Source organism: Gossypium arboreum, chromosome 3 (genome assembly GCF_025698485.1).
Source record: "Gossypium arboreum isolate Shixiya-1 chromosome 3, ASM2569848v2, whole genome shotgun sequence".
Lineage (NCBI taxonomy): Eukaryota > Viridiplantae > Streptophyta > Magnoliopsida > Malvales > Malvaceae > Gossypium > Gossypium arboreum.
In genome coordinates, this window is record NC_069072.1 from 117,650,082 (window position 1) to 117,722,170 (window position 72,089).

At 35.6% G+C, this 72,089-nt stretch overlaps 1 protein-coding gene, 1 long non-coding RNA gene and 1 other non-coding gene across 3 annotated transcripts; 2 read left to right on the forward strand and 1 right to left on the reverse strand.

Moving 5' to 3' along the window:
• Positions 1-1,204: 1,204 nt before the first annotated feature.
• LOC128290998 (small nucleolar RNA R71) lies at positions 1,205-1,311 on the forward strand. Its single transcript, XR_008280775.1, has one exon. It is a non-coding gene; the product is annotated as a small nucleolar RNA R71 (small nucleolar RNA).
• Positions 1,312-12,672: 11,361 nt separating this feature from the next.
• On the reverse strand, positions 12,673-16,036 carry LOC108474683 (probable xyloglucan glycosyltransferase 12). Its single transcript, XM_017776680.2, has 5 exons — positions 14,775-16,036; positions 14,371-14,679; positions 13,960-14,250; positions 13,763-13,876; positions 12,673-13,683 (listed from the first exon to the last, which is right to left on the reverse strand). Exons 1-5 carry the CDS (start codon positions 15,516-15,518, stop codon positions 13,063-13,065), a joined length of 2,079 nt encoding a protein of 692 aa, XP_017632169.1. The 5' UTR covers positions 15,519-16,036; the 3' UTR covers positions 12,673-13,062.
• Positions 16,037-18,454: 2,418 nt separating this feature from the next.
• On the forward strand, positions 18,455-55,882 carry LOC128290112 (uncharacterized). Its single transcript, XR_008279755.1, has 3 exons — positions 18,455-18,885; positions 19,845-19,968; positions 55,636-55,882. It is a non-coding gene; the product is annotated as an uncharacterized LOC128290112 (long non-coding RNA).
• The last annotated feature ends 16,207 nt before the right edge of the window (positions 55,883-72,089 follow it).

Sequence of the window (72,089 nt, forward strand, 5' to 3'; positions counted from 1 at the left end):
ATATGGCATCAAATTAATGCTAGCGCCTAAATCAGCTAGTGCCTTATCAACATTCAAACTACCAATTAAACAGGGAATAGTAAAACTTCCTGGGTCTTTCAGTTTGGTTGGCAGTTTATTTTAGAGTAAGGCCGAGCAGTCCTCATTAAGTTCCACTGTAGATAAGTCTTCAAACTTCATTTTGTTTGCCAGAAGCTCCTTTAAAAATTTTGCATATGTAGGCATCTGCAATATAGCTTCAACAAAAGGTAAGTTAATATGCAGTTGTTTAAAAAGTTCAAGAAATTTACCAAATTGTGCATCCATGCGATCTTTCTTCAACTTTGCTGGATATGGGATTGGTGGTTTATATTCCTTTGGCATTGATTTGTCATTATTTTCGGGTTTTTTCTCCTTTTCTTTGTCTCTTTTAACTTCTTGTGGTGGCTTCCTTTTGGATTCAGCTAACACTTTCTCACTTAGTGTATCTACTTTCACATGCTCTTTTGGATTGGGTTCGGTGTTGCTAAGTAAATTTCCTATTGGTCTTTCTGAAATCATCTTAGCCAGCTGCCCAATTTGATTCTCGAGTCCTTAGATCGACGCTTGCTGATTTTTAAGTGCAGTTTCAATGTTTTGAAAATGGGTTTCCGCTATTGAAAAAAAATTTGACATCATCTCCTCAGGGTTCGACTTTTTCTCTTGCTGGTAAAGTTGTTGTTGGAAGCCTGGAGGATGTTATGGTCTTTGATTTCCTTGGCCTCCCCATGAGAAATTTGGGTGGTTCCTCCAACCTGCATTGTAAGTGTTATTATAAGGATTATTTTGAGGTCGAAGATTATTACCCATAAAATTTAGTTGCTCATGTTCCATGTTGTGGCCATAAGGTAGGTATTTTGAATTGCTCGTTCCACATCCATTTATATTGCATTACATTACTGAGTGAACCTGTGAAGAGCTAAGTAAACCATCAATTTTTTTATTCAAAAGTTCTACCTAATTAGAGAGTATGGTGACCGAATCAGCATTAAAAACGTTGGCTTCTTTCGTTGGCTTTATCCTCATGACTTGCCACTGATAATTATTCAGTGACATCTCTTCTATAAATTCATAAGCTTTCTCAGGTGTCTTATTATTGATAGTCCCACCAGCAGCTGCGTCAATCATCTGTTTAGTCGAAGGATTCAGGCCATTGTGAAATGTTTGAACCTACAACCATAAGGGCAGCCCATGGTGAGGGCACCTTCTCAAGAGGTCCTTGTATCTCTCCCATGCATCATAGAGTGTTTCTAGATCCATTTGCACAAAAGAAGAGATATCATTCCTTAATTTGGCTGTTTTAGCCGGCGGAAAATATTTAAGTAAAAACTTTTCGGTCATTTGTTCCCAAGTAGTGATTGACCCTTGTGGTAACGAGTTCAACCACTATTTTGTTCCTCAACGAAAAGGGAAACAACCGAAGGCGAATGGCATCATCAGAAATGCCATTGATTTTAAAAGTGTCGCAAAACTCTAGAAAATTCGCCAAATGAGCGTTTGGGTCCTCGTCTTGCAAACCATCAAACTGCACAAACTGTTGGATCATTTGAATTGTGTTAGGTTTCAGTTCAAAATTATTTGCAGCAACAGCAGGCCTAACTATACTTGACTCAGTTCCTGTTAAAGTAGGTTTAGCATAATCATACATAGTGCGTGGAGCAGGATTCTGATTTACTGGATCAGCAACTATCGTAGGAGGTAACGGGTTTTCCTGATTTTCAGCCATCTCCTCGGTTGTGGTGGAAATATCGTCCTCTTGCTCTTCCTCTGTGTATCTTAGGCTTCGCCTTATTTCTCTTCTGTTTCTGCGAGCTATGCGATCGATCTCACTGTCAAAAAGTAATAGTCCTGACGGGTTTCTTCTACTCATACACTATAAAAATCTGCCAGAAGCGAATAAACAAAAAATTAGAAAAGAAAATAAAAATTTAGATTGCAATAAAAGTAAAATGGCTAAAGTAATAACAATCGAGTGTTCCTAATATCTTAGTTCCCTGGAAAAAGTGCCAAAAACTTGATGTGATGTGAATCGTGATAAGTTTTATAATTTATGAATGTCCGTTCTTGAAAACTAACTATTATCACGACAAAGGCAAGTGCACCTTATCGAACAGTAGTGTAGCTTATGGCAAGACCGGGATGTCGAACCCAAATGAACTAAAAGTACTAGTATTAACTTTCTTTTTATTATCTAGCCTAAAAATAAAGAGGTTTGTTTTATCTAAACTAATTACTAAACTAAGAATGCACAGAAAGAAAATTGGGGAAATAATTTTTGGGAAAACTGAATGATTTGGACAATACTTAAGGGAAAAATCCAGCTAGACTTCACTTGTTATTTCCTCTGAATCAGACGATTTATTCACTTGACTTGATCCATAGAAATCCCTAAGTTATATTATTATCTCTCTCGAGACTAACAACATCTAACCCCAGGTTGATTAATTGAAATCTCTTTCTAATTAAAACCCCTAGTGTTGTATTAACTCGATCTATGGATTCCCTTATTAGGTTTTATCCTAATCCGGCAAAATTATGTCACCCTATCCCTAGGCGTGCAATCAAATCCACTTAATTATGTTAGATCTACTCTTAGACAGGGACTTTTGCTCTTTTGAATAAGCACATCAACACTTGAATCAATATCCTGGAATATTAAAGCAAGAATTAAGAACTCATAATTAAGAACAAGTTAAATATTTATCATATAATTCAGATAATAATAACAAGATCCGTCTTAGATTTCATTCTAGTTCATATTTATGAAAGAAAACATCTCAAAAGAATAATGATAACAAAACATAAAGAAAACCCAAGAATTCTTGAAGGGAATTGAAGGGAGATCTTCAGTCTTGAAGGTGAATCCTGCTTCTGAGATGGATGAATTGACTTTCCTCGAGTAATTCCTTGCCTCCTACTCCGTGTGTCCCCTCTTATCCTCCTCTAGTGTGTTTAAATAGGCTTTAGAATGCGTAAAAGCCCTCAAGAGTGGCCTTTTCCGAATAGGACTAAACTTGGGCTCGACAAGGACATGCCTGTGTGACATGCCCGTGTTTGATTTCTTCAATCTGTGTTCAAGTCTGTTAAATAGACACGGGCATGTGGTCTACCCGTGTAAGTCGTGCTCAATTCTGGTAAAAGGACACGGGCGTGTGGTCTACCCGTATATGGAAGTCCAGGCCGTGTTGATTTCACATGTTGGTCTATTTTCTCCGTTTTTGGCCCGTTTCTCACCCTTTTTATTCTCTTATGCTCACCTAAGTATAAAACATGAAATTAAAGGATTAGGAGCATCGAATTCACCAAATCTAAGGAGAAATCATCCAACCATGTGCTAAGCATGGGATAAAAATATGTATAAATTACAGTTTATCACCATGGAATCATGTTGATAATTTGTTTATTATTTTCATATGGACTTACTAAGCTTTAAGCTTACTCCTTCCTTTCCATTTCTTTTAGTATTGTCAGGTTGGCTCAAGGTTGGAGATCGTCGAAGGCAGCATCACACTATCAAGCCAATACTTTTGGAATATTGTTACATATGTTAGAATTATCAAGTGAGTGGCATGTATAGGGACCTAGTTCTATGACATGTGTTATTATGATTTGGCCAAATGTATTGGCCTATTTTGAGCTATTGTATATGGCCATGAGATGTGGCTCATATTGATTATGGCTTTTAAGTATAGCTAGTTAAGTTATGATTTATTGCTTATGATGTGAAGATATGATTATGTTTGTTTGTCATGCATGGTTGGCAATATGTCATGTGTGTTGAATGCATGTTTTATGACCATGAATTAAATGTATAATATGGAGATAAATAATAATGCTTTGAACATGGAAATTTGATGATAAGTTGAAATAAATTGGTACAAAGATAACTATGGTATGGCTAGTCTTGGCTTAATGTGGGAATGTGTAACACATGCATGTGGATAGGTAAATGATATGTTTGTATCATAATTGAGGATGTTGAATGCCATTAGATCCATGTATATGTGTGTGCATGTAAGGGTAACAAAAAGGCTTGGAAAATAGCCTAAGAGTTAACTACACGGGATGAGACACGGCAGTGTGTCTCAACCATGTGAGGGACATGACCTGGTGACACGGGCGTGTGGCCTGGCCTTGTGATTCAATTTATTTGCTGACATCATAAACAGAGAGTTACATGGCCTGAGGACACGGGCGTGTGACCCTGTTTCATGAGAAAAATTTCTATGTTTTTCCCAGAGCTTTTCAAAGTTCTCGGTTTAGTCCCGAACCCTTTCTAAAGTATGTTTTGGGCTTCGTAAACCCAAATAAGGGACTATGTGTATGTGATTGAATGTTTTAACATATGAATGAAATTTTACGGCTCGGTTTGGATGATTGTTTGCATTTAAGTCAGTTAATGCCTCATATCTTGTCCCGATGTCAAACACAGGTAGGGGGTGTTACATGCATTATTTACACACAACTTACCTTGGATTACAAAATGTAGGCGACTAGTCGATTTTAGTCTACTTTTTTGGCCTTCCCTCGGTCTAGGTTTGGATTTTGTAATTCTTGATCTATAATAATAATAATTCACAAATTTAATCGTTTTATCAATCTAGGTACTCAACAATGTATAATGGGGCAAAATGACCATTTTGCCCCTAGACTCAAAACTCGATTTTTATCACATTTTCTCTTTAACCAAGCCTAACCGACCATTTATTACTTTTATGACAACCCCAAATTTCCAATATTTCACAACATTATTATCTATTTTACAAATTTTACAAAATGGTCCTATTAGGGCTTTTATGAGAAGTCCCTTCACAAAAGTTGTTTATTTCACAACCATGATTCATTTTCTTCCATAAAATTTCAGAAAACAACATAAATACACTCATGGTAAAACCCTAAACTTTCAACCATTTTGCAAAATAGTCCCCTCATTTGAAAGCTCATGCTACAAGGGTTCCAAAAATACAAAAAATATCAAGTAAAGTCATCAAAACCACTTACTTGTAGAGAGATTAAGTGGCTGAAATTTTTCAAGCTTCCAAAACCCTCTTAGAAAGGATGAATGAAAAAGATAAAGGCTAGGCTTCAGGGTATTATTTTATCACACATTAGGTCATCAAATACCTAACACTTTGACTATTTTATTTTCTTTGTCTTATGGCCGGCCAAGCCTCTCTAAAGGGTCCAATTACCCTTTAAAGACCCCCAATTTAAGTTTCATGGCAATTTAACACCCTTAGCTATCAAATCAAGGCTTTTGCACTATATGCGATTTAGTCCTTTTTCGTAATTAATCATGAAATCGCTAAAATTACTTCACCAAATTTTTCATGCACTAATATAAACATGCTATAACTCTAAAATAATAATAAAATAATTTCTTCAACTTTGAATTGGTACTCTCGAAACCACCATTCCGATTGAGCCCAAAATCGGGCTGTTACATTTCTAATTTCTAGAGTTTTAGCCCCGATTAAAAAGGATCTAGAAAAACTTTCTGGTTATGAATTGGGTATAGAACCAATTGGCAATGCTTGGTTACAATTTCTAGTTAAGAAAAGGACTAAATTGGACTAACCAAATTAAGCTTTGAAATTTTGGAAATCAAGCTGCTCGTCCTTAATCATGCTCGAATATATTAAACTATGTTTGTATGTTTGATTTAGTCTCTATTTGGTTCATAAGTTCTATTATGCATGAATTTAGAAAAACTTGATTATTTAAATTGAATTCAATGTTATGATTTGCATTTGAATGTTTCAATAATTGTACTAGCATCCTGAAACTCGAGTCTGATGATCAGACTGGGTGAGGGATGTTACATACTTCTTATGGACTAACTCCATGATTAAATAAATTGTGAATTATTGGAACGATATTTGCAAGGCCTACAACAAATGTGCACTTCTTAATCTTCTCATCAGGATACTCTACAAAGAATTGTAGTATTATTTGACATTACACAATGACATATCTCTCAATAGCTGTTAAGTTAGTATATATAAAAGCATAATCATCTTGGTTCAATTCCCGATCTATATAATAATTCAGTTTGATTTATCAATTTCAAATATCTTATAACAATCTATTATATATATGTATCAATTCAATTTCATTATTCGTATGCCCCTTAAAGTTTCACATTTTATTCAATTTAGTCCCTAAAATCGAAATAGCCATAACTAGTCCTTTTTAACTAACCATTTTGTATGGTGTTTCTCCTCCATTTTATCTGCATGGCCTACGAAAAATGTGCAGTTCTTAATTTTCTCATCAGGATAGTCTACAAAGAGTTGTAGTATTATTTGACCATGCACAACAATGCATCTCTCAACAGCTATTGGATTAGTAGATATAAAAACATGATAATCTTGGTTAAATTCCCAATCTATATAACAATTCAGTTCGATTTATTAATTACAAACATTTTAGAAAAATCTATTATAAGTATGTATTAGTTCGATTTCATTATTCGTATGCCCCTTAAAGTTTTACATTTTATTCAATTTAATACCTAAAATCGAAATAGTCATAACGAGTCCTTTTTAACTAATCATTTTGCATGGTGTCTCTCCTCCATTTATTTGCAAAGCCTACTACAAATGTGTAGTTCTTAATCTTCTCATAAGGATACTCTGCAAAGAGTTGTAATATTATCTGACCATGCACAATGACATATCTCTCAACAACTGCTGGATTAGTAGATATAAAAGTATGATCATCTTGGTTCAATTCGTAATTTGTATAACAATTCAGTTTAATTTATCAATTCCAAACATCTTATAATAATCCATTATATGTATGTATGAATTCAATTTTATTATTCGTATGCCCCTTAAAGTTTCACATTTTATTCAATTTAGTCTCTAAAATCAAAATAGTCATAACTAGTCATTTTTAACTAATCATTTTGCATGGTATTTCTCCTCCATTTTATTTGCAAAGCCTACGACAAATGTGCACTTCTTAATCTTTTCATCAGGATACTCTACAAAAAGTTGTAGTATTATATAACAATGCACAAGGACATATCTCTCGACAATTGTGGATTAGTAGATATAAAAACATGATCATCTGGGTTCAATTCCTGATATATATAACAATTTAATTCTATTTATCAATTCCAAATATCTTATAAAAATCTATTATATGTATGTATCAATTCAATTTCATTATTCGTTTTCCCCTTAAAGTTTTACATTTTATTCAATTTAGTCTTTAAAATTGAAATAGTCATAATTAGTCCTTTTTAAATAACCATTTTGTATGGTGTCTCTCCTCCATTTTATGTGCAAGGCCTACGAAAAATGTGCACTTCTTAATCTCCTCATCAGGATACTTTGCAAAGAGTTGTAGTATTATCTGACCATGGACAACGAAAAATCTTTCAATGGCTGCTTATTATATGTATTTTTAAAAGAAGAAATTTCTTTAATAATTGTTATAGTGAGACGTGCATAATATTAAAAATGGTGGTGGTTTTTATTTAAATTACGTTGGGTGCCATGCTGAAAAATGGGAGGGTTAAGGTTCACAATCAACAGAATTCGATGCTTCAACTTGGTGTTGATCTTCGACGTGGCGGGTGCAGGGGATATCGTAAAGGCTAGCGTGAAAGGATCAAAGACAAGGTGGATGAGCATGAGCCAAAATTGGGTTCAAAACTAGCAGTTAAACATTATGCTGGTTGGTCAGTCATTCTTATTTAGGGTCACAAGCAGTGACTGACGCACTTCTACCTTTTGAAACATCATCATTGCCCATTGGCAGTTTGGTAAAACATTTACCAACAAGAATTTCAAACTTTGATTTCCCCATAAGTTAACATATAAGTTAGAAAAAGAAAAAAATTAGCACAAAATCCATTTCCAGTTTTACCTTTGATTAGCTCCAAGTTATCAATACTTAATTGCATTTGTGTAAAGACTTCTTTCTTCCCTCAAATGCTTTCACTAAAAGTTTAATTCAATTTAAAATACTTAAATCATGTTAAAATGGCCAAGTTCAATTCTAAAATATTTTAAAGGTTATTTAAATTTAATTTCAATAGGAGACAGACCTAACATGCAAATAGACCAAAAGTTTAAATTTTCATACAAGATTTTGCAAGTGGATATTTTTTCTAATTAATCAATACTTTTGGGTCAATTTCAAAAAAAAGAAGAAAAAAGAATGGAATGCATTGAAACTAGTATTTTGAGTATTTTCCAAGCAACCCAAATGACAGCCAGAGTATTTTGAGTAGCAAAACAAGTAGCCCAAATTTCCTTAGACCTAATCCATGTTGCCCTCTTCCTTTGTCGCTTCACCTGCTTCCACTTGTAGCAAGATTAAGAACTTGAACACTCCCTCATATTTTCAAGGTTACCGGATGTTATATATAACTTGTTAGTATCAACCTCTCGACTGAATCCTATCGCCGAAAGCTATTGCTGAAAGCAATTGCAAAAATTCATCATTCTCGCTTCACCTCTTTCAACATCAAGGCTGGAAAACCATCATTCTCACTTCATCTCTTTCAACACCGAGGTTTATTATTAGGTAAAATTTGCTTTGATTTTTCCACTACCAACATTATTATCTTTTATTTTTCTATTCGGAGCTGATTTTTCCATTGCTTGTATTCTACTAGCATGAACTCTATGGTGTGTCTTTATTGCCATACAAGAATTTGTGGGTTCAATGTTGAAATTGTAATGGATTAAATTATAAGAAATTGTTTAAGTTAAAAATGAATATTTGTGAACAATGCGGAAGTTATATCTGTTATGCTTGATTGGTATATACTTGTTTATAATTATTCTTTTCATTTGAATTATTAGGTAAAATTTGCTTTGATTTTTTCCACTACCAACATTGCTATCTCTAATTATCTATTCTGAGTACAGTGCTGATTTTTCCATTGCTTAGTATTCTACTATCCTGAACTCCCTGTTGTGTCTTTATGCCATCATTGCTATCTCTAATTTTTCTATTCTGAGTACAATGTTGATTTTCCATTGCTTGTATTCTACTAGCCTAAACTCTCTATTGTGTCATATTGCCATATATACTATTTCTATAAGAATTCCCTGAATATGCCCTTGGTATGAACTTTTCTTTGTCTTGATAAATTGCTGGGGTGGTTGACCTGTGGAAAACTCTGTTTATAGTTGCCTTATCTTGCCTTTCATTTGTTATGTTCTACTTTGTTTTGCATTGCTAGTTAGTTTGACTTTTTTTATTAGTTGATGATTCAATATTTTACTCAAATTTTTTTTAGATAAAATATTATACTTTTTTAACAATTCTAACAAGTTATATAAAACATCCTTTTCAGTTGCCAATACTAGTCAATAAAAAATGGATTGCCAATGTAAAAAAGTTATATCCAAGTCAAATATCAATTTAATATATGCTTTTTTATTATTTCTTTAATTTCGCTAAAGTTGTTATATTTTGAAGTTTAGTGGTAAAATTATTTAATTTTTATTATTATGCATATTCGTTTTATGGTTCATATACAAGGTTTGTGGTTTTTTCTCAACAACTTTGTTTTCAAGGTTTGAACCTATGCTATTCCTTTGAGAGTGCAATGTGCCTTATTATTATACCCAACCACTTATTGATAAATTACTTAACTTTAACCTCTTATTTTTAAAAATTTATTTAAAAGGTATATTATAAATTTTTCCAATGAAATATCTCTTAAATATAATTTATAAAATTTAATTAATTAAAATATTAAAAATAGTTAACCATAAAAAATCAATTGTGACATTTTTACCTTGACATTATTTTCATGTTTAGACTTGAATTTTAGGATAAGTAATTGCATTGATATAGATATAAAACATGTATTAGAATGATGTCAATTTGAGCATAAGCAATAGTTGGGGTTCTTAAAAGAGTCCAACTCTTTATCAAATATACCCACCACGTGCCAAGAGATGTTCTGTAGAATTGCACTTCGTATCCTTGTGGCCTAAAATTCCATAGGTACAAACTAACTAGTCTAAGTTCACTTTGTAAAATGAAGCAAATTAATTACGAAGGGAAAACATATATACAGTATATATATGTGGAATATTTTAAAATATTCAAATATATATGGATAATTATTTAATATGTTTAAAATTTCCACAATTAAAAGTGAGAGAAAAACATATGATTATAATGTGTTAAAATAAAAATATATATAGAAGAAAGTGATGGGTGTCAATTTTTTAATTATTTTTGTAATTAAAAAAATATATTGCAGTCAACAATTTCTTAATTTAATGACAAGTGTATAATGTTATAAGTATAAGAGTTTAGGTTTAATTTCAAGTAACCCCATACTCTACTTTCAAATATAAAAAATGTAATGCTAATGTATCAAATAATAAACTTATATATTGTGTATTATATATGATGGGTTTTATTCGTCAAAATGGCATCTATTTTTTATATGGTATTATAAAAGTAGAAATTGAGATAATATATTTTGAATTCCTATCAAGCGAATATCTGATAAAAAATTAATTACCACTTCATTCAAATCAATACAAATGTTACTCATTTTTAAATAAGACATATTTTACGAGGCACCTGCATTTAAATAATTAGAAAATGATTAATAAAATATTTAATCCAATTGATTTTAGTAAATTTAAATATAGGAATGATTGAGGTTAAAAACTTTATTAATTATTTTTTTAAAAATAAAATTCAATCGATAAGATATTTTTTAAAAGAAAAAGTAAGATGATGATACGCTTTCCGTTGAGAAAAATTAAAATGGGTGGTATTTTGATTAAAAATAATATTTTTGTGGTCGATTTAGTGAATATATAAATTATATAAATACTAATAATAAAACAAAAAATGGAACTTCGAAAGAGAGATTTGGAATTAATTTGGAAGAAAGGGCCGAACAATTATTGCTCATTCCTACCTAATTAGCTTTATTTGATTTGGAATTTACTCGCAGCTACAATTATTTTAGAGGCCTGCATCTATATTTTAAAGTTTTAGAAAAAGGGAGTCGGAATCTGATGTACCTACTTTACCTATCTTTTTGTTCTCTATCTACTTATTTATTTTTTTTGAAAATTCTATGTTTGATTTTTCTACATAAAAACGACTTTTATGTTACATGCATGTGGCTTATATTAATATTATTTTCAATGTAAAACTATATAATTTAAGCTCACTAAAATATATTTATTCTTTTATTTAAAAATTTAAAAATTATAAATAATTTTAAGCGTTGTATAAAAAATAATATTAAATTATTACATTACAATCCAACTTTGTAACATATAGCTTACTCCATAAAATTAAAGAAAAATTATAAATGTATAATATATGAGGTAAAATTACCATAAAATCTCAAACTTTTATTACATTGTTCTTCTATTGAAAAAAGAGTAGATTACCTTATGTACTTTAGATGAGTGAGCAAAATAATTTTTCCTTAAATTTTGATGTTTAAATATAATGCATAATAACAAATTTATCTCTCAACCTTTGCACATTCATCCAATTAAAATCATATACTTTTATTGAAAGTAAAATAAAAATATTTTAAATTAATAAAGCTAAAGGATAAAAAAATCTTAGTAACAAATTTTAAAAAATTAATTAAATCCTTTTAAATTTTAAAAATTATTAAAAATCATAAAATTATAAATAAAATTTATAGAAAAAGGTTATGAAAATTTTAAAATTATATATTTTTATTAAAAATAAAACCTATTAACATCTAATAATTATAAGATTTTGAAAAAAAAATCCTTACTTTTTATTAGTCGATATTATTATTATTTAATAAAAAGTTCATAAATTTAAAATTTTATAAATTTTGTTTATAAAGTTTAAGATTTTTAAAAGTAATTTCTAAATTTTTAAAGGGTTTAAATTGAATTTTTAAAAATAATTTTGTAACTTTTTAACCATTCAGACTTATTAATTTCAAAAATTTAATTTGTAAAAAATTGAATAATTTATAAACATCAAAACACAAAACAAAATTTAGCCGAGGGACTGTTTTGCTGGTATGAAAGTTAATTTACTCATATGAACTTGGATTGCTGATTGATCAACCATTTATATTTACCGAAATTAATCCTATCCCCACACTTCATTCCTGCTGGACCATGGATTTCAATTTTCATAGAATTTTAAGTGCTCTTTCCTCTCTTCATTTGAGAATGTAAGAACATTCTCCAACTAAACTTCACATCATCCCGAACATATTTCACTTTCTCTTTCTTCAGTTGCATCAACTTCAAAGCCTCTTGTTTTTTTTTTCTTGCTCCCCCCCTTTTTTTATTTTTAAATGTTGAGTACTGCTAACTAAGAGGCTAAAAAGGGGTTGGATTGATATCCTAGTGTGGTCCAGGTGCTACAATAAATTCCTCTAGGGATGGGATACGACCCCACCACTCAAGCATCACCCCCATGTGCTATCCCACAACAACGTACTTTCCAACTACTGTAACCCTCTACGTACAACACATGCATACATACATGTACACCTTTTGAGAAATGAATAAAAAGGTTAATTTCTTTTTAACACCCTGTTTTTCTTCCCAAATAAGGACTATAATGCTTCCTGGATTTAGTGAAGCAAAAGGGTTAGATTGGATAAAAATCACTATAGCTGGATGTGAATTAAAACAACAGCCGAACTAGTTAAACATTTACTTAAATTAACATCAGCTCAAAGTACCATCCTCATGAAAATTAGTGACTAAAGGAAAAGGAATCAATTTTCTACCTTGCCCTTAATTTGTACCTAAATTCCTGTTTCATGTTTCAACAACGACTTCCTTTCTTACAAAAGAATTTGCCATAAAAGTAAAAGAATCTAAAAGTAGGGTAACAAAACCTTACATGTACTGAAGATTTATCACCAATTTTACATGTGCCCTATGTCAAAATTCATGTTATTCTTCTGTCCATGTAACTATATTTCTTCTCCTATTGAGGTCGGACTCGGAACTGCAAAAGTTTCGTTTTGGAATGTGTCAGTTGCATTCACGTGATCCACATTTTCCTACAAAGTCGCTACTCTGATCCTCATAGTACCTGCTCGCCAATCAAGTCTAGACCGACCAGAAGGAACGATATCCCTTGAAATAGCAAGAAATAGAAATGGATACCCTGTGCAGATAGGAGGCTTCTGGCTGAAGCTGTTAGAAGAAGGAATGCCAGAGCTAACTCCTTAGTGTATATCCTATTATGCTTAGTTTTCCTAGTCTTTTGTTCTTGCTTAAGATCTGCTTGGATCTCATCGAGATTGGGTTCGGATCCCACACGCTGATGTTTTGGCCCTTTCTCAACCAAGGAGACAAGATCACCCTCGGATGATCGACCGAATTTTTTTGTAACAACCCACTCATATGAACTACCAAGTTGGAAAAGACCAGAGACCATGGCATTGAACTTGGTCACTGACATGGTGTTCTCAAAAAGAAGGTAGGGAACAATGAAGGGGAACGATTTTGGGGCAGGAAGGATGTTGAGGAATGACATTGTAGCAGGGATGTAACAAACAACCCATGCTGGAAGCTCGGCCTCCGGAACAAACATAGTCATTGGGAGAATTATGCAGAAAAGAGTGAAAGAGTAAAACGGTAGGATCAGTTTCCTAAGCAGGAAGAAGAGAAAGATCATATTGAATTTCTTCCACACACTAATCTGCATCAATAAAATACTGAATAAGAACAAAGTTCATCATCACATGTTTAAGCAAAGACTAATTCAAATATGTATTCACCTTAGCACGGATAATATCCGGCAAACAGAGGCGGAACAACTGCATTGGTCCAGAGTGCCATCTGTGCTGTTGTTTTCTATAAGCTTCATAAGATTCAGGAAGTTCACACTGACACTGAACAAATAATAAAGACCAAAAACATTAACTACCGATCAAGAAAGTAACTATCAGTATAACGTATCAAACTAGAACCATACCTCAACATCATTGAGGAAGATGAACTTCCATCCGCGAAGATGAGCACGGACTGCAATATCCATGTCCTCAACTGTAGTCCTCTCCAGCCAACCACCCGACTCCTCCAAAGCCTTAATCCTCCAAACCCCAGCAGTTCCATTGAATCCAAAGAAATTAATGAAAACACCATTCACTTGCTGTTCTACCTCAAAATGGAATGACAAATTTATGTTTTGCAATCTTGTTAACAAATTCTCATCCTTATTCACAAACGACCACCTTGTCTGAACCAACCCTAAATCCTCATTATCCTGTAACAACCATAAAACCAAAAATAAGATTCAACTTCAACTAATCCTAGACATACTAAATAGTGCTTCGATTCTCAAAATTGCACCCAATTTAAATCAGAAGGCAGTTAATTTAGTTACCTTAAAATGGGGGACAGTTCTTTTGAGGAAATCAGGGGAGGGCTGGAAATCCGCATCGAAAATGGCAACAAATTCATAGTCTTTAACATAACTACAACTCATGGCAGACTTAAGATTACCAGCTTTATAGCCATCTCTAAGTACACGGTGCCGATACACAATGTGGGCACCTTCTTGTTGCCATTTATGCACTTCCTCTTTAATAAGAAGCTGAGTCATTGGATCATCGGAATCATCCAAAACTTGAATCAAAATTCTCGACTTTGGCCAGTCCAAACTGCACACTGCAGCTATGGATTGTTGGTAAACCTGCAAAAACAAATATTTAAACCATCATTAAAAAAAAAAAGGTTCCTTTTAAAATGATGAAAGAAAAAATTTATCTTTGGATTTCTAGTTTTTACCTCTTTTTCATTACACATAGGGATCTGAATGAGAACCATAGGGAAGAAAGAGTCTTCCCCAGATTCAAGATCTGCAACAGCTTCGTGCTTGGGGATTGGCTTGATCTTTTTTAATCGGATCCAAAAACAACCCAAACAAAGAATTAACCTATCCATGCTTTGGATAAGGAAGAGAACAATGCAGACATTGGCGAGGAACTGAAGAGGAGGGGCCAGATAAGCCACTCGAATCAAAACCCAATGAGTGTATAACCAATCGAACAAATCTTTGAAACCAACCGGCACCGAGAGAATATATTGTAATTGAAGATTTGGGGCACCAAAATGCCAGCCTTTGAAATACGCAGCAATCTCGAAACAGAATAATAATAATGATAGCCAAAGGAACACTTTGATGCAGTTATAGAAACCGGTTTTAACGGCTTTGTTTTCGTCGGTTTCGATGTCGTTGTCGTCTGTTCTTCCGGAGGCGACTCGGCGACGGATGGTTGAGCCGAAACTTAGGAATGTGGAGGTAATGGAGGTTAAGCAGCCGGCAGCACGGTGCGCTTTTAACAGGAGAACCCAAGTGAGTTGCTTGGCGTTTTTGCCACGTATTTTTTCTCGCGAACCAGTCGGGGTGCTGCCGATGAGGAAATCTTCTTCCGATGGAGCTTCGAGCTCGACCATGGACCAGTTGGGGTTTTCCATTTTCACAACCAACGAGGTTCCTTTATGGCTGCCCTTCGCCCACCACGGCGCCATTGTTTGCTTCTTTAAAACTCCGAAATGTAGACGCAATATCAGATGACAATGGAAGAAGAAGAAAGCAAATAAACAAGCGTGGTCTCTCTCTAAATCATGGCAATGGCGACCCAAACTTATACCAACAAGAAAAGAAATTAAAAAAGAAAAAAAGCTTTGGTTTTCAAAGAGGAGCTTCTAAGCTCTTCACATTCAATTACAGCTTGGTAAAGGAGATGCCATTACTAATGACAGATTTATACAGAGATTATGTTCATAATTTTACAGAGAAAAGAGAAACAGAACTTGGTGTTGTTGCGACGATGACAGATTTTGTTGTTCTCGGAGTTGTTTTTCCTTTTCACCTACTGATTTAAATTTTTATAACTCTCAGCAACGACATGCAACAATAATATGAAGCCTAAAAACTGTAGAAACAATAAATTTGATGGGATGAATTTTACAGTGCGGTCAAAACGAAGAGATGTAAAATTTTATTGTTTGTTGTTTCTTCTGTGTATGAGAGGAGGAGAATTGAAAGGGTTAATGAATAATGGGTAAATCCCATTTTGTTTTTGAGGATAGGAACAAGTTTCCTATTTTTACTGCAGTAACTAGTAAATTGGAAAATACCCTTCATTGGAATTTCGAATCTTCTATTTGGGATATCTTATGGTTATGGTTTTTGTTTCACGGTCCATTTCAGCGCGTGTTCCACAGTAATCTAAACTTTTTGTTGTTGTTTTGTTGTAATTTTATTATTATATTGTTATTATATTATTATTATTTTTTGATATTATATAATTTTATTTTATTGTTAATTTTATTTTTATTTTATAAATATTTTTTCGTTAAGTTACAATTAGCTTAGTATTATTTAAGTATAAATTTTTAATATATTTTTAATTTATGAAAATTATTTATTTTAATATTTTTAAATTTAAAATTAATACGAACTAGTGGAGTGTAACTCAAATCTAATATTTAAAATTTAAGCTATTTTTAGTTTGATCTAAAATTTTGCATCCGTCCCACCTTACCCACCGTTAGATATAGATATGAGGGAAATCAGAGGCTATAAATGCATGTTTCACTTGTGGCCAAGGAAGGATGAAAAGTAATTAAATCTATATATTGGTTTGGATAAAAAGAGTCAAAACTATCCTCAGACCTAAGGCACCGACAAATTGGAGTGAAAGGAGCGAGAAGTCAGAAGGGGAAATCCAATGAGAAATTAATGAAAGACGCGGACGGTGTTACGGTGCTACTTTCGATACATCCTTACTTCTTTTTGTCTGATTCAAAGTCTCACTAAAATAAAATGAAAATGGTGGCAAGGATAAGGTGAAGACATAATTTCAGGGCCTGCTTGCTTGCTCTCTTTTTTCCTATTAGCTTCTCCTCTTTTATTATTATTATTTTGAATTTATAGGCATATTATTGAATTTGATAAATTTTTTATGTTTCAAGAATAACTATAATTTTAAATTTTTCAACAAGATTAAATTTAGATACTTATAATTATATAAAAATATTATAATCACAAATATAAATAATATATTCCAATAAATATAATTAAAATCAAATATTACAAATATTCATAGTGAAATTTAAGATGAAATAATTTTAAAAACTCAAGGTTGCATTTGAAGATGAGGGATTAACATTCTAAAGCCTTATGACTTAAATTATATTCTTCTTTTTCAACCAATACCTGTGTTAAACAAAATGTTTAATTTGTTCTTCACTTGAGAGATTTGTGTTTATCCCAATTCAAATATTCTTTTCCAATCACCTCATATTGGCTTAGCATGCTTCCAAGAGCATTTATTTAACCTAAACTTGTGAGAGTGCTTAGCATATCTTTTTCAATCACCATTTATATTAATTTTCAATTATTCATATTATAACAAAAATAGAAAAATTCGTCAAAGTTGTCTATAGCACAAGATCCAGACAGATTCGAGTAAAGATGAACTTAATTATATTAGAGTTCATGACAAATAAATTTAATAAGCTTCAAAGTTCAAAGAAACAAGATTGAGCTTAAAAAAAATCAAGCTTTTGATTTTTGGAAATCTTAATTCAAAATTGAGAATTTTGGATGCAAACATGCTTGAAAATTTTTATTGGGTGCCAATGATCAATTCAACATGTACGGATGATGAGAAATTTATTAAATTCAATTCATTGAAGATGCCAATTTTTAACTCTAGAAAATCAGTCAATTTAAGATGCACTTTTGGATAGGTACTAGACATTTCTTGGGTCGGGATATCCGTTGACCAATGACAGAACTAGTTCTTAGCTTCGAAACACAATTTGATTCATATTATTTTAAGCTTAAGAGCTTAAGTTATGGTTGTGTAATACCCAAAATTTTCAATATAACAAATGATATTGTTCCAATAACATACATGGTAAATTTATCAAGAAAATGGATTGAGTGTATTGAAATTTGGTTTGACAAAAAAGGGTAAGTAAAATAAAACAATTTGGAATTTGGTTAAAGTTAGAGGACTAAAAGTGATAATAGACCTAAAGAAGAAAAGGTGGAGTCACAAATAAATAGATGATTTTCTAATGTGTCATGAAAAAAAAAATATTGATAGGTGGAATTGGAAAATAATGGTATGGACTAAATTAAATAAAATAGAAAAATTTAAGTGTAACATTCCCAACACCCAGAGATAAGAACAGTTTTAGCATGGATCTTACTCGTGTTAGAATTTTTGAATTAAATAAAATAGAATTTTTAATATTAGTGGAGAATCTAGTTGGAGATTATAAGAAATTAAAAATACTTTTGGATTTAGAGAAATTAAATTAAGGTATTGACCAAATTGTAAAGGTGTGAGAAGTGTTGGGCAAAAGTGTGAAAATAAAAAATAATTGGATTAGATATATAGGAAAAAGAGGAAGGACTTGAAGGGAAATTTTACCAAGAGAGTACATTAGCAGTTGGATGAAATTAAAATGCAATGTGGTTCACATGTTTGGCATGATGATAATTTGATTTTTTTAGTTAAATATTACTATTAATTTAAAATACAAAGTTAATAAAATATTTGTGTAGAAAGATGTAGAAAAGAAAAAAAGAAAAAGAAAAAAAAGATATCATCCATCATCAGTTCATCCTCTCTTCTTGGTTTCTCATATTGAGCCAAACTTTTGTTTTCTTTCATTTAGGTCCTTGTCTACCTTTTTTCAACCCTTTTAAGCTCAAACTTCAAAAATTCTTCCATAGATTTTTAGTGAAAATAAGAGAACAACGCCATGGCAAGATAAGTTTCTTGTGAAGCTAGTTGGAGTTCATATTTGATGAGGAAAAAAACTTGAAGATGGATGTTGGAAGTGGAAGAGAGTATGGGTAGGTGGAGAAATTAAGGTAAGTTTTTCAAATTATTATGTTATATTTATTTGATTATACAATTTAATGTGAAACTGTAATAATTAAGTGTATATAATTATCTTTTATGTTCAAAGTGATGGAAGTATTATATTTATGTATGAAGTGAATGATTTTACAAATAATTTGGTGGATGATTTGAAGTGAATAATTGAAAGTAAGAAAGTGAGGGTGTTTTTACTAAGAATAGTTTAATTTGAAATTAATTATTTTGAATGATGGAATGTGTATTTACCATGTCGAATGTGGTAAATATCTATTTTGAATACTATTTAGATGAGTAAATTGAAAAATAATTTGTTAAGTGATTTATTTGATAAAAATTGAAGTAAGGACCAAATTGTATGATTATGAAATATGAAAATTGAAAGGTTTATTTCAAAACATGAGTTTTAGAACTAATTTACATGGTTTGAGAATTTACAATTCTAAAAACAGAATATGAAAGTTTAATTATTCTAAAATTAGGGACTAATTTGAGGAAAATTTGATAAGATGGTTAAATTATATAATCTCGAAATTTTGAAGAGAGAGAGTGTGTGTGTTTTGCAAAGCTGTGTAAACTGGGATTTAAGATTGAACTGAAAATGAAAAAAAATATGATTTCCAAATTTTGGTACACACTTCATTTAGTGAAATAATTTAGTTTACATGTTTCAAATTTATGGACATTTGTTGATCAAACTAGGTATTTTGAGCACTTATTTATTTTTTGCCTATATTGTTTGCACTGATTATGTATGGAGAAAAGAGGTCTGATTTCTAATAAATTATTGAATAATTTCTAATGTATAAAAGTACAATATGTTTGAGGGCAAGCATGAGCTAAGTAGGGGGATTTGATAACATGTTAAATTTGCATGATTTTTGTGTTTAAATCGGTTAATTCTTGAATTGATCCCTGCCAAATTAGTGATTTTATGTTTTAATCTTGTCAGGAATGCAATTGGGATGCTATAAGTTAAAAACGAGCAGAAAATGACCTATTTGCGACACAGTCAATAAAGTAAGGCCGGATGTAACACCCCCACGCCCGAAACCATCACCGGAGTCAAGCTTGAGGTGTTACTAAACTTATCTTACCTTTTAAACAACTTTAAACCACTTATTTTAATTTTCAGAATAAACTGTTTTTCTGCATCATGGTTTCTTAAAAATTCTTTTCTCAAGTTTCAAAACTCAAAATTAAGATCCGTAAATTTTTCCTGAAACTAGACTCATATATCTATCTACTAATTTTTTTTCTAGAATTTTTGACTTGGAAAATTAGTATAGTTTATTAGTTAAAGTTTCCCTGTTTCAAAACTCGACTGCACTGACCTCTTCTTACTATGAACCATGTTTCTTCCTGAAAAAATTCATATGACTAAGCTATTTGTTTCTATTAAAACTAGACTCAACAAGGATTCTAACCATATAAAACACACCTTCTAATTAGTTTTTTACAATTTATGGTGAATTTCCAAAGTTGAAATAGGGGATCCAGAAATAGCTCTGACTCTGTTTCACTAAAACTCAGATATCTCATAAAATATAATACCTTTACCTATTTTGCTTATCCCATAAGAAAATAGACATAATAAGATTTAATTTCATATATTATTCATCTTCAAACTATGTTTCTACAATTTTTAGTGGTTTTTCAAAGTTACGTCATTTCTGTTACTTGAATCTATTTTTAGGTTACTTTCACATTTTTCATAATTTTCATGTGACAATCACCATTCAATCATACATATTAATAAACATGTATATCATCGGCCATTTTATTAGCTAATCACTAGCAAGTATTTACACATCATTCATTGTTTATATTATACCAAAAGTAGCTAAGTTTCTATACATGCCATACCCAAAACAAAACGTCTAATTATACCGAATTATTTCTTTGATAGTGTAATCGGCCTCCGACGTTTCTTTCGATCCCCGAGTGGCTAGATAAGTACTATAAGAAGAAGAAAATAAAGAGATTAAGCACTAGGCTTAGTAAGCTTACAAGCAAATAAATCACAACATTCAACATAATGGATAATTATGCATAATATCATCTAACATCATAAATTTCTTTACTTCTCAATTTCTATCTTCTTCTTTATTCCCTTACCTTCTTTCTTACCTGACCTTTCCTTTTTCATAAATATAATCTACTTTTCCTTTGCTGTTAATTCACTGTAATTTAACTCGTACCCTGACCCGTTGAACCACTCGGAATACTAAGGATACTAGGGTCGTTCCTGTCTTTCAATATCCTGCCAATGCCATGTCTTTGACATGGACTTACATGAATTATTCCTATCTCCAATGCCATATATAATATGGACTTACATGGCTCAATCCTGTCTCCAAAGCCATATTTCTAATATGGACTTACATGGCTCATTTCATTACATCTGTCAACTCTAATATCCTAACATCCCTAGGGTTCAACCGGGCTTTCTAACACTTTTCCTCTGTCACTTCACCTTAAATTCGACTTTAAATATTTTCATAACATAAATATATAAATGCTGAAATTGACAATAATAATGCAAAATAAAAGAATATTGCATTTATTTCATCAGAACTTACCTTGATAAAAATGTGACTAAACTTTACAATTTAGTCATTTACTTTTCTTTTCCCCGATCTACTCCCGAATTTCGTTCTTCTTGATCTATAATAGAAAATTTAACTTATTTAATATTCACATTTATTAAAACAGTCCGTGACCCAAACTTTTGAAAAATTATATTTTTACCCCTAAACTTTCACATATTTGCACTTTTGTCCCAAGGCTCGTAAATTAAACTTCATCCTATTTTCTTATGTTTTATGACATGCTGATCATTTTTCCCTTCTATGGCAATATCAACATCACACTCTAACATATACTTATGACTATTGGTATTTTTTTCTGATTTAAGCCCTTTTACTCGTTTTCACTTAAAACCGAGTAGCATAAGTTGTTTAACATAATTTAAAACCTCATATTCTATCACAAAACACCAAAATACACAAATTTCAGCTATGGGTATTTTTCCAAATATGAACCCTAGGTTGAATTATTGCTAGAATAAGCTTAATCAAGTTACCGGGACTCAAAAAACGTAAAGATCATTAAAAACGGGGCTTAGAATCACTTACTATGAGGCTTGAAAGTTGAAGAAACCCCAGCTATGGAGGAGAGCAAAATCGGCAGAAACTAATGGAGAAGATGACCATTTTGTGTTATTTTTCCTTTTAATTCATTTAATATCCAAATGACCAAATTGCCCCTCCTTACTAAACTTTCAAAAATTCCTTCCATGTCCTAATTTTTGTCCATGAACTTAGAATTGGTCAAATTATTATTTAAATCCTCCTAATTAATATTCCAAAGCAATTTCATACTAAAAACTTCTAGAATGCAAGTTTTGCAAATTATTCGATTTAGTCCCTAACCTCAACTTAAGCACTTTATGCATAGAATTTCATCACGAAATTTTCACACAATCATGCAATCATACCATGAACCTCAAAATAATAATAAAATAAATTTTTCTACCTCGAATTTGTGGTTTCGTAACCACTGTTCTATTTAGGCCCTATTTTGGGATGTTACATTTCTCCCCCCTTTAGGGATTTTCGTCCCGAAAATCTTACCTGTGAAGAGATTTGGGTACAATTTTCGCATAGCCTCTTCGGATTCCCATGTAGCCTCATCTACCCCATGTCTATTCCATAGTACTTTCACAAGTGCAATACTTTTGTTCCTTAATTGCTTTACCTCTCGAGCTAGAATCTTTACCGATTCTTCACCGTAAGTCATGTCTGGCTGAATCTCAATCTCTGTCTAAGAAATCACATGTGACGGATCTAAACGATAATGACGTAGCATAGACATAAGAAATACATTATGAATCTTCTCTAACTCAATCGACATTATGAATCTTCTCTAACTCAATCGGTAAAGCTAACCGATATGCTAATGGTCCGACTCTCTCAATTACTTCAAACGGTCCAATAAAACGTGGACTTAGTTTGCCTTTCTTACCAGATCTGAGAACTTTCTTCCATGGGGATACTTTCAAAAAAACTTTGTCACCAACTTGATACTCAATCTCTTTTCTCTTCAAATCTGCATACGACTTTTGTCTGTCTGAAGCTGCTTTCAAACAATCTCAGATGATTTTTACTTTCTCTTCGCTTCCTTAACTAGATCAACCTCAGAATCTGATTTTCCTTAAGCTCATCCAATACAAAGGTGTGCGACATTTACGTCCATACAAAGCTTCATAAGGTGCCATCTTCAAACTTGACTGATAACTATTATTGTAAGCAAACTCTACTAATGGTAAATATTTTTTCCAACTGCCTTGAAATTCCAATACACAGCATCTAAGCATATCTTCAAGTACCTGAATAACTCTCTCTGACTGACCGTCGGTTTGAGGATGAAAAGCCGTACTAAAACTCAACTTCGTACCTAAAGCCTCTTGTAACTTCTTCCAGAACCGTGAAGTAAATCTTGGATCTCTGTCTGAAATGATCGATAATGGTACCCCGTGTAGTCTGACTATCTCTGAAATATATAACTCGGCCAACTTGTCAAGTGAATAATCCATACGAACTGGGATAAAATGAGCCGACTTCATTAACTTATCAATCACAACCCATACTGCATCTTTCTTTCTCGGTGTAAACGGCAATCCTGTCACAAAATCCATAGTAACTCGATCCCATTTCCACTCAGGGACTAGTACAGGCTGCAATAAACCTGAAGGTACCTGATGTTCGGCCTTTACCTGCTGACAGATCAAGCATCTAGAAACAAACTCTGAAATGTTCCTTTTCATTCCTACCCACCAGTATATTTTCTTCAAATCATTATACATCTTTGTACTACCTGGGTGAATAGACAACGAACTACTATGTGCTTCCTGTAAGATCTTTCGAATAAGCTCATCATTCTTCGGTATGCATACTCTGTCTCTGAACATCAAACAACCGTCAGGACTGATCTGAAAATCTGACTCTATGCTTGACTCACATTGAACTCTTTTACCTTGTAACTCATTATCATCTTTTTGAGCTTCACAAATCTCTTCAAGAAATACCGGTTTAGCTCTCAATTCAGCTAAAATAGAACCATCATCTGACATGGCTAAATTGGTATTCAAAGCTCGTAATGTAAATAAAAGTTTCTTACTTAAAGCGTCAGCAACTACATTTGCCTTACCTGGGTGATAATAAATCACTAACTCATAATCTTTAAGTAATTCCAACCATCTTCTTTGCCTCAAATTCAAATCTTTTTGAGTCATCAAGTATTTCAAGCTTTTATGATCGGTAAATATCCGGCACCTTTCACCATACAAATAATGTCTCCAAATCTTCAATGCAAATACAATAGCAGCTAACTCTAAATCATGTGTCGGATAATTTTTCTCATGTGGCTTAAATTGTCTAGAGGCATAAGCAATTACCTTTTCTTCCTACATGAGTACACAACCGAGCCCATTCAAGGATGCATCACTGTAAATCACAAATTCTTTACCCGGTTCTGGCTGTACTAAGATAGGAGCTTCCGTCAACAATGCCTTTAACTTGTCAAAACTTTGTTGGCACTTCTCAGTCCATTCAAACTTAACATCTTTCCGTAACAGTCTCGTCAACGGGTTAGCTATCATGGAAAATCCCTTCACAAATCGTCTTCTAACTTCTAGTACATTTCTAGGAGGCTTCTAATCAACAATGGCTGAAATCTTGCTCATATCAACCTTAATACCTTCACCTGAGACAATATGTCCAAGAAAACCAACTTCTCGTAACCATAACTCACTTTTGCTGAACTTGGTATACAACTGATTATCTCTCAAAATTTGTAAAACTGTTTTCAAATGCTCTGCATGCTCAGTCTCATCATGAGAATAAATCAAAATATCATTAATGAACACAACTACAAACTTATCTAAGTACAGTCTGAAAATTCGGTTCATTAAGTCCATGAAAATGGCAGGAGCATTAGTCAAGCCAAATGGCATCACAAGGAACTCATAATGACCATACCTAGTCCGGAAAGCAGTCTTCAAGACATCTGACTCTTTAACTCGCAACTGATAGTATCCGGATCTCAAATCTATCTTGGAAAACACAGTAGCTCCCTTCAATTGATCAAACAGATCATCAATTCTAGGTAATGGATACTTGTTCTTTACTGTTACCTTATTAAGTTGCCGATAATCTATGCACAATCTCATCGATCCGTCTTTCTTTTTCACAAATAGCACTGGTGCACCCCATGGTGAACTACTGGGTCTTACAAAGCCTTTATCTATTAATTCTTGCAACTAAGCTTTCAATTCTTTCAATTCCAACGGAGCCATTCTATAAGGAGCAATAGAAATGGGCGTGGTACCTGGAATCAACTCAATACCAAACTCAACTTCTCTAACAGGAGGCAAACCTGGTAGTTCTTCCGGAAACACATCGGGAAACTCACATACCACAGGTACTGATTCAATTTTCAATTTTGGATCTTTAGTGTTCAACACAAAAGCAAGATAAGCTTCATACCCTTTTCTCAAACATTTCTGAGCAGACATAACATAAATTATGGGAAATAAACTATCCAACTCTTCTGAATTAACCCGAAGAATTTCACCATTTTCACACTTCAACTCAATGAATTTCTTTCCACAATTCACTATCACATAATGTGCAGTCAACCAATCCATACCAAGAATCACATCAAACTCATCAAATGGCAATAGCATGAGATCGGCCAGAAAACAGTAGCCTCTAATCATTAAAGGACAATTTCTACATACTTTATCTACTAATACATGCTTGCCTAATGGATTCGATACTTTAATCACAAATTCTGTAGATTCTATAGGCATACTTATACTAGGCATCAATTTCATACAAACATAAGAATGAGTCGAACTCGGATCAATCAGAGCAATGACATTAATATCATGTAGAGAAAATGTACCGTAATCACATCGGGGAGGATGCCTCTTCGCGTGCACGAATAGCATAAGTCCTTGCAGGGCTCTAACATCCGGTCTCACAGCCGAATCTCTAGAGGTACCTCTTACTTGCTCCTACTCCGGTTGCCTCGGTGATCCGCCTCTAGTAGGAGCATTTAGGATCTAGCACTCTGTGTTACCTCTCGGCTAGCCACTACGGACATTCTCGTACAAAATGATCTGGAGCACCACATTTATAGCAAACATTTTTGCCTGCCCGACAAGGACCATAATGAAGTCTACCACACCGTGGAAACCCTGATCTACCTCTGTCATGCGACATTACCTACACTCGTAGTCGAGGTGGTCCGAGCCTTCGGATCCTTAAATCTGCTACCTCTATTCTGACTAGATTGCCCTGCCGAAAAGCTAGTTCTGGTAGAAAACTCTTTGGGCCTCTTGGATGTAGCCTGAAATGATCTAATCATGTAACACCCCGTACCCGAGACCGTTGCCGGAGTCGGACACGAGGGGTTAACAGACTTAAATCACTTAGTTACACAATCCATTTTAAATTTCCAGACGAGCTGGCTAACTGCATCACTGTCACCTTAAAAATCATATCTAGAGTTCCAAAACTCGAAAACCAGTTCTGTAAATTTTTCCTAAAACTAGACTCATATGTCCATCTACAAATTTTTTTCTATAATTTTTGGTAGAGCCAATTAGTACAGTTTATTAGTTAAAGTCTCCCCTATTTCAAGGTTCGACTACACTGACCTTCATGCATTACGACTGGGATATCTCCCTGTACAGGGCTTCAATACACATGCCGTTTGTCTCTATAGAAACTAGACTCGGAAAGGAATCTATACATATATGGAATGACTTCTAATTATCTCTGGTTAATTTATAATGAATTTCCAAAGTAGGAACAAGGAACCCAGAAACTGTTCTGGCCCTGTTTCGCGAAAACCCAAATATCTCTTAACATACAACTCATATGACTGTTTTGTTTCTTCCATATGAAAGTCGATTCATCAAGGTTCTATTACATAATTTATTCACTATTTAAATCCATTCCTACTTTTTTTAGTGATTTTTCAAATTCACACCACTGCTGCTGTCAGCTTCTGCCTTTAAGGTAGACTTTACCTATTTCATAGTTTCCATGATTCAACTAGCCCTTTAGCATATATAGCACAAAATATGATCATGATTAACCATTCCAATGGCTAATCGTTGCCAAACGTTTCCATGCCTCTTAATGAACATATACATTCAAGATGATTATAACATTATGCTCAAAAAATATATATAAGCCATTTTCGCATGGCTATCCAAATTTGTACAATGCCGAAAGGTACATGACCAATCATCAAAAAGGGTAGTCCTATACATGCCATTTCAAAGTTCAACCAAAAGTGTACCAAAGGGCTTTGATAGTGTGGGCGACTTCGACTTCAATAATCCCGAGTCGATGGTGACGAACCAAAATCTATAAAAGAGATTCAAAGAAACGGAGTAAGCATTTAATGCTTAGTAAGTTTTGAGCCATAAAATTTGACACAACTAAAGGGTAGCATTCATATGGCTAAACGGATAATTTCATATGCAAAAATTCTCAATATCACTTACTTCACATTACCAACCCTTATATTCATACACAAAAGATCAACTTAGCCAAAGGCCGGAAGCTCACTAATCGACTGAGCGAATAATATTTAAACGAAATCACTACTCCAATGCGTATACGAAACGTACCTCATCGTTTGGATTTTTCGAGCGTATTAATTGAAATTTTTACAGCAAGATCGCTCATTCCCAACCCAAGTACCTTCGGAATTTAGCCAGATATAACTACTTGCTCAAATGCCTTCGGGACTTGACCCGGTTATAGTAACTCACACAAATGCCTTCGGGACTTAGCCCGGTTCAATAACTCGCACCAATGCCTTCGGGACTTAGCCCGGATATAATAACTCGCACAATTTCCTTCGGGTTTAGCCCGGAATTAGTCACTAGCACAAATGCCTTTGGGACTTAGCCCGGTTATCATTCGAATATCCATGCACATATCAATAAATCATGACACATCTCTATTTCAATTTCATGACTAGAATTCAAACACAAGTCACTTATCAAGCATTATCATTTCGGCTCAATAGCTACATACAAGAGCATGATTTTGATTTACTTAAAACATGATCTAATCGAATCATAATCTAAGCTCCATTACTCAAAGACTTACCTCGGATGTGGTCGAACGATTTCGACGGCTATTCGATCACTTTTTCCTTTCCCTTATCCAACTGTGGTCCTCTAAGCTCTTGAGCTAATTCAAACAAATTTAACTTATTAAAGTCTCATTATGCTAGCTTATGGCCGAATATGACAAGGAATTTGATAGGTCATATGGCCACCTTTTAGCTCAAATACACAATGGTCATGCACATTTTTAATCACATTAAGCAATTTAATACAATTCATTCGAACATCAAAAGAGAAGCTCAAGGTACTTAGCCCATATATACATTAGACATTAGAGTCACATATTGTACGAAATCACAAATCGAATTCAACATATTAGCTAATATTCCCCTTAGCCGAATTTTCTAAGTCAAGATAAAGCCATCAATATGCTTACCTATGGCCGAACATACACATCAATTTATGTACTCATTCATGTGGCCAAACATACATGTTTATGCTGAGGCCGATTGCAACACTTAATACATTCTACAAGTATGGTCACTTGTACTGACTAAACACCATTTTGTTTCAAGTTCAAAACTTGGCTAATACACATATATACACTATTAAAGCATCCTCTCCCTTTCCATCAATTCAACACATGCATTACTCATTGATATACAGAATTATATTCGGCCTTAGCACACATCTTTTTGGCCGAATTTTTCTCCATCTAGCAACATTTTATGTACTATGCCGAACCAAAAGATCAAACACCTAGCTTAATCATTTCCAAAACACTTAACCGGCCTTTGACCAAGACTTTAAACAAAGTCTATGTTCGGCTATCACACATATGGGCATTATTAGTTCAAAGTTTTAACAAGATTAATTTCTTTGATCTTAACCTAAATGACAACCCCCATTGTTCATCTAGATTTAGCATGAAACAAACACCAACCAAGAAAACAACACCCATGGCCGAGTATCATCTTCATCACATAGCAAGATTTAAACCATGGGCTAGGTAGAACTCAAACTAACATAAAAAATATGCATGAATCTCATGGATCAACATCAAACTTACCTTAACCTAGCTACAAGCATGGCCGAATCTCTTCAACATTTCCTCCTTTCTTTCCTTTTGAATTTCGGTCAAGAATAATGAAAAAGGATGGACATTTTTTTTTCTTTGTTTTCATCATTTTCCTTTTTCCATTTCTTCATTACTAGCTTTTTATTTTATTGTTTCCTACATACCACATTAGCACACCATGCTTAAAATATGCTATGCCCCATAGCATGGCCGGCCACTAGCTCAAATATTGGGCAATTTGACATGCAAACCCACCATTTCACAACATGCATTATTAGGCCTCTTTACATTTGCCTAGCACATTTCTAAATTTTCTCACATAAGTCCTATTTGATAAAATTCACTTACAATTAACAAAATTCAAACATGAAATTTTCACACATGCATATATACATATAATGAGCATCAACTATGACGGTTAATTATTTTTATGACTCGGTTTTGTGGCCCCGAAACCACTTCCCGACTAGGGTCACATAGGGCTATCACAACTCTTCCCCACTTAAGAAATTTTCGTCCCCGAAAATCTTACCGGTAAATAGGTTTGGGTATCGCTCTTTCATAGAGTTCTCGGGTTCCCAAGTAGCTTCTTCCATCCCGTGTTTGAGCCATAACACTTTTACTAACGGAACCCTTTTGTTTCGCAACTCTTTCACTTCACGAGCTAGGATACGAATTGGTTCTTCTTCATAACTCATATCGGATTGAATTTCAATCTCTGATGGATTAATTACGTGTGATGGATTAGATCTATAACGTCGAAGCATCGAAACATGAAAGACGTCGTGAATCTTTTCAAGTTCAGGGGGCAAAACCAATCTATACGCAACTGGACCAACTCGTTCGGAGATTTCATACGGCCCAATGAATCTCGGACTCAATTTGCCCTTACGGCCAAATCTGAGTATCTTTTTCCAAGGTGAAACTTTAAGAAACACTTTGTCTCCCACCTGATACTCAATGTCTTTTCGTTTCAAATCACGTCGACTTACGGCGATCTGTGGCCGCCTTCAGACTTTCACGGATTACTTTTACTTTTTGTTCAGCATCTTTAATCAAATCAACTCCGAAAATTTTACTTTCACCGAGCTCGGTCCAAAACAATGGTGTACGGCATTTTCGACCGTACAAAGCCTCGTACGGTGCCATCTTAATACTTGACTGAAAACTATTGTTGTAAGCGAATTCAATCAAAGGTAAATACCGTTCCCATGAACCACTAAACTCAAGGATGCAGCATCTCAACATATCCTCGAGTATTTGAATTATCCGCTCGAATTGACCATCGGTTTGGGGGTGAAAAGCGGTGCTAAAATGCAACTTGGTACCCAAAGCTTCTTGCAATTTTTTCCAAAATCGCGAGGCAAATCTCGGATCTCTATCCGACACAATAGAAATCGGTACCCCGTGTAATCTCACAATCTGAGAAACATACTGATTCAAATAGTTTATCCAATGAAAAATCATGCGTCGAGGATAAAATGAGCCGACTTAGTCGGTCTATCAACAACAACCCAAATCGCATCTTTCTTACTTGTCGACAATGGCAACCCAGACACAAAATCCATTGTGACTCTATCCCATTTCCATTCAGGTATCATGATCGGCTGAAGTAAACCCGTAGGCACTTGATGTTCCGCCTTCACTTGCTGACATATTAAACACTTCGAAACAAAATTGGAAATGTCTCGTTTCATACCATGCCACCAAAACTGGCGTCTCAGATCGTTGTACATTTTCGTACTCCCCGGGTGAATTGATATTCGGCTACAATGAGCTTCGTTCAGAATCATCGAAATGAGTTCTGAATTTCTTGGAACACACAAACGACTTCTGAACCTCAAACAATCGTCATTATCAATTTGAAACTCGATTCCATATTCGAACACATTCAGCCGTTTTGCAACCAATTCATCATCGACTTTACGAGCTTCACGAATTTGATGAATCAATTATGGTTTGGCCTTTAATTCACTACTAACACATTGTCGGGTAGAAACGCACAAGTGTACATTCATCGCTCGTAAAGCAAGCAGTGATTTCCGGCTTAAGGCGTCCGCAACCACATTAGCCTTTCCCGGGTGATAGTCAATGAAAAGCTCATAATCTTTTAACAACTCGAGCCAACGTCTTTGTCGCAGATTCAAGTCTCTTTGAGTCATCAAATATTTGAGACTTTTGTGATCCGAATATACATGGCACTTCTCACCAAATAAGTAGTGTCGCCATATTTTCAAAGAGAATACGATGGCAGCTAGTTCGAGATCATGGGTCGGATAATTTTTCTCATGTGGCTTTAATTGTCTCGACGCATAGGCCACAACTCGACCTTCTTGCATCAATCGTAACCCAACCCAAGTAGGGATGCATCACTATAAATGACGAACTCCTTGCCTCGATTCGGCCGCACTAATCTTGGAGCTTCCGTCAAGTGAGTTTTCAATTGTTCAAACTTTTCCGACACTTTTCGTCCATTCAAACTTAACATCCTTCTCAAGTAGTTTCGTCATTGGTGTGACTATCATCGAAAACCTTTCATAAACCGTCGATAGTAACCAAAGTCCCAAAAAGCTCCGAACCTCGAGAATATTTCTGAGGCTTTCGCTTAAGTATGGTTGAAATTTTGCTCGGTCAACTCGAATACCGATCACGGATACCACATGACCCAAGAAGCTAACCTCTCTTAACCGAACTCACACTTATGAACTTAGCATATAACTGCTTATCCCGCAAAATTTGCAACACTAATCCCAGGTGTTCAGCATGATCGGTTTCATTTCTCGAATAAACCAAAATATCATCGATAAACACGACTACAAACTGATCCAAATACGGTCTGAAGATCCGATTCATCAAATCCATAAATACCGCAGGGGCATTAGTGAGCCCAAACGGCATCACTAAGAACTCATAGTGACCGTATCTCGTTCTGAAAGCAGTTTTGGGTATATCCGAATCTCGAACTCGCAACTGGTAATAACCCGATCTCAAATCTATCTTTGAAAACACTGAGGCTCCCTTTAGTTGATTAAACAAATCGTCAATACGTGGCATCGAATATTTATTCTTTATTGTCACCTTATTCAGCTGACGATAGTCGATGCACAACCTCATGGTTCCGTCTTTCTTTTTCACAAACAATACTGGTGCACCCCAAGGTGAGAAACTTGGTCGAGCGAAACCTCTATCCGTCAATTCTTGCAACTGAGCTTTCAACTCTTTTAACTCGGTTGGTGCCATACGATCGGAGCTATCGAAATCGGCATAGTCCCGTACAAGCTCAATACCAAACTCTACCTCCGAACAGTGGTAAACCCGGTAATTCCTCGGGAAAAACATCCGGTATTCACAAACCACCGCAGATTCGGGTTTCTTTTCTAACTCTTTGTCATCAAGTACATACGCAAGGTATGCTTCGCACCCCTTTCTTACATATTTCTGGGCCAACATTGATGATATTACAGCTGGCAACCCCTTTAAGTCCGTAGACTCAACTCGGATTATCTCGTTATTTGCGCACCTCAAATCAATAGTCTTGCTTTTGCAATTCACAATCGCATCATGCACGGTCAACCAATCTAAACCGAGGATAACATCAAATTCATCAAACGGCAAAAGCATCAAGTCCGCCGGAAAACAGGAACCTCGAATTACTAGGGGACATTTCTTACACACTTTGTCGACAAGCACGTAACGACCCAAGGGATTTGACACCCGAATTATGAACTCAGTAGACTCAATAGGTAAAGTCTTACTGGATGCTAAGGTTTCACATATATAAGAATGAGTAGAACCAGGGTCAATCAAAGCAATCACACTAGTATCAAAGAGAGTAAAAGTACCGGTAATAACATCCGGCGAGGAAGCATCCTCGGCGTCTTGGCGATAGCATAAGCTCTAGCGAGAGCACGAGCCTCGATTTGGTCGTAGCATCTCTAGATCCTCTCGACCACCACTAGGATTTCCCGTGTTTCTAGATGGTCTACCTCGAGCAGTGGTAGCACCCGGTTTCCCACTCTGATTTACATTTTGTTCGCACCACCTCGGGCAATTTTAATAAAGTGGTCAATGATCCGCACTTGTAACAGAGCGGTCATGGAATCTACAACTCCCGAATGCCATTTACCACAATCACGGCACTCCGCTCTGTCTCGACGATCATTTCCAACACTGGCGACCGAAGTGACTCGTGCACTCAAAGGGGATCGATCGCGATCTCGTCTAGAAAAGCTAGAAGTGTTTCTAGATCGGCCTAAATCATCTCTAAATTTCTTCGATGACTGTTGAAAGGGCCTCCCCGAAGACCTCTTATGAAACTCCTTTGCTCCCATATCAGCTTTTCTTTTCTCCATACTAAGCTCCTCGGCGTTGCAAGCTCGCTCGACGAGTACCACAAATTCTCGGATTTCTAAAATGCCAACACACAGCTTTATATCATCATTCAGTCCATCCTCGAAATGTTTACACATCACGGCCTCTGAAGAAATACATTCTCGAGCGTACCGGCTAAGCCTTACAAACTTTTGTTCATAGTCGGTAACCGACATGGAATCTTGTTTAAGTTCAAGAAATTCCTTCCGTTTTTGATCCATAAATCTCTGACTGATATACTTTTTCCAAAACTCGGTTTAGAAAAACTCCCAAGTTACTTGCTCTCTGGGCACAACAGAAGTCAACGTATTCCACCAATAGTAGGCAGAATCACGTAGCAAGGAGATAGTACACTTTAGGCACTCATCGGGTGTGCAAGATAGCTCATCGATGCGGATAGTGTTCTCCAACCAAAATTCAGCTTGCTCGGCATCATCGCTGTCCGTAGCTTTAAATTCAGTAGCCCCGTGTTTTCAGATTCTGTCAACTGGGGGTTTATTTGACCTTATTTGGTTAGATGCCGGAGGTATTATAGGTGCGGGGGTGGCATTAGTCGGGAATGGAGGTTGTGGAACAGTCGTATTAGTTCGAATGTATTGGTTGAACCAATCATTCATCACGCTATAGAAAGCTTGTCTAGCTTCATCATTCGGATTACTAGCAATAGGTTGAGAGTCCGCCGGAGCTGTCCCTTGTGCGGGAGCAGGCGCTACACTCTCAAGATCATCAGCTACCGCTCGGTCGGGATCGGGATTGTAACACCCCGAACCCGAGACCATCGCCGGTGTCGGACGCGAGGGGTTGACGAGCTAAATCCTCTTAAAGCACCGACCAATTTGGCATTTCCGACGGGTTGGAAAAGCGTGTCACTGTCGCCTTAAAAATCATATCTCGAGTTTCAAAACTCGAAACTGATTCCGTAAATTTTCCTGAATTTAGACTCATATATCCTTCCATGGATTTATTTCTAGAATTTTTTGTCGGGCCAATTGGTACAGTTTATTAGTTAAAGTCACCTATGTTACAGGGATCGACTGCTCTGACCTTCGCGCGTTACAACTTGAATATCTCTCTGTACAGGGCTTTAATACTGGTGCCGTTTGTTTATAATGAAACTAGACTCAAAATGGAATCTGCACATATAAGGCATGACTTCTAATTCTTTCTGGATAATTTATATAAAATTTTTAAATTCATGACGGGGACCCGAAACCGTTCGCCCTGTTTCACAATAACTTTAATATCTCTTAACAAGTAACTCCTATGACCGTTTCGTTTCTTCCATATGAAAGTAAACTCATCAAGGTTCATTTACATAACTTATATAACTTATTCACTATTTAATACCATTCCTATAAATTTTGGTGATTTTTCAAAACCACACCACTTCTTCTTTGCCAAGATCATTTTCAAGGTAACCTTTACCTATTTCATGATTTCCACGATTCAATTGGCCCTTTTTGCATACTTAGCACAAGTGTGATCATGATTAACCATTCCAATGGCTAATCTTTTCAAAACCATTCCATACCCTATAATGATCATCATACAAACGATTATAGAATCATACTAACAACGTATATAAGCCATTTTCGCATGGCTATCCAAGCTTACATAAAACCGAAAGGTACATGACCTTCTACAATAGGGTAGTCCTATACATGCCATTTCAAAGTTCAACCAAAATTATACCCAAAATGGCGGCTTTGATAGTGTAGATGACTTCGACTTTAATGATCCTGAATCTGATCGTTAACGAGCAAAATCTATAAAACAGAGAGCCAAAGCAACGGGGTAAGCATTTTTATGCTTAGTAAGTCTCAAGCAATAAAATCAGCTTTAACTAAAACATTACATTCACATAGCCAAATGAATCATTTCATTAATACACATTCACATAATCATACTTACTTCACACTTCATCATTGTATACTTTCACAAGATATCAACCAATTCAATAGCTGAAAATTCGTTAGTCGATTGAACGAATGTTACTCAAACATATCGACTTTTCCAATGCACATATAAACATACCTTATCCTTTGGGCTTTTCGAGCGTACTAATTAAATTTATTACAGCAACCAACGCTCACCTTCAGCCCAAGCTTCTTGAATACAACCGGATATAACCACATGCACGAATGCCTTGGTCTTAGCCCGGTAGAACGACTTGCACAAATGCCTTCGGTATTAGCCCGATTTAACAACTTGCACGAATGCCTTGGTCTTAGCCGGATGTGGTCACTAGCACAATGGCCTTGGTCTTAACCGGATATAATTACTAGCATAAATGTCTTGGGACTTAGCCGGATATCATTCAATTGCTCATGCACACACATACATCAATAATCATTACACATCCATGTTTCATTTTCGTTACTAAGGCTCAAACACAAACATATCACTTGCATAATCGCCTTGGAATTAGCCCGGTATCATTCAAATACTCATACACACATAAATCAATAATCATTACACATCCATATTTCATTTCACATAATTCGAGTAGGGTCTTTCCTTGAGGACTTACCTCGGATGTTGTCGAACGGCTTCGACGGCTATTCGATCACTTTTTCCTTCCCTTATCCAATTGTGGCCTCTAAGCTCTTGAGCTAATTCAAACAAATTCAATTCATTAAAGTCTCGCTTAGCCTTGGCGAATACACATATCATTGACTCAACATCACATAACTAAGCACTTTAATCAATTTTCTTTAATTACGCACACATTCGGCCTTAGCTCACAACAAGGTAGCCGATTACCTAAGTCAAGAATAGGCATCATTAAGCTTGCCTCTAACCGAATGCATGCACAATAATTCCCCTCATGTGGCCGATTATACTTAGTCATACTTGTATAAAATCAACAATAAATTGCAAGATTTTCACATCATATGTGTACTAGGCCGAATGTACATGCAAATTTCACAACATTCTTCAGCAATTTCTTCTTTAAACAACATATTTATCACTTTCTTCATAATCAAAATATCATGTGCAATCATATATACACATATAGGTGCAAGGTCAATTTCAAGGTGTCCATAGCCATCCAAAACACAAATTTTAACTAACATGCAAGAAGCATGAACCATGCTCATGAATGCATCATGGCGAATACATCACAATCATGCCCTTTCAACTTCAATCATGGTTAAACAAAAAAACTCAATGTCTTACTCAAGATTGCTACAAGGAAATTTCAAGAGTAGACAATCCATCATTGCATGCATCATTAGCAAGCTTCACATTTAGCATGCAATGGCTTTAACACAATAACAACCTTGGCCAAATACCATTTCCATGGCACAACAAGGATTTGAACCATGGCTAACATGAACATCAAGTTAGCAACTAAAACATGCATGAATCTCATGATACAACCTCATACATACCTTAATCTTGATGCAAGTTTAGCCAAATCTCCTTCTAGATCTCTTCTAAACCAAAAGATGGTGCAAAAATCCTACCTTCTTCCTTAGTAATTTCGGCCAAAAAGGAAAGAACAAGGATGAACAAATTTTTCTTTTCTTTTCTTTCACTCACGGCACAAGGGGGAAAAGGATGAGCAATTTTTTTGATTTTTTGTTTCTCATCCAACATCATTAGTTTTTATCATTTAACACATCATGCATTAACAAAACATGTTTCAACATGTTTTCTTTGCCCATAAACCATGTCATGGCCGGCCACTAAGCTTCTTTTGGGGAAATTTGACATGCAAATCCTTTATTTTTGCATGCATGATCAACTAGTCATCACACATCTTCCCATCATACTTTCAAAGTTTACTACTAGGTCCTTTCTAGTGAAATTTACCTTTATAACTCTAAATCAATCACCAAAAAATGTCACACATGAGCACACACATATTATAGGCATCAAAATAAATTTTAAATTATTTTTATGCCTCGGTTTTGTGGTCCCGAAACCACATTCCGACTAGGGTCAATTTTGGGCTGTCACAACTCTCCCCCACTTAAGATATTTTCGTCCCCGAAAATCTTACCGGTAAATAGGGTTGGGTATCGCTCTTTCATAGAGTTCTCGGTTTCCCAAGTAGCTTCTTCTATCCCGTGTTTGAGCCATAACACTTTCACTAGCGGAACCCGCTTGTTTCGCAACTCTTTCACTTCACGTGATAGGATACGAATCGGTTCTTCCTCATAACTCATATTGGCTTGAATTTCAACTTCGATGGACTAATCACGTGCGATGGATCGGATCTATAGTGTCGAAGCATCGAAACATGAAAGACATCGTGAATCTTTTCGAGTTCGGGGCAAAATCAAACGATGTGCCATCGGACCGACTCGCTCGAATATCTCATATGGCCCAATGAACCTCAGCTCAACTTGCCCTTACGGTACCGAATCGAGTATCTTTTCCAAGGTGAAACCTTGAGAAACACTTTATCTCCCACCTGATACTCGATGTCCTTACGCTTCAGATCCGCGTACGACTTCTGACGATCGGAGGCTATCTTCAGACTTTCACGGATTACTTTCACTTTCTGTTCAGCATCTCTAATCAAATCTACCCCGAAAATTTTGCTTTCACCGAGCTCAGTCCAAAACAATGGTGTACGGCATTTACGACCGTACAAAGCCTCGTAAGGTGCCATCCTAATACTTGATTGAAAACTATTGTTGTAAGCGAATTCAATCAAAGGCAAATACCGTTCCCATGAACCACTGAACTCGAGGATGCAACATCTCAACATATCCTCAAGTATCTGAATTATCCGCTCGGATTGACCATCGGTTTGGGGGTGAAAGGCGGTGCTGAAATGCAACTTGGTACCCAAAGCTTCTTGCAACTTCTTCCAAAATCGCGAGGTAAATCTCGGATCTCTATCCGACACGATAGAAATAGGCACCCGTGTAATCTCACAACTCGAGAACGTACAATTCGGCTAATTTGTCCATTGAAAAATCCGTGCGTCGGGGACAAAGTGAGCCGACTTAGTCGATCTATCTACCACGACCCAAATCGCATCCTTCTTACTTGCGACAATGGCGGTCCGGATACAAAGTCCATTGTGACTCGATCCCATTTCCACTCGGGTATCGTGATCGGTGAAGTAATCTCAAGGCACTTGATATTCCGCTTTCACTTGTTGACATATTAAACATCTCAAACAAAGTCGGAGATGTCTCGTTTCATACCATGCCACCAAACCGACGTTTCAAATCATTGTACATCTTCGTACTCCCGGTGGATTGCCATTCGGCTACAATGGGCTTCGTTCGAATTATCGAAATAAGTTCAATTCTTTGGAACACACAGACGACTTCGAACCTCAAACAATCGTCATCATCGATCCGAAACTCCGATTCCTTGTTCGAACACACTCGCCCGTTTGCAACCAACTCATCGTCGACCTTCCGAGCTTCACAAATTTGATGTATCAATAATGGTTTGGCTTTCAATTCAGCTACTAACACGTTGTCGGATCGAGCGGACAAGTGCACATTCATCGCTTCGTAAGCGAATAATGATTTACGACTCAAGGCATCCGCAACCACATTCGCCTTTCCGGTGATAGTCAATGACCAGCTCATAATCCTTTAACAGCTCGAGCCAACGTCTTTGTCGCAGATTTAAGTCTCTTTCGGTCATCAAATATTTGAGACTTTTGTGATCCGAGTACACATGGCACCTCTCACCAAATAAGTAATGTCGCCAAATCTTTAAAGGCGAATACGATGGCGACCAATTCGAGATCATGGGTGGATAATTTTTCTCATGTGGCTTTAATTGCCTCGACGATAGGCCACAACTCGACCTTCTTGCATCAATACACAACCTAACCCAAGTAGGGAGGCGTCACTATAGATGACAAACTCTTTGCCGATTCGGGTTGCACTAGAATTGGGGCTTCATCAAATAAGTTTTCATTGATCGAAACTTTTATGACATTTCTCCGTCCATTCGAACTTAACATCCTTTTGGAGTAGCCGTCATTGGCGTGGCTATCATTGAGAAACCTTTACAAATCGTTTGGTAATAACCGCAAGCCCAAAAATCTCCGAACCTCGGTAATATTTCTGAGGCTTCCAATTAAGTATGGCTGAAATTTTGTTCGGGTCGACTCGAATGCCCGATGCAGATATCACATGCCCCAAGAAGCTAACCTCTCTTAACCAAAACTCACACTTGCTGAACTTAGCATATAATTGCTTATCCCGTAGAATTTGCAGCACTAACCTCAGGTGTTCAGCATGTTCGGTCTCATTTCTTGAATAGACCAAGATGTCATCAATGACTACGACTACGAACCGATCTAAATATGGTCTAAAGATCCGATTCATCAAATCCATAAATACCGCAGGGGCATTAGTAAGTCCAAACGGCATCACTAGAAACTCGTAGTGACCATATCTCGCTTCAAGGCGGTCTTGGAGTACGTCCAATCTCGAATTATGAATCGATAATAGCCCGATCTCAAATCTATTTTCAAGAACACCGAGGCTCCTTCAGTTGATCGAACAAGTCATCAATACGCTGTAACGGATATTTGTTCTTTATCGTCACTTTATTAAGCTGACGATAGTCGATGCACAACCTCATGGTCCCATCCTTCTTTTTCACAAACAACACTGGCGCACCCCAAGGCGAAAAACTCGGGTGGGCAAAACCTCTATCCACCAATTCTTGCAACTGAGCTTTCAACTCCTTTAATTCCGTCGGTGCCATACGATACGGAGCTATCGAAATTGGAGTGGTACCGGTACCAATTTGATGCCAAACTCTATTTCCGAGCAATTGGTAAACCCGACAATTCTTCGTGGAAAACATCCGGGTATTCACAAACCACTGGCACTGATTCGGGTTTCTTTTCTGACTCCTTGTCATCGAGCACATACGCAAGGTACGCTTCGCACCCTTTCTTACATATTTTCGGGCCAACATTGCGATATTACGGTGGCAACCCTTTAAGTCCGTAGACTCAACCCGAATTATCTCGTTATTCGCGCACCTCGGATCGATAGTCTTGCTTTTGCAATTTACAACCGCATCGTGCATGGTCAACCAATCCAAACCAAGAATAACATCGAATTCATCGAACGGCAAAAGCATCAAGTCCGCCGAAAACAAGAACCTCGGAATACTAGGGACTTTTCTTGCACACTTTGTTAACAAGCACGTAATGACCCAAGGGTTTGACACGAATTACAAACTCGAGAGACTCAATAGGCAAAGTCTTCTTGGATGCTAAGGTTTCACATATATAAGAATGAGTAGAACCGGGGTCAATCAAAGCAATCACATTAGTATCGAAAAGAGTGAAAGTACCGGTAATAACATCCGGTGAGGCAAAGATCCTCGCGTCTGCGTATGGCATAAGTCCTAGCAAGAGTACGAGCCTCGGGTCTTGTTGTAGCATCTCGACCCTCTTTGACCGCCACTAGCATTGCCCGCATTTGGGATGGCCTACCTCGGCGATGGTAGCACCCGGGTTTCCACTTTGACTTACATTTTGTTCAAGCAACCTCGGGCGGTCCTTGATAAAGTGGTCACCGATCCACACTTATAGCGGAGCGATCACGGAACCTCAGCTCCCAATGCCATTTGCCACAATGCAGACACTCCGCTCTCTCTCGGCGATCATTTCCACCACTGGCGATCGAAGTGACTCGTGTGGTCACAGGGGGTCGACCGCGATCTCGTCTAGAAAAGCCCGAAGCGCCTCTAGACCAGCTCACATCATCTCGAAATCTCTTCGATGCCTGTTGAAGAGACTTTCCCGAGGACCTTTTTCGGAATTCTCCAGTTCCCACATCAACTTTTTGTTTCTCCTTCCTAAGCTCTTGACTTTACAAGCTCGCTCAACAAGTACTACGAACTCTCGTATTTCGAGAATGCCAACGAACATCCTTATATCATCATTCAGCCCATCCTCGAAGCGTTTACACATAATAGCTTCGGACGAAATGCATTCTCGCGTCTGGCTAAGCCTCACAAATTTTCGTTCGTAGTCGATGGCGACATAGAGCCTTGCTTAAGATCAAGAAATTCCTTTCGCTTCGGTCGATGAATCTCGATCGATATACTTTTTTGAACTCGGTTTGAAAGAACTCCCAAGTCACTTGCTCTCTAGGCACCACAAGTCGAGTACTCCACCAATAGTAGGCGGAATCACGTAGCAAGGAGATGGTACACTTTAAGCACTCATCGGGTGTACAAGATAGCTCATCGAGCACCCGGATAGTGTTGTCCAACCAAAATTCAGCTTGCTCGGCATCGTCATCATCCGTAGCTTTAAATTCAGTGGCCCCATGTTTTCGAATCCTATCGACTGGGGGCTTACTTGACCTTATTTGGTCAGTTACCGGAGGTATTGTAGGTGCGGGGGTTGCATTAGTCGGAAATGGAGGTTGTGGAACAGCCATGTTAGTTCGAATGTATTGGTTGAACCAATCATTCATCACGCTATAAAAGGCTTGCCTAACCTCATCATTCGGATTGCTGGCCATAGGTTGAGAGTCCGCCGGCGCTGTCCCTTGCGCGGGAGTAGGCGCCACACTCTCCACATCATCAGCTATTGCTCGGTTGGGATCGGGATCCATTGCTATAAACAAACACAATTTTAGATTGTCAGAAATCACCACACTATCAATTTATCACTATATGGCATGTATAGCTAGACCCCAAATATATCACGGTAGTCCTAGAATCGACTAAATCGTAGCTCTGATACCAATAAAATTGTAACACCCGAACCCGAGACCATCGCCGTTAATCGGACGCGAGGGTTGACGAGCTAAATCCTCTTAAAGCACCGATCGATTTGGCATTTCCAGACAGGCTGGAAAACTGCGTCACTGTCGTCTTAAAAATCATATCTCGAGTTTCAAAATTCGGAAACTGATTCCGTAAATTTTCCCTGAATTTAGACTCATATATCCTTCCATGGATTTATTTCTAGAATTTTTGGTTGGGCCAATTGGTACAGTTTATTAGTTAAAGTCACCCATGTTACAGGGATCGACTGCTCTGACCTTCGCGCGTTACAACTTGAATATCTCTCTGTACAGGGCTTTAATACTGGTGCCGTTTGTTTCTAATGAAACTAGACTCAAAATGGAATCTGCAAATATAAGGCATGACTTCTAATTCTTTCTGGATAATTTATATAAAATTTTTAAAGTCGCGACAGGGGACCCAGAAACCGTTCTGGCCCTGTCTCACAATAACTTTAATATCTCTTAACAAGTAACTCCTATGACCGTTTCGTTTCTTCCATATGAAAGTAGACTCATCAAGGTTAATTTAAATAACTTATTCACTATTTAATACCATTCCTACAAATTTTGGTGATTTTTCAAAACCACACCACTGCTGCTACCAGCATCTATTTTCAAGGTAACCTTTACCTATTTCATGATTTCCACGATTCAATTGGCCCTTTTTGCATACATAGCACAAGTGTGATCATGATTAACCATTCCAATGGCGAATCTTTTCAAAACCATTCCATACCCTATAATGATCATCATACAAACGATTATAGAATCATACTAACAACGTATATAAGCCATTTTCGCATGGCTATCCAAGCTTACATAAAACCGAAAGGTACATGACCTTCTACAATAGGGTAGTCCTATACATGCCATTTCAAAGTTCAACCAAAATTATACCCAAAATGGAGGCTTTGATAGTGTAGATGACTTCGACTTTAATGATCCCGATCCGATCGCTAACGAGCAAAATCTATAAAACAGAGAGCCAAAGCAACGGGTAAGCATTTTATGCTTAGTAAGTCTCAAGCAATAAAATCAGCTTTAACTAAAACATTACATTCACATAGCCAAATGAATCATTTCATTAATACACATTCACATAATCATACTTACTTCACACTTCATCATTGTATACTTTCACAAGATATCAACCAATTCAATAGCTGAAAATTCGTTAGTCAATTGAACGAATGTTACTCAAACATATCGACTTTTCCAATGCACATATAAACATACCTTATCCTTTGGGCTTTTCGAGCGTACTAATTAAATTTATTATAGCAACCAACGCTCACCTTCAGCCCAAGCTTCTTCGGAATACAACCGGATATAACCACATGCACGAATGCCTTCGGGTCTTAGCCCGGGTAGAACGACTTGCACAAATGCCTTCGGGTATTAGCCCGGATTTAACAACTTGCACGAATGCCTTCGGGTCTTAGCCCGGATGTGGTCACTAGCACAATGGCCTTCGGGTCTTAACCCGGATATAATTACTAGCATAAATGTCTTCGGGACTTAGCCCGGATATCATTCAATTGCTCATGCACACACATACATCAATAATCATTACACATCCATGTTTCATTTTCGTTACTAAGGCTCAAACACAAACATATCACTTGCATAATCGCCTTCGGGACTTAGCCCGGGTATCATTCAAATACTCATACACACATAAATCAATAATCATTACACATCCATATTTCATTTCACATAATTCGAGTAGGGTCGTTCCTTGAGGACTTACCTCGGATGTTGTCGAACGGCTTCGACGGCTATTCGATCACTTTTTTCCTTCCCCTTATCCAATTGTGGCCCTCTAAGCTCTTGAGCTAATTCAAACAAATTCAATTCATTAAAGTCTCGCTAGCCTTGGCGAATACACATATCATTGACTCAACATCACATAACTAAGCACTTTAGTCAATTTTCTTTAATTACGCACACATTCTACCTTAGCTCACAACAAGGTAGCCGATTACCTAAGTCAAGAATAGGCATCATTAAGCTTGCCTCTAACCGAATGCATGCACAATAATTCCCCTCATGTGGCCGATTATACTTAGTCATACTTGTACAAAATCAACAATAAATTGCAAGATTTTCACATCATATGTGTACTAGGCGAATGTACATGCAAATTTCACAACATTCTTCAACAATTTCTTCTTTAAACAACATATTTATCACTTTCTTCATAATCAAAATATCATGTGCAATCATATATACACATATAGGTGCAAGGCCGAATTTCAAGGTGTCCATAGCCATCCAAAACACAAATTTTAACTAACATGCAAGAAGCATGAACCATGCTCATGAATGCATCATGGTCGAATACATCACAATCATGCCCCTTTCAACTTCAATCATGGTTAAACAAAAAAAAACTCAATGTCTTACTCAAGATTGCTACAAGGAAATTTCAAGAGTAGACAATCCATCATTGCATGCATCATTAGCAAGCTTCACATTTAGCATGCAATGGCTTTAACACAATAACAACCTTGGCCAAATACCATTTCCATGGCACAACAAGGATTTGAACCATGGCTAACATGAACATCAAGTTAGCAACTAAAACATGCATGAATCTCATGATACAACCTCATACATACCTTAATCTTGATGCAAGTTTAGCCAAATCTCCTTCTAGATCTCTTCTAAACCAAAAGATGGTGCAAAAATCCTACCTTCTTCCTTAGTAATTTCGCCAAAAAGGAAAGAACAAGGATGAACAAATTTTTCTTTTCTTTTCTTTCACTCACGGCACAAGGGGGGAAAAGGATGAGCAATTTTTTTTTGATATTTTTGTTTCTCATCCAACATCATTAGTTTTTTATCATTTAACACATCATGCATTAACAAAACATGTTTCAACATGTTTTCTTTGCCCATAAACCATGTCATGGCCGGCCACTAAGCTTCTTTTGGGGAAATTTGACATACGAATCCTTTATTTTTGCATGCATGATCAACTAGTCATCACACATCTTCCCATCATACTTTCAAAGTTTACTACTAGGTCCTTTCTAGTGAAATTTACCTTTATAACTCTAAATCAATCACCAAAAAATGTCACACATGAGCACACACATATTATAGGCATCAAAATAAATTTTAAATTATTTTTATGCCTCGGTTTTGTGGTCCCGAAACCACATTCCGACTAGGGTCAATTTTGGGCTGTCACAGGGATCCATTACTATAAATAAACACATTTTCAATTGTCAGAAATCACCACACTATCAAATAATCACATAATGGCATGTATAGCTAGACCCAAACGTATTACGGTAGTCCTAGAATCGACTAAACCGTAGCTCTGATACCAATAAAATTGTAACACCCCGTATCGGAGACCGTTGCCGGAGTCGGACACGAGGGGTTAACAGACTTAAATCACTTAGTTGCACAATCCATTTTAAATTTCCAGACGAGCTGGCTAACTGCGTCACTGTCACCTTAAAAATCATATCTCGAGTTCCAACACTCGAAAACCAGTTCCGTAAATTTTTCCTGAAACTAGACTCATATTTACATCTACAAATTGTTTTTCTATAATTTTTGGTCAAGCCAATTAGTACAGTTTATTAGTTAAATTCTCCCCTGTTTCAGGGTTCGACTGCACTGACCTTCATGCATTACGACTGGGATATCTCCCTGTACAGGGCTTCAATACAGATTCCGTTTGTCTCTATAGAAACTAGACTCGGAAAGGAATCTATAAATATATGGCATGACTTCTAATTATCTCTGGTTAATTTATAATGAATTTCTAAAGTCGGAACAGGGAACCCAGAAACCGTTCTGGCCCTGTTTCGCGAAAACCCAAATATCTCTTAACATACAACTCATATGACCATTTCATTTCTTCCATATGAAAGTAGATTCATCAAGGTTTGATTACATAATTTATTCACTATTTAAATCCATTCCTACTATTTTTAGTGATTTTTTAAATTCACACCACTACTGCTGTCTGCTTCTGCCTTTAAGGTAGACTTTACCTATTTCATTGTTTCCATGATTCAACTAGCCCTTTAGCATATATAGCACAAAATATGATCATGATTAACCATTCCAATGGCTAATCATTGCCAAACGTTTCCATGCCTCTTAATGAACATATACATTCAAGATGATTATAACATTATGCTCAAAAAATATATATAAGCCATTTTCGCACGGCTATCCAAATTTGTACAATACCGAAAGGTACATGACCAATCATCAAAAAGGGTAGTCCTATACATGCCATTTCAAAGTTCAACCAAAAGTGTACCAAAGGGCTTTGATAGTGTGGGCGACTTCGACTTCAATAATCCCGAGTCCGATAGCTGACGAACCAAAATCTATAAAACAGAGATTCAAAGAAACGGAGTAAGCATTTAATGCTTAGTAAGTTTTGAGCCATAAAATTTGACACAACTAAAGGGTAGCATTCATATGGCTAAACGGATAATTTCATATGCACAAATTCTCAATATCACTTACTTCACATTACCAACCCTTATATTCATACACAAAAGATCAACTTAGCCAAAGGCCGGAAGCTCACTAATCGACTGAGCGAATAATATTTAAACGAAATCACTACTCCAATGCGATATCTGAAACGTACCTCATCGTTGGGATTTTTCGAGCGTATTAATTGAAATTTTACAGCAAGATCGCTCATTCCCAACCCAAGTACCTTCGAATTTAGCGGATATAACTACTTGCTCAAATGCCTTCGGGACTTGACCCGGTTACAGTAACTCGCACAAATGCCTTCGGGACTTAGCCCGGTTCAATAACTCGCACCAATGCCTTCGGGACTTAGCCCGGATATAATAAATCGCACAATTGCCTTCGGGTTTAGCCCGGAATTAGTCACTAGCACAAATGCCTTCGGGACTTAGCCCGGTTATCATCTGAATATCCGTGCACATATCAATAAATCATGACACATCTCTATTTCAATTTCATGACCAGAATTCAAACACAAGTCACTTATCAAGCATTATCATTTTGGCTCAATTGCTACATACAAGAGCATGATTTTGATTTACTTAAAACATGATCTAATCGAATCATAATCTAAGCTCCATTACTCAAAGACTTACCTCGGATGTGGTCGAACGATTTCGACGGCTATTCGATCACTTTTTCCTTTCCCTTATCCAACTGTGGTCCTCTAAGCTCTTGAGCTAATTCAAACAAATTTAACTTATTAAAGTCTCATTATGTTAGCTTATGGCTGAATATGACAAGGAATTTGATAGGTCATATGGCCACCTTTTAGCTCAAATACACAATGGTCATGCACATTTTTAATCACATTAAGCAATTTAATACAATTCATTCGAACATCAAAAGAGAAGCTCAAGGTACTTAGCCTATATATACATTAGACATTTGAGTCACATATTGTACGAAATCACAAATCGAATTCAACATATTAGCTAATATTCCCCTTAGCCGAATTTTCTAAGTCAAGATAAAGCCATCAATATGCTTACCTATGGCCGAACATACACATCAATTTATGTACTCATTCATGTGGCCGAACATACATGTCTATGCTAAGGCCGATTGTAACACTTAATACATTCTACAAGTATGGTCACTTGTATTGACTAAACACCATTTTGTTTCAAGTTCAAAACTTGGCTAATACACATATATACACTATTAAAGCATCCTCTCCCTTTCCATCAATTCAACACATGCATTACTCATTGATATACAAAATTATATTCGGCTTTAGCACACATCTTGCTGGCCGAATTTTTCTCCATCTAGCAATATTTTATGTACTATGCCGAACCAAAAGATCAAACACCTAGCTTAATCATTTCCAAAACACTTAACTGGCCTTTGACCAAGACTTTAAACAAAGTCTATGTTCGGCTATCACACATATGGGCATTATTAGTTCAAAGTTTTAACAAGATTAATTTCTTTGATCTTAACCTAAATGACAACCCCCATTGTTCATCTAGATTTAGCATGAAACAAACACCAACCAAGAAAACAACACCCATGGCCGAGTATCATCTTCATCACATAGCAAGATTTAAACCATGGGCTAGGTAGAACTCAAACTAACATAAAAATATGCATGAATCTCATAGATCAACATCAAACTTACCTTAACCTAGCTACAAGCATGGCGAATCTCTTCAACATTTCCTCCTTTCTTTCCTTTTGAATTTTGGTCAAGAAGAATGAAAAGGATGGACATTTTTTTCTTTGTTTTCATCATTTTCCTTTTTCCATTTCTTTATTACTAGCTTTTTATTTTATTGTTTCCTACATACCACATTAGCACACCATGCTTAAAATATGCTATGCCCCATAGCATGGCCGGCCACTAGCTCAAATATTGGGCAATTTGACATGCAAACCCACCATTTCACAACATGCATTATTAGGCCTCTTTACATTTGCCTAGCACATTTCTAAATTTTCTCACATAAGTCCTATTTGATAAAATTCACTTACAATTAACAAAATTCAAACATGAAATTTTCACACATGCATATATACATATAATGAGCATCAACTATGACGGTTAATTATTTTTATGACTCGGTTTTGTGGCCCCGAAACCACTTCCTGACTAGGGTCACATTAGGGCTGTCACAACTCATCTGTCTTTTCTTTGTATCTTGTGTCTCTGTCTCAACTTTGCCTTTTCTTTTTAACAGCTCCTCTACCTTACAGGCTCTCTCAACTAAAATAACGAACTCTTTTATTTCTAAGACACCCACTGACAGTCGGATATCATCATTTAACTCATCCTCAAACCTTTTACACATGATAGCCTCTGTGGACACACATTCTTGAGCATAGTTACTAAGCCTGACAAATTCACGTTCATAATCGGTTACTGTCATATTGCCGTGTTTCAATTCCAGGAATTCCTTTCTCTTCTGGTCAATAAACCTCTGACTGATGTACTTTTTACGAAATTCTTCCTGAAAGAAATCCCAAGTGACCCTCTCTTTCGGTTCAACTGATACAAGTGTCTTCCATCAGTAGTAGGCTGAGTCTCTAAGAAGTGATACTACACATTTCATACATTCCTTGGGTGTACAAGATAATTCGTCAAAGACTCTGATAGTATTTTCTAACCAAAATTCTGCTCTTTCTGCATTATCATCTTTTGTTGCTCAGAACTCTTCTGCTCTTTGTTTCCTGATTTTATCAACTGGTGGCTTTTCTCTTACCACTGTACCTGTGACTGAGGAAGCTTGAGCTACATGGGTAGCCTGAGAATCATGAGGGGGTGGAGGTCTAACTGTCGGATTCGTACGAACGAACTCGGCAAACAAATCATTCAAAGCTCGAAAGAGAGCTTCTTGAGTCACTCCTCCCTGATCAACTATTACTGGCCTATTCTCAGATGGCGCTGCCCCTTCTGCGGGAGCAGACGCATTACTTTCTACATCATCATCACCAGCTCGCCCGGGATCCATTACTATAAAACAAAATATTTAAAAATCGTCAGGAATCGTCACACTATCAAAATACAAGTATGGCATGTATGGCTAGACATTTTCTCACACTAACTATTCCGAGAACCGACTAAACCTGCTCTGATACCAATAAATGTAACATCCCCATGCTCAAAACCGTCACCGGAGTCAAGCTTGAGGTGTTACTAAACTTATCTTATCTTTTAAACAACTCTAAACCACTTATTTTAATTTTCAGAATAAACTATTTTTCTGCGTCATGGTTGCTTAAAAATTCATTTATCGAGTTTCAAAACTAGAAATTGAGATCTGTAAATTTTTCCTGAAACTAGACTCATATATCTATCTATAATTTTTTTTCTAGAATTTTTGACTTGGCCAATTAGTACAGTTTATTATTTAAAGTTTCCCCTGTTTCAAAACTCGACTGCACTGACCTCTTCTTACTACGAACCATGTTTCTTCCTGTACAAAATTCATATGACTAATACGTTTCTTTATATTAAAACTAGACTCAACAAGGATTCTAACCATATAAAGTACACCTTCTAATTAGTTTTTTACAATTTATGGTGAACTTCCAAAGTTGAAATAGGGGATCCAAAAATCACTCTGACCCTGTTTCACTAAAACTTAGATATCTCATAAAATATAATACCTTTACCTGTTTTGCTTATTCCATAAGAAAATAGACATAATAAGATTTAATTTCATATATTATTCATCTTCAAACTATGTTTCCAAAATTTTTAGTGGTTTTTCAAAGTTACATCATTTCTGTTACTTGAATTTGTTTTTAGGTTACTTTCACATTTTTCATAATTTTCATGTGATAATCACCATTCAATCATACATATTAATAAACATGTATATCATCGTCCATTTTATTAGCTAATCACTAGCAAGTATTTACACATCATTCATTGTTCATATTATACCAAAAGTAGCTAAGTTTCTATACATGCCATACCCAAAACAAAACGTCTAATTATACCGAATTATTTCTTTGATAGTGTGATCAGCCTCCGACGTTCCCTTCGACCCCGAGTGGCTAGATAAGTACTATAAGAAGAAGAAAATAAAGAGATTAAGCACTAGGCTTAGTAAGCTTACAAGCAAATAAATCACAACATTCAACATAATGGATAATTATGCATAATATCATCTAACATCATAAATTTCTTTACTTCATAATATCATCTAACATCATAAATTTCTTTACTTCTCAATTTCTATCTTCTTCTTTATTCCCTTACCTTCTTTCTTACCTGGCCTTTCCTTTTTCATAAATATAATCTACTTTTCCTTTGCTGTTAATTCACTGTAATTTAACTTGTACCCTGACCCGTTGAACCACTTGGAATACTAAGGAAACTAGGGTCGTTCCTGTCTTTCAATATCCTGCCAATGCCATGTCTTTGACATGGACCTACATGAATTATTACTGTCTCCAATGCCATATATAATATGGACTTACATGGCTCAATCCTATCTCCAAAGCCATATTTCTAATATGGACTTACATGGCTCATTTCTGTTCTGTCCTATTAACCCTAATATCCTAACATTCCTAGGGTTCAACCGCGGCTTTCTAACACTTTTCCTCTATCACTTTACCTTAAATTCGACTTTAAATATTTTCATAAAATAAATATATAAATGCTAGAAATTGACAATAATAATGTAAAATAAAAGAATATTGCATTTATTTACTGTAACTTACCTTGATACAAAATGTGACTAAACTTTACAATTTAGTCCTTTACTTTTTCTTTTCCTCGATCTACTCCCGAATTTCATTCTTCTTGATCTATAATAGAAAATTTAACTTATTTAATATTAACATTTATTAAAACAGTCCGTGACCCAAACTTTGGCAAAATTATATTTTTACCCCTAAACTTTCACATATTTACACTTTTGCCCCAAGGCTCGTAAATTAAACTTCATCCTATTTTGTTATGTTTTATGACATGCTGATCATTTTTCCCTTCTATGGCAATATCAACATCACACTCTAACATATACTTATGACTATTGGTATTTTTTTCCGATTTAAGCCACTTTACTCATTTTCACTTAAAACTGAGTAACATAAGTTGTTTAACATAATTTAAAACCTCATATTCTATCATAAAACACCAAAATACACAAATTTCAGCTATGGGTATTTTTCCAAATATGAACCCTAGGTTGAATTATTGCTAGAATAAGCTTAATCAAGTTACCGGGACTCCAAAAACGTAAAGATCATTAAAAGCGGGCTTAGAATCACTTACTATGAGGCTTGAAAGTTGAAGAAACCCCAGCTATGGAGGAGAGCAAAATCGGCAGAAACTAATTGAGAAGATGACCATTTTGTGTTATTTTTCCTTTTAATTCATTTAATATCCAAATGACCAAATTGCCCTCCTTACTAAACTTTCAAAATTCTTTCCATGTCCTAATTTTTTTCCATGAACTTAAAATTGGTCAAATTTTTATTTAAACCCTCCTAATTAATATTCCAAAGCAATTTCATACTAAAAACTTCTAGAATGCAAGTTTTGTAAATTATTCGATTTAGTCCCTAACCTCAACTTAAGCACTTTATGCATAGAATTTCATCACGAAATTTTCACACAATCATGCAATCATACCATGAACCTCAAAATAATAATAAAATAAAATTTTCTACCTCAGATTTGTGGTTTCGCAACCACTATTCCGTTTAGGCCCTATTTTGGGATGTTGCACCGGATAAAAAAATGGAAATAGATAAGGACTCATTAGATTTCTATTGACTTTGTAAAAGCCAAAATTAGAAAAAAAAATCTTATTTTATTTTTATTTAATTTTAATTATGTAACGGGTAGTTAGGCAAAATATAGTAATCCTATGTATATAAATAAGTCATTTATGGAAGCTTGAAGACGCACTTGAATTTACCTAGCAATTGATTAGAAAATCAATTTATTCTTGTTTCTTAATTTACATGAAAGTGTCCAGGTATTTTTCCAATTTTTGGTTCCAATTCAATTTTGGCATAATTATTTCCTAAGCCCATTCTTTTCCATCTTTCTCTATTATCATCAAATCACCTCTTATGACCTACAAAGCATGATTAATTTCATGCTTCACTAAATTCTAACTTAGATTTAGGTCGGTATTCTTTTCGGTTAAGAATCTGAGATACGTATCCATACTAAAAGTCCTTCCAATTGGTATTCACATTTTTCCTAAGTATCAGGATTGACAACTCATTCCTTAAAATTAACTCGATTTCAAATCCAAAAGAGCATTGGGATGGAGTCGTGTTTTCGAACAATTGAGGAAACGAGTCGGCCATGCTATATTCGGATCTCTAATAACAAACCAAGGGAGAAGTGATCAGGTTTAAATGACCCACGTGGTTGAGACCATTAATCCGAGTTGGGTTTTTCAGAGTGCAGGGCTGTTGGAATCTTGAATCAGGAACGCGTGTATCTCAGTTAAATAATCGGTAAGGGTTGGTTTCCAGGTCGTACCGGGACCAACTACGAACCAACTACGAGAGGAAGAATTGGCGGTTAAGATGTTCTTAACTGCTATAATCAATTTATTTTTTGGAGGAGAAAATTAATTTTCGAGGATCAATTCTCAATCTGGAATCCACCAAGTTTAGGGCTAAGGCTTATTATCTATGTTTACAATATCTGAATTTAATTTCCAATTTATTTAATTATTTATTTATGTTATTTTAATTATTTAATTTCTAAACATTTCAAAACTCTCCTAATTTATTTGTTTATTTTTCAAGAGGTTCGCTTTGAGTTGTGGGCACGACTATTGTCACGATTATTGACATCACAGAAATTTTGGTCACAAGTTAAACGCGAAAGTTGATTATAATACCAAATCCTGTGGATTCGACCCTACTACCACTCTTTACTACTATTTAGAGTTATTTTGTAGGAATTATTTTTGGTGGTTTCGACGCCCATCAAATTTTGGCACCGTTACCGGGTATTGGAGATATTTTTCTAATTTTTTTGTTTACCTTATGACCAGATTAGAATCAGGGTCTCTAGAGTTTGAACCAGAAATAGAGAAATTGGCTCGCAAACTATAAAGAGAAGCCATTCGATGCGGTAAATATAATAGCTCGTTTTTGGTAAAATCAGAACAGTAGTTTCGGGACCACGAATATGGTTTCGGAAGAAAAAAATATTTTTATATTTTTTTATGGTCTATAGTATGATAGTAATGTTGTATAAAAATTTCTTAAAGAAATTTTACCGATTACATGTTTAATTTGATAAAGGACCAAATTGCACAAAGTGCAAAAGTTGAGTTCTAATAGCTAAAAGGATTAAATGGTTATGAAATTAAAAATTTGAGGTCCTTAAATAGACCTTAAAAATGTTTAGTGGTTAAGGATGATGATTTATCCATGGAAAAAAAATAAAGAAAATGATGAAATTGGAAAGTGAAATAATAAAAGATGATAAATGATAAAAAAAAAAATTAAAAGCATGGAAACCCTAGCCATGGAAACCTAAGCTCAAGCCAACTTATTTTGCTTGATTAGATTTGGATAGACCAAATTTAGAGTTAGAATGAAGAAAAGGGAAAATGTCGGATTAATAGATTTTACGTGCACGAACATTTGTCGAGGTAAGTTCGTCTAACTAAATTGTGTATATTTATATACTTGAATTAAATGTTGTGTATGTGAATTGTATAAATTCCAAATATATGAAATTGGTTACATATCCGACAAAGCCCGATAAATATTAAATCTCGTTTGAATAATGAAATTCGATGGATATAGGATTTCCTGGGTGGTTATGGTTCTGCATGTGTTGCAGACACACCACAGCTCAAAAGAGCATACCGTTATAAGCCTTCTCGAGCTTCCTGTTATATGGTTCCTGCGAGCATCTTGATCAGTGGTGATCTTGCATGTATTGTGGACTACCGCAGCTCTTTGTGAGCGTCCTATTATATTATCAGTTGTGATTCTGTATATATTGCGGACACAAACGTAGCTCTTTGTGAGCGTCCTGATATGGCTCACTTGAACTTCCTGATATATGGCTATCTAGAGCTCCTGTTTAAAGGCTCTTCATGTGCTTTCTGATTAAAAGTTCTTTGTGAACTTCCTGATTATGACTTTTATGAGCTTCCTGTTATATAGTCCAAATAAGCTTCCTGATAGGCTCTTTGTGAGCTTTCCGATTAATGACTCTTTGTGAGCTTCCTGTTATATGGCTCGAGAGAGGATTTCTCGATTATGTGCTTTAAAGAGCACTCCTGAATATAAATTGACAGATTTCTAATTTGCACACTTTGAGTGTACTACCTGTGTATCCATCAATGTTTTCAACGATTTAATGGGCAAAATCCTGACATGAGAAAATATGAACACGAAATGAATTATTACATGTATCTACCTGAAATACATGAAAATGATAATACATGATATATGGAAATATGAGATAATGCTATATGAACATGGAATTTGTTTGATGAATATGTTCATCTATGATTATATATTTGTATACCTTGATCGTACTACTCGTGTAACCATCGACATCTCGATTGATTTAATGGGCAAAGTTCCAACATGAAATAGTCTAGACTCGAGACGAATTATTATGAAAATGTTCTTGAAATACAAGGATATGATTTGTAGATGTTATATGAATACATGATGTGGAAAGAATATGTACATGGAAATCTAATTATTATTGAGCCCACACATGTTTCTTGATATTTATATGAAATATATGACTAACAAGGGTGATGAGAATATGTGTTAGGGCTCGTGATCAACTGGATTGTATGTGCCTTTTATGTTTATATTGAATTTAAATGAGTGATAAGTTAATTACCATGTTATACGAACTTATTAAGCATTTTATGCTTACTCTGTTTTATCTTCCCCTGTTCTATAGTAATTCGGAAGCTCGTTGGATTGGAAGATTGGCGGAGATCACTTACACTATCCATCAGCCTGTTTCAGTATATATATGGTAAATCAATTATGGTTATAATGGCATGTATTGGTTAATTGACCAATATCTGTATATAAATGCTTTAATTGTAACTAGCCATTGGAATGGCTTGTGATGGATATGTTTGGTATGTGCTTGAAATGGTTGATTGGTAAAAATTCTATTGGAATATTGATGATTGAATTAAGTTAGCATATTCGATAAGATATGCATAAATGTGAACTTGGTAATTTAAGTAAGTGTGTATACTTGATTATATGAGGTATTACATCATGTATAGGACTTGACTTCGAGTTGGGTAAAATGACCTATTATAGCTGTGAATATGTTAAAGTGTTGGTGTAGGAGGATGACAAAATGATGTGAGAAATATGGCTTAGAAAATAGCCTATTTTCGTCCATACGGGCATAGACATGGGCGTGTGACACATGGCCTAGCACATGGGCATGTTATCTGGCCGTATGTCCTCTTCATCTTTAAAATTTCAAAACAGAATGCTCAGGTATTTACACACGGCCTAGCATACGGGCGTGTGGCTTGGCATTATGACCCAAGTTAGAGAGTTACATGGCTTGAGACACGGGCATGTCCCTTGGTCGTGTGAACCATACGGCCTGACCACATGGGCATATAAACCCTACACCTAAGAAAAATTTTGAGATTTTGCGAAAAGTTCTCTGAGTTCTCGTTTTAGTCCCGACTCGTTTTTAATGCATGTTTTGGACCTCGAGGGTTCGTATAAGGGACTTTATTTTTTATTTCTGATATGAATACTATATGATGTGAAATATCTGTTATTTGATCTATAAATTTTGGTAATGCTCTGTAACCTTGTTCTGGTGACGGATTAGGGTTAGGGTGTTACAACAAACGACCAAATCCTAGATTGAAAACCATATCTTACAGCAAGGTAATTTTCTCATTCGACGAACCAGACGAGATGAATGAACAAACTATACGCCAACTCACAGCGGCACCGGATGAATAACAGCCCTTATGTATAACCTATTCGGTGGGAGGAACGCTATTCGAATTGAAGTCAGGTTTGATTCATTTACTACCCACCTTCCGTGGATTACAGAATGAAAATCTGCACACCTATATCAATGAATTTCATATGGTGTGCACAAGCATGAAGCCTCAGGGAGTAACCGAAGACCAAATTAAACTTCGTGTTTTTCCTTTCTCATTACCGACTCTACTAGAAAGTGGATATTTTATTTGCCTTTGGGATTTGTCAACGCATGGTCTGACTTGTCTCGTTTGTTTCTTGACAGGGTCTTCTCAACAGCTCGAGCGGCCTAACTAAGGAGGGACATTGTAGGAATCCGTTAGAAAGAGACTAAATCGCTCTACGACTACTCGGAGTAATACAAAAAGTTGTGTGCACGTTGTCTACAACATGGACTGACTGAACAGTCACTATTGCAGTATTTCTATGAGGGGATTCTCTCGATGGAAATGAAAATGATAGATGCTGCAAGTGGAGGGGCACTAGTTAATATGACTCCTCAGAAAGCACGAGAGTTTATTTCGACAATGGCTGCTAACTCTCAATAATTCTGAGCGGCCATAGAACCCACGAGACGGGTTCTTGGGTTAAGTTCTCTATCTCTAGAAGATAAAATTAATAAGTTGACTAACGTTGTTCAAAATTTGCTTACAAATAAAATGAGCCCAGCAAGGTTGTGCGAAACCTGTGCTAAGCCAAACCACCTGACAGACTCATGTCCAATTTTACATGAGGATTCAATAGAATAAAAAAATGTTGTTGGGAACTTTCCAGGACCACCCTAGAGGTGATATGACCCCTACTTAAACTCATATAATGTGAGGTAGAAAGATCACCCAAATCTTAGTTATGGGTCGAATCCTCAATTCAATCAACCTTACTAACAAAGGTCGTCTCTGAATCAAAAATTACCACCCCCAAAGTCATCTTTGGAAGCCAATAGTACTGAGAAGTTTCAGCAAAAAATTAAAATGAATTTGTAGGAGTTAGATAAGTAACTGAGCAAGCTTGCACTCACGATTATCTATTTGGAGTCCCAAGGTAAGCTGCCATCCCAAGCTGAGCCTAATCCTTGACATAATGTAAGTGCTATGATGTTAAGGAGTGGGAAGGTTTTGGAGCCCGTACCTGGCTCGAATTGTGCCCACAACACTGGTCAAGATGAGAAGAAGCTTGACACTAAGGCTACAATGGAGTCAGCACCACAAAAATCATTTACAGTGCCACCTCCATTTCCTGGAAGACTTGTCTAATGCAAGAAGGAGCAAGAGGAGAAGGAGATCATCGAAACCTTTCAAAAGGTAAAAATCAACATACCTCTTCTTGATGCGATTAAGTAGATTCCACGATATGCAAAATTCTTAAAAGAATTATGCACGATTAAAAGGAAGCACTTAGGCAATGAAAAGGTAAGTGTCAAAGAAAATGTCTTCACCATTTTACAAAGGAAAATACCACCTAAATGTAAGGACCAAGGTATGTTTTTCATATCTTGCAAAATAGGTAGTGCCAATATTAAAAAAGCCACGTGTGACTTAGGCGCATCAATTAATGTCATGGCCTTGTCAATTTATAAACTACTTAAGGCAAGTTATTTGAAGGAAATAGGTGTAATTATTCAACTTGAAGATAGATCTATAGTGCGTTTGGAAGAAGAGTTGGAGGGTGTTCTTGTTAAGGTAAACAAACTGTTATTTCTTACAGACTTCTACATTATCAACATGGAGGATGACAACTCGGCCAATTCGCCTGACGTACTTCTTAGGAGACCATTCTTCAGTACCACATGAATGAAAATTGATGTTTGGAGTGGAACACTCATAATGGAATTTGACAGTGAAGTGGTTAGGTTTAATGTTTATGAGATATAGGACATCCCAGTGATAAGTTACAAAAGGTGCCTTGCAGGACTGTAGATCTCAATGTTAAGCAAAAGGAATTATCAATGATCAAAAAACCAATACGTGAAGCTGTCGTGAAAGCTCCAATCGTTTTCATGACATACAAGGATTATAACTATAATAGCCTGGTTTTAGCTAATTCGGAACAGTGGTTTTGAGTAGGGGTGAGCAACATTCGATTTGATTCGAAAAAATCGAAAAAAATTGAATTTTGCATTATTCGAATCGAGTTAATCAAATTAATCGAATCAACTCGAATTTTTTTCGAATTTCGAGTTTGAGTCAAGTTGAATTCTCGAATTCGAATAACTCGAATAATTCGAATAAATTGAATATAAACTATATTTTTAAATTTTTTAAAATTTTAGGCTTTTACTAATTACTAAACCCAATTACCCCTAAGCCCAAATATTTTATTTTATCCCATTTTTTCCCCACCCCAACCCCAAGCCCGTTTGCCCAAAATTTATTTTCCCAAAACCCAATTCCTCCCTCAAATCAATTCAAACCCCCATGCCATGCCCCATGTAACACCCCGAATTTGGGCCTAGAAGTATTAGGCCTTGAGTGGGGGTCCGTAAGGAGGTTGTATATAGGTATTTAATTGTGCAATGAAATGACACAATTAAATGTCCGCTTTGGTGGTTAATGGCCCTGAGAAGTGTTAGAGAAATCTTGGGTTCAAACTTGGGCTTTAGCAAAAATTTTGGTATTAAGTGAAAAAAACCTGGGTGCTTGGATGAAGGCCTTTGAAATTATTATGGTAAATGAATGTCACAAGGAAGTATGTGGTCTAGTGGTTGTGGCGTCATTAAGGTTGTATGGGAGCCTGGGTTCAAGCCTTGGCTCTTGCAATTTATTTTGGGTTTTTTAAAGGGAACCTGGACTTTGGCCTCTAGACCTTATAATTAATTGGGGATAAAATATGACACAAAAAGCCTTGTGGCTTAGTGGCAAATAGCGTGTGGAGCATCTGAGGGGAGGCATGGGTTCGAATCCCATGGCAAGCAAGGAGCATTTATTTTGCTAACAGGGGGCGGCAAGAGTTGGTGTTGAATTTAAACTCTAATGTTGGAGGGATCCCACATCAGGAAGCTAATATAAGAGTGGTTGTGAAGCTGGCTTTAAATAGAGGGAACCATGAGGAGAGTAAATGTACCTTTCTTGGCTGATCCCTTTTGCTGTATGGCGTGCTCGTTTGGGTTGGGTGTCGGCTAAGAGTGCTCGGAGCGTGGATTAACTCCAGTCTCCTATCAGGTGTGTATTTCTTACTACTCTAGCTGTAGGATGGCTACTTCGGGCCGCGATGGGCCGAAAGGGGTCATGTGGGATGTATGAGATGCACATGACATGTATGATATGCACATGATATGTATGATATGCACATGATGTAATCATAATTGCATTGGGTTGGGTTTTATATGGAAGGAGGAAGTGAAAAGGGCTTATGCCCGCTTATCAAAAGGGCTTATGCCCCAGTTATAAAAGGGCTTATGCCCCAGTTATTGAAAGGGCTTTTGCCCCAGTTATTAAAAGAGGCTAGGCCTCCAGTTATATGATAAAGCAGCTATGCTGCCAGTGGAGAGTTTGGCGGGGTGGGTCGAGTTAATCCCCACATGGTGTGTTGGTTGGTACGGGTGGAGAGTAGCGAATGGTGGGTTGAGTAGTCTCCCCAAATGGGTTGCATTCTTTCATTGAAATTATATGTGACATTGAAATGGGCCTAAGGGCCATACCGTTTACAGTAAAGGCTTCGGCCTAGTAATATGAAATCTGAAAAGGCTTCGGCCCAGTAATATGAAATATGAAAAGGCTTCGCCCAAGATATGAAATATGAAATATGAAAAGGGCTACGGCCCAGTGCATGATTGAGATTGGATTTGGGCTTAGACCCAACAGGCCGTTATTGTTTTGGGCTCGAAAGGGCTTGTTGCACACTGAGTTTCCAAACTCACCCCTTTCCTTAACCTTGCAGTGAGCCTTGATGTGGGACTTGGGCGGAGGGATTGAAATGGCCACGGTGATTGTCTTTGGACTTTTAAATAAGTGTTGGTTTTCATTTAATTTCCTTTAATTATTATTTATTTTGGGTTGTAATAAGGCCAATTTTAACTTTCCTTTTATTTCTTTTCGGAATTATTTTAATTTTAATAACTTTAAAAATTGGTTAATAATTATTCAAATGGGCTAGACTTAGGACGTGTTTTCAAAATGATACTTGTTTTCAAAATATCTCAACACCACGATTAATCGATTTATCAAAGACGTCCACTTAAACAAATTTAAACTCGATATAACAAAGTGTGGCTATGGTTGTGGGCATGTCTAGGATTGGATCCAATTAAAGAGCTTGGTACTTGAGCAGCCTTCATGGCTTACCTCCTCTGTCTCGGATACCTACCTGGTGCCCAGCTTCCATACACTTTGTTAACTCAATAAAATGTATGGTTTTAAAACACTAAAACGGAACGTGGGTTTCAACTCCAATGTGGCACGTCAGATTCGGCCATAACGTCTGGGCCGGGTTTGGGGTGTTACACCCCAACAGCCAATTCCAATTATTTTTCTTATTCTCTCCAGATTCCTCTCCATTTCCACGAAACCTTAAACTCTGTTTTTCTAAAAAAAACCTCTAAAATTAAAATCCTTCTTCTTCTTTTAGTTTATTCAAACCTTCAAATTAAAATCCTTACCTCCAAATTGAGTTGTTGTTCCTTCTGACTGAGGCACTTTGTTCTCGTCCATTTTAAGCTCAAGTTTTTGCATCGTTAAGGTTTGTCTTGACTCTTGAAACATTTTTGAATTATTGAAGACTTTGTTTTGATTCAATGGTTTTTCATAATCAAAACCCAGACCCGTATGATTTTTTTATCTGGGTTTACTTGATGAATCTATTGGAAAAAACTGTTTAATGTGTTATTAAGTGTTATCTATTTCTTAGGGGTTTACTAATTTATAAGATTTTTTTTTAAAACTTAGTTAATTAATTTTGTATTACTGGTTCAAGTTGTACTTGTAATTAGTAAATTCTCGTATGATTTTTATCCTTATGAATTAGCTAATTTTTCTTCAATGATTGAAGAAGAAAAAACCTACAGCAGTGGGCGATGGGGGTTCAGGGGATTTTAGCTTTATCCACTATTCCACTTGATGTACAATAACCCTTAACAAATATGAATTAGTATCCTTATAATGTGTTATTAAGTGTTATCTATTTCCTAGGGATTTACTAATTTATAAGAATTATTTTTAAAACTTAGTTAATTAATTTTGTATTACTGGTTCATGTTGCAATTCGTAAATTCTCGTATGATTTTTATCCTTATGAATTAGCTAATTTTTCTTCAATGATTGAAGAAGAAAAAACCTACAACAGTTGGCGATGGGGGTTCAGGGTATTTTAGCTTTATCCACTTGATGTACAATAACCCTTAACAAATATGAATTAGTATCCTTATAATGTGTTATTAAGTGTTATCTATTTTTTAGGGATTTACTAATTTATAAGAATTATTTTTAAAACTTAGTTAATTAATTTTGTATTACTAGTTCAAGTTGTAATAGTTAATTAATTTTGTATTACTGGTTCAAGTTGTAATTCGTAAATTCTCGTATGATTTTTATCCTTATGAATTAGCTAATTTTATTCAATGATTGAAGAAGAAAAAACCTACAGCAGTTGGCGATGGGGCTTCAGGGTATTTTAGCTTTATCCACTTGATGTACAATAACCCTTAACAAATATGAATTAGTATCCTTATGAATTAGCTAATTTACTAATTACAACCCCAATAGATTTTATTAATTACCAAAAACAAAAATTGAACCAGCAACTGCCAATTACCCAGAAAATAGATGTTCATAAAATAATTTGAAAATGAAAAATCTATGTTCGGTAGATATAGAATTATTAATTATAGATATTTAGTAAGAAACTGGGCTACCTAACTAGGGGTGACCTATTGATAAGGTTTACTTTTCTAAAAGTAACAAGACACATTTTTAACTAAAATTTCCATCTTATTCTTTTTTTTTTGTTTAATTTATGCTATTGTACTATTATATTAATTAATTTTTATTTTAACCGATTTATTAAGTTTGATTTTAAATCAATTATTGGTCATGGTTAGTGATTGCAACAAATGTTTACTTGTAGATGAGTGATCCAAAGCGAGATGGTTCAACTCAAAGTTCACAAAATTCTTCCCCAAGTAAAGATGATCGAACAACAACCAATGAAAATGTTCGAAAAAAGATTACTCCAAAAGCAGCTTGTTGGAACCATTTCAACAAATTTGTGACTAAAGAGTGGGAGAAGAGAGCAAGGTGCAATACATGTGATGTTACTTACACCATGGAATCAACTTCGGGTTCTACAACGAATTTCAATAACCATTTGAAAACATGCCTAAAAAGACCTCGAGGTAATACTTCTAATCTGAAGCAATCAGAATTAGCATTTGTGAAGGTTAGCCAAGAAACAATGGATTTATCAACTTGGGTGTTTGATAAAGATGCTGTTAGAAAAGCATTAGTTTGTATGATAATTGTGGATGAACTACCTTTTAAAATTGTAGAGGGAGAGGGTTTCAAATACTTTCTTTCTATAGCATGCCCACGGTTTAGTCTTCCATCTCGTTGGACAATTAGAAGGGATTGTCTTGATTTATTTAACTCCATGAAGAGTGTGATGAAGAACTATTTTGAAAAAGATATAAGTAGAGTTTGTTTGACTACAAACACTTGGACTTCATTGCAGAGGATATCTTATATGGTTTTAACAGCACATTGGATGGATGATGAGTGGAGGTTGAAAAAAAGGATTATAAATTTTTGCCTAATATCCACTCATAAAGGTGAACGCATAGGTCAAGCCATTGAAAAATGTCTTTGAGATTGGGGGATTGAGAGGGTCTTCACTATTACGGTTGATAATGCATCCGCCAATAGTGTTGCCATTGAGTATTTGAGAAAGAAATTCAATCATCGAAATGCTTCTGTTACAAATGGAAAATTTATTCATATGAGATGTGTTGTAGACATTCTTAATCTCATTGTGCAATACGGTATTAAGAATGCTTTTGTGTCTGTGGATCGAGTTAGAGGTGCTGTAAGGTATATAAGAGCATCATCATCGAGGTTGACAAAATTTAACCAACGGGTAAAAGAAGAAATGATAGATAGTAAGGCTCAATTGTGTTTAGATGTGCCTACTAGATGGAACTCAACATATATGATGTTAAAGGTGGCCAAAAAATATGAGCGTGCGTTTGAATCATATGTACGTGATGACCATAATTTTTTTCTTGATCTTACTACTGGAGATGGAGTTCCTATATTTGATGATTGAGAAATTATTTTAAGAGTTATAAAAGTATTAGAGCCTTTTAATCATCTTACATTGAAGGTGTCTGGATCTTTGTATGTTACCTCTCATTCACTTTTTGAAGTATTGACGGATGTGCATTGTCTTTTTGATGGGTGGCAAGATTGTGGAGATCTAGACATAATTTCTATGACTTCCAAAATGAGAGAGAAATATAATAAGTATTGGGGTGAAGGAAACAAGATCAACATGCTAGTTTACTTGGCGGTCATCCTTGATCCGCGATGTAAAATGAGTTTTTTGGACTTTGGGTTTAACTTGCTTTTTCCTAATGTTGCTAATGACATTATGAAAATGATTGATAAAGAATTGCATTGCTTGTTCAATGAGTATTCTTCTAATGCCGGGAGAATTGAATTGTTTGAAGGTAGATCTAGTTCTTCGACAAATCTTTGCAGTTCAATGGAAATAGATTAGTCAGAAATGAAAACGGGCTTGGCCAAACAAAAATACCTTAAGAAGAAGAAACAAGTTGGATTAGAAAGCAAATCTGAGTTGGATAGATATTTGGGTGAGGATGAAAAAATAAACAATTCAAGTTCATTTGATTTACTATTGTGGTGGAAAATGAACAGTCCTAGATTCCTTATTCTTGCACAAATGGCTCGGGATATTCTTGCTATTCCTATCTCAACAGTTTCCTCGGAAAGTGCATTTAGCACTGGTGGACGTGTTCTCGATAGTTTTAGAAGTTCTCTAACTCCTCTCATGGCCGAGGCTTTGGTTTGCACACAAGATTGGCTTTGGAAATCTAATGATGCCATCAATCTTGAAGATTATGTTGATGAACTTCAAACCATGGAAGATGGTAATATATAAATTTTAATTTATAAAATAAGCTTTTGTATTATTTATATTAGTAAGCATTCCCATAATTTAACTAACACTTTTGTTTTTAAATTTGCTAGATTTATTCAAAATACTCGAAGATCAAGAAGGTAATATACTTAGCATTAGTTTATAAAGTTAAATGTTTATTTAATTTATTTTTGCAAACATTTTTTATCATTTAACTAACTCAATCAATACTTTTACTAGATGTTTCAAGATTATCAACGGTGATTGAAGCACAAGAAGAAAGTTAAACTATTCTATAATGGTTTTTGAACTGATGTGTTATTGTTATTAGTTAGGTTAGGTTTGTTATTGTTGTTGGATAATTGAGCTTTTGTTGTGTTCTTTTTTTTTTTTGGACTAGTGTAGGCTTTTATTGTATTTTGGACTTTTGTTTATGTTTTTTTTATTACAATGTTGATGTATTGTTTTTTTTTTTGTTTATTTGGACTCATGAAGAAACTTAAACTATTCTATAATGGAATAAAAATAGAAATAGGCATGCATGGAAATTTTTTAAAGGTTATTAAGGAAGGGAATTTTGGTCATTTGGTAATAAATGAAATAAAAAGGGAAAAAGATAGCTAAAATCAGCCATCATCTTCCTTGTGGCTACCGGAATTCTCTATAGCCATAGCTAGGGTTTTGGTTCAACATTTCAAGCTTGATAGTAAGTATTCCCTAGCCTGTTTTTGATGTTCTTTATATTTTTGAGATCCTCGTAACATGTTATCTCTATTTCTACCCATATTTTAAGCTAGGGTTCATATTCAAAAATTTACTCATGCATGAGATGCTTGTGTTTTGATGATTTATGGAGGACTATGAGAATTTAAAGGATAGTAAACAACTTTTTACTAAGTAGTTTTTCATGGAAATGGCTTAAGGGACCATTTTGTAAAAGTTGTGAAAATGGGTAGAAAAATGTGAAATGAAAGAAAATGTGGGCTACTATAAGCAAGAAAAATATTCGGCTAGGCTTGGGTAACTTAGAAATTTCATGCATTTCATTATACGAGCCTTAAGACTAAATTGTAAAAAATGTGAAAGGTTAGGGGCAAATTGGTCATTTTTTCTAGTGGTGAGTCTTAAGCCGGAAATGATCAATGTGAGGTATTAATAATTTATTTTTACTAATATAGACCCCGAGGAACCAATTCCGGAGGTCGTCCATGGAAAACTAAAGGTTTCAGAATAACCGAAATACGAACCCGAAGCAATTACCAGGTAAGTTTGTGTAACTTAGTAAACTCTTAATATACACAAAATGTATATATTTGAATGTATGACAATTTAGACATTCATTGCATGATAATCCATGAAATGTGGTAGTATAGTTTAAAAGAGAATTGAAGTTTCCTGATTGAAATAAAAGGATATCTGATGGATTTCTCAAAATGAATTGACGGTAAAAAGGATCTAGCCCAGACGGGTGTTCCTTTAGTGATTGAGCTTCCTGAAGAATAAGTGTGTTGAAATGGATTTAGCCCGAATGGGTAATCCGATTAGGGTTTGAATTTAGCCTGGATTGGTAATTCAAATATGGGCTCATTGGAGTACATGTCATTGTAAGGGATTTAGCCTAGACTGATAATCCCATCGTAAGAGCAAGGTTCATGGGAGCGTGTATTTAAAATGATCACTCATACAATTTGACGGTAAATGAGATATCCATTGAGATTCCGAGAAGTTCAACGAGATTAAAATGAGAAACGAAAATAGAAATGCTTGAAATGATGAGCTCATATAAGAAAATAGAAATGCTTGAAATGATGAGCTCATATAAGACTAATGCTATAGTGTACTTGCACGAGACTAACTTGATGGTTGAGTGTATGTGATAGGGAAATTATATTATGCAGGTTTAGCATGAATATCCATTATGGATATATGCTAAATAACTGGTAAGTTTACCTTCCCATTATCCGAATATACTAAGCATGTGAATGCTTACCCCCTTTCATTTCCCTTATCTTACAAAGCTCGAGGACTCGTGAAGATTGGAAGACGGTTGGAGCATTGTCAACATTATCAACTTGTCTTACTTGGGTATATTGAAACTTTTATTTTGTAATAATGACATGTATAGGATTCTTGATCATATTGTTATATGTGTCATTTGGCTAGCCAATGTAAGGGCTTGAATGATATACTTATTCATTTTGTATATGGCCATGGGATATGGCTAATTTTAATGTAGGTTGTAAACCTACTAATTGTGCATGGTTATGCTTAAATGTTTCATGTGATGGTTAAATGTTGTATATCATGAATGGACATGTGAAATGTGGCCAAATCATTTGGAGATGGTTAGGTCATAATTGGCAATGAGTTATAAGATGAGCCAAGTATAAAATGTGATTATTGAAGGGGTAATCCTTAATACAAAAAGGATAACCTAGCATGTGCTAAACCAATGAGATGGGGTTAACATGCAATAGACTATGCTAAGGTGGATTATGGACATATTTAGGCCATGTTAAATACCATTGAAGTTTATAAATGTGTATGGATGTTGAGGGTGAACATTGGCTTGGAAAATAGCCTCTAAAAAGGTACACATGGGTGCACACACGGGCATGTGTCTAGGCCGTGTGTGACACACAGCTTGCCTCTTGGGCATGTTTGTTACATCCCAAAATAGGGCCTAGTCAAAATAGTGGTTTCGGGACCACAAATCCAACATCAAAATACCTATTTTATGATTATTATGAGGCTTAGAATATGAATATATGCATGTGTTAAAGTTTCATGAACAAATTCTAAGTATAAGATGTCAAATTGGAAATCAGGGACTAAATTGAATAAATTGTAAAACTTGGATTCTGGAAGCAATTTGTATGAAATTGCTTTAGATTATAAATTAGAAGGTCTTGGAGATTAATTTGCCCAAATTCTAAATTTTTTGGAGAAAAATGGGCTTACATGGATGAAATTTTAAAGAGAGGGCATAAGGGCATTTTGGTCATTAGGCTTTTTAATGAAATAAAATGGGAAAAATGAACCAAAATCAGCTTATTTCCTCCTTCATCCAGCCTAAATTCCCAAGTCACCATAGCTAGGGTTTTCAAGCTTTCCAAGCTCAATAGTAAGTGCTCCCAAGCCCCGTTTTTCATGTTCTTTGTATTTTTGAAATCCCGGTAGCTTGCTCTTTCCATTTCTACCCATATTTCATGCTAGGGTTCATGTTTGAAAATTTACCCATGCATCAGTTGCTTGTATTTTGATGGATTATGGAGAAATATGAAAGATAAATGTGTGTTAAACATCTTTTCCATGTTGGTTTTCATGAGAAACCCTTATAGGGACTAATTTGCAAAAGATGTAAATGTGTGGTAGAAATGGGGAAGAAAATGAAAAATGTGGGTTGCCATAAGAGAGAAATATGTTCGATTAGGCTTGGGTAAGATATAAACTGCATGTGTTTCATTATACGAACCTAGAGACTAAATCGTAAAAATGTCAAAGGTTAGGGGCAAAATGGTCATTTGGATCGAGGTAGATATTAAACCTAAAATGTATAATGTGGGGTGATAATGAGTTAATTTTTCTGTTATAGACCCTGAGGAACAAATTTCGGAGGTCGATCGTGGTAAACGCAAGGTTTCGGAATAACTGAAACACAATCCCGAAAAAAATACCAGGTAAGTTCGGATAACTTGAAGTAAACCCTTAATATGCATAATTGTATGCTTTATGAATGCTTGGTGATTGCATTTATTATAGGTATGAAATATCATAGAAATGTATATCGATGATAACATGTGAAAAATATCTCGATTGAGGTTGACAAAGGGAAATCGATGGATAATCCCTCATTGACATGTGAACTGAGATCCTGCACGTGTTGCAGTAAGGATTTAGCCCGGACGGGTAATCTGAGATCTCAAGTATGAAAAGGAATCTAGCCCGGATTGGTGTTCCTTGGATGATCAAGCCTCCCGAAGAATATTTGTGCGTTATGGATTTAGCCCGGACGGGTAATCTGATAAGGTTCTAAATTTAGCCTGGACTAGTAGTTCAGATCCGAGCTCACTAAGGGTGTTTGTCGTTATAAGGGATTTAGCCTGGACTGGTAATCTGGACATCACCTTATGGGTCCATATAATTGGGGATTTAGCCTGGACTGGTAATCCTACCATATACTGTAAGGTTCACGGGAGTGCCTATATGGAAAGATCATTTGAATGAATTGACAGATAATGGGTATTCCATCAAGATTTCCTAGAAACTCAACGAGATTAACGTGGAATACATGTATGAATGAATTGTTCAATGATGAGCTCATAATGAATTGTTCAATGATGAGCTCATCTAGTTAAATTACATGATACATGATTATGTGACTAACTCATTGATTGAGTGCATGTGATAGGAAATCATTTCATATTGGATGAATTCATGATTTAAGTATGGATGTATGCTAATTACTCGGTAAGTTTACTTTCCGGTTATTCGAGCTTACTAAGCATGAAAATGCTTATTTCCTCTCTTTTTCCTTTTTTTTCAGAGCTCGAGGACTCATAAGGATTAGAAGACGATTGAAAAGTCAACACACTATCAACTAGTCAAGCTTTGGTATAAAGACACTTCTATTTTGTTAATGGCATGTATAGGGCTTTGAGTATTTTGTCATATGTGTCATTTGAATTGCCAAAAGAAGGCATGTAAAGATACATTCATCTTTTTGTATAAAGCCATGGAAAATGGCATATTTGAAAGTAGGCTATGACTTGCCTTTATATGCATGTTTATGCTCCATTATGTTGGGTTGATACAAGTGGCAATGAGTTCAAAAATAAGCCAAGTTTTGAATGTAATACAATAACATAATAACCCATGAATACTAAATGGGAAATAACCTTATTCTGTAAAACCAATGATATGAGGTTTCCATACAATGAGTGATATTAAGATTAATTCCAAGTGTAAAGTCATGTTTTCTATCGAACTTGGAAATTTCTACGCATAAGAGGTAGAAAAGGGTGACCTTAGGCTTGGAAAATAGCCCAACAGAGTCCACTTGGTTAGACACACGGGCGTGTCTCTAGGCCGTGTGTGACACACAGATCCCTCCCACGGGCGTGTGTTGTGACCGTGTGTCCCCTGTACCTAAAACTTTAAGTCAAATTAGTACACGGGTAGGTCACACGGGAATGTGCCTAGGCCGTGTTAATTTAACAGAATGCTCAAGTTTTGGACACGGGGTGAGACCACGGGCGTGTGCTGTAACGCCCCAATTTTCGTGAATTCTGTGAATGTTGGCATAGGTTTAATTATGTTAGTGGGCCTCTAGAAGGCCCAAGCTTAAGATAGAACCCGGTAATTTTAGTTAATTTTTGTTCCATAAGAAAAAGGGAGTGAAATTATGAAATAGGACCTATGTGAAAATGTTTGAAAATGCTATAGGCTAATTTGTAGTGGCCAAATAAATAGTAGTGCAAAATAGGAGGATTTGCATGTCAAATTCCCCACTTTTAAAGTAGTGGTCGGCCAAGGTGATGGATAGTTGATAATGTATGCATTTTAGCATTTTAATAGTTTCGAGGACGGGCTAAAAGAAGATATTAAAATGTTTGTTGGTATTCTTGAAATAAGAGAGTTCGTAGTACTTGTCGAGCGAGCTTGCAAAGCCGAGGAGCTTAGTAAGGAAAAAAGGAAAGCTGATGTTGGAGCTGGAGAGTTTCGTAAAAGATCTTCGGGAAAGCCTTTATGTTACCTTTACGACATTAATTATGAAATTTTTTAGCTTTACACTATTTGTATTTAAATTGTATTTAAATAACTAAGACTAATGGTTTTAAGAATTTCTATCCTTATATACCACATAATTAAAAAAAAAGTTTCTCTCGTCCTTTTCAATTTTAAAATTGTAATAGTTAATGGATGATGGGCATGGTAAGCATTATGGGCATATTTTTATTGGAGTTATGGCATGGGTATTGTAACACCCCGTACCCGAGACCATTGCCGGAGTCGAACACGAGGTGTTAACGGACTTAATTCATTAATTAAACAGCTCATACAATTCATTTTAAAATTTCCAGACAAGCTGGCTAACTGCATCACAGTCGCTTTAAAAATCATATCTCGAGTTACGAAACTCGAAATCCAATTCCGTAAATTTTTCCTGAAACTAGACTCATATATATATCTACTAATTTTTTTCTAGAATTTTTGGTTGGGCCAATTAGTACAGTTTATTAGTTAAAGTCTCCCTGTTTCAGGGTTCAACTACTCTGACCTCTGTGTATTACGAATCAGATATCTCCCTATACAGACCTTCAATGACTATGCCGTTTGTCTCTAATAAAACTAGACTCAATAAGGAATCTGTACATATAAAGCGTGACTTCTAATTATCTTTGTAAAATTTATGGTGAATTTCCAAAGTCAGAACAGGGATCCAGAAATCGCTCTGGCCCTGTTTCACAAAAATTTAAACATCTCATAAAATATAGCTCATATACCTGTTTCGCTTATTCCATATGAAAATAGACTCATCAAGATTCGATTCCATAACTTATTCATTATTTAATTCCATTTCTACTATTTTAGTGATTTTTCAAACTCACGTCACTGCTGCTGTCTGAATCTATTTTATGGTAAATTTTACCTATTTCATGGTTTCCATGGATTAGCTAGCAATTTGACATACATAATACCAAATATGATCATGATTAGCCATTCCAATGGCTAATCATTACCAAGCATTTCTATTTCCATACCACTCAATAACCATATCATAAGACCATACATATAAAATGATTATAATGCTATACATGCCATACTCAAAATATACAAGCCATTATGCCAAGATGGTATACGGATAGTGTGGCGTGCCTCCGACCGTTTCCGATTTCGAGCTGGCTTGCCAACACTACAAGGAATGAAAAGGAGGAGTAAGCATAAATGCTTAGTAAGCTCACATGCAAATAGCAAGTAACATAACCATATAAGCAAACATAAAACATCATTTGCATAATCATCACCAAGACATTCATATCACCTTTTCATTTATCATCTTACCATATTGTTGTTATATCGAGTTTTCAACCCGAGGGTTAAGTACATACCTGTTCAAGTATCCATTTCACAACACTTACCAATACGTCCCTTTCATCTTGAGTATTCCTCCATTTGAGTAGAACTTTACCCGTTGAACACATCGAATATAATTCGGATACATGGAAAGTTTGCACATAAGTGCCACATATGTAGCCAAGCTACCATGTAACCCGCCCATAAGTGAACTCGGAC

Bases quoted from the DNA above. Each gene is read 5' to 3' on its own strand.
- LOC108474683 (XM_017776680.2), bottom strand. From the start codon at position 15,518: ATGGCGCCGTGGTGGGCGAAGGGCAGCCATAAAGGAACCTCGTTGGTT. The intron at 13,877-13,959 runs GTATGGTTCTAG...TTATTTGTTCAG, and splicing joins TCTTCCTCAATGATGTTGAG to TGTCAGTGTGAACTTCCTGA. The intron at 13,684-13,762 runs GTGAATACATAT...TTATTGATGCAG, and splicing joins CGGATATTATCCGTGCTAAG to ATTAGTGTGTGGAAGAAATT.